At 41.9% G+C, this 72,089-nt stretch overlaps 2 protein-coding genes across 9 annotated transcripts; both read right to left on the minus strand.

Moving 5' to 3' along the window:
• Positions 1-6,300: 6,300 nt before the first annotated feature.
• Positions 6,301-8,722, minus strand: LOC118965327. 6 transcript variants are annotated; one of them, XM_036984338.1, is made up of 2 exons: positions 8,044-8,722; positions 6,301-8,010 (listed from the first exon to the last, which is right to left on the minus strand). In XM_036984338.1, exons 1-2 carry the CDS (start codon positions 8,686-8,688, stop codon positions 7,600-7,602), a joined length of 1,056 nt encoding a protein of 351 aa, XP_036840233.1. In that variant the 5' UTR covers positions 8,689-8,722; the 3' UTR covers positions 6,301-7,599. The 6 variants fall into 6 exon arrangements, with proteins under 6 accessions (XP_036840233.1, XP_036840238.1, XP_036840234.1 ...); XM_036984343.1 differs by having other exon boundaries at positions 6,301-7,911; positions 7,996-8,722; XM_036984339.1 differs by having other exon boundaries at positions 6,301-7,944; positions 7,996-8,722.
• A 1,829-nt stretch (positions 8,723-10,551) lies between these two features.
• Positions 10,552-43,212, minus strand: dyrk3 (dual specificity tyrosine phosphorylation regulated kinase 3). Of its 3 annotated transcripts, XM_036984344.1 has the most exons (6): positions 42,106-43,211; positions 34,904-35,013; positions 22,011-22,415; positions 19,267-19,431; positions 16,663-17,052; positions 10,552-11,456 (listed from the first exon to the last, which is right to left on the minus strand). In XM_036984344.1, exons 1-6 carry the CDS (start codon positions 42,146-42,148, stop codon positions 10,743-10,745), a joined length of 1,827 nt encoding a protein of 608 aa, XP_036840239.1. In that variant the 5' UTR covers positions 42,149-43,211; the 3' UTR covers positions 10,552-10,742. The 3 variants fall into 3 exon arrangements, with proteins under 3 accessions (XP_036840239.1, XP_036840241.1, XP_036840240.1); XM_036984346.1 differs by lacking the exon at positions 34,904-35,013 and having other exon boundaries at positions 42,106-43,212; XM_036984345.1 differs by lacking the exons at positions 34,904-35,013; positions 42,106-43,211 and adding an exon at positions 27,740-28,057.
• Between the last annotated feature and the right edge of the window lie 28,877 nt (positions 43,213-72,089).

The following is a 72,089-nucleotide window of genomic DNA, read 5'->3' on the forward strand; positions in this document are numbered from 1 at the left end:
AGGAATTGAGTTTAAATGTATTTGGCCAAGGAAGTGACTGAACATGGTGTTGTGTTGTTTGATGTAAAAAAAAAACACATTACAACATAAAATGCATTATTATTACAGAGAATCAGTCAAATTATGCTACCTTCAGCCTATTGGCTACTTAGCTTGTTAATACCTTTCTCAAAATACAGCACTGCTCCTTTAAAGACATAACAAAAGCTCTTTACCTGACTCACTTTTTAAAGATGTCTAGAAATGTACACGTTTTGTGCTCTTGTGGGAAGAAAATCACTCCCCCATTGTAACTAGAAATTATCAATAACTGGGCTAATAACTCACTATCTAGCAAACTATATTAACAAAATGTGCACACAACACTACACGCACCTCTCGCCTTGATCTCAAAACAAGTGCATCCACTCATGACCGATCATGCTGTAAACACAGTCCAGTTCAAAGTAAATGGCACAGATCCATATATGGCAATGGTCTATTTGCATATAGGCCTACTGCAGCTGTGATGGTTTATGCCACACTGGTCTGTGTAAAGTATGGGCTGAGTAGTGCCTGTCAATGCAATAGAATCCTACTCCGATGAGTTCTGGCTACAACAAAATCTCTTGCATAGTTTGTTTTGTTCTGGTATGTTGCATTGAAAGTGAAGAATATCACATTGATTCGATCACAATTGCCACAGTAAAGGGACACGTTGATAGTGTTAACAGGGAAAACTCTAGAACAGTGGGAACTCTAGAACCTTTTCTGAGTGAAGATCAATGTCATTTGAGGTAGGCTATATGATAACAAATATAATTGTTTTATTTCTGTGAAGCACATCTGATTGAGCATACATGTAAATCATTTGCTTTTTATTTTACTGGGCTGATGGTGCCTGCATCAAATGGTCAGTCTCAGCAGAGGGAGAGAGCAGCAGACTGAGGGTCAGTCTCAGCAGAGGGAGAGAGCAGCAGACTGAGGGTCCGTCTCAGCAGAGGGAGAGAGCAGCAGACTGAGGCTCCATCTCTCAACATCCCTCTGCTCTCCCTTTCCTCCGCTGACACTGACCAAAAAGGTACACTGTCTTCCAGCTGATTGCGAAACTCGAGTCGCACCGCCTTATTTCAGACTCATTTATTATTTTTTTTAACCTTTATTTAACTAGGCAAATCAGTTAAGAACAAATTCTTATTTACAATGGCGACCTAGGAACAGTGGGTTAACTGCCTTGTTCAGGGGCCGAAAAACAGATTTTTTTCCCTTGTCAACTCGGGGAGTCGATCTTGCAACCTCTCAGTTACTAGTCCAACGCTCTAACCACTAGGCTACCCTGCCACCCCACAAATTGTAGTTGATACTCTTATGAACAAGTGAAATATTAATAAAGACCCATCAATAATAACACAAGCCTGATGATACACGTTCCTACAGGAAGAACGTTCAACACTTTTATAAGCCGTAAAGAGCTGAGTAAGAACTTAAACATGAAGTCACTCATAAAAAACAACAGCACTTTGCTGTATTCGTTGACAGTCTCTCTAGTCATGGTTTTAAATGTTTTGAAATCAGGATCAAGTTTGCTGTAACTTTTTTTTTTATGCCTGCTACGTTACTGCAGACACGGTCATCTGAGCCATCCGATTGGCCAGCGGTAGGCCTATAGTACACTTGATTTGCTCTCTGGGCCTGCCAGGAAGGCAGAATTTGTAACTTCAGTCACATGGAATGGTTCAAAATGGCAACAGTTGCCCACCCGACACGCAGGATGGCTGAATCACCAACATGCCAACAACAACAATAAGAAAAATAGCAAGACAAGGCTTTATCGTTGTTTTTTTTACAGAAATGTTTGGCGATCGACTAGGAATGCCTTGGAGATCATAAGAAACTAGCTACCTGGTATACAGAAAATACCCGAGCTCTGAAGCAAGCTACCAGAAAATTAGAACGGAAATGGCACCACACCAAACTGGAAGTCTTCCGATTAGCTTGGAAAGACAGTACCGTGCAGTATCGAAGAGCCCTCACTGCTGCTCGATCATCCTATTTTTCCAACTTAATTGAGAAAAATAAGAACAATCCGAAATGTATTTTTGATACCGTCGCAAAGCTAACTAAAAAGCAGCATTCCCCAAGTGAGGATGGCTTTCACTTAAGCAGTGGTACATTCATTAACTTCTTTGAGGAAAATATCATTAGAAAGCAAATGGCGGACTCCTCTTTAAATCTGCGTATTCCTCCAAAGCTCAGTTGTCCTGAGTCTGCACAACTCTGCCAGGACCTAGGATCAAGAGAGACACTCAAGTGTTTTAGTACTATATCTCTTGACACAATGATGAAAATAATAATGGCCTCTAAACCTTCAAGCTGCATACTGGACCCTATTCCAACTAAACTACTGAAAGAGCTGCTTCCTGTACTTGGCCCTCCTATGTTGAGCAGGCTACCCTGGGCGGCAGGGAAGCCTAGTGGTTAGAGCATTGCACTAGCAACCGGAAGGTTGCAAGTTCAAACCCCTGAGCTGACAAGGTACAAATCTGTCGTTCTGCCCCTGAACAGGCAGTTAACCCACTGTTCCTAGGCCGTCATTGAAAATAAGAATTTGTTCTCAACTGACTTGCCAAGTTAAATAAAGGTAAAATAAACGTCTCTCTATCCACCGGATGTGTACCAAACTCACTAAAAGTGGCAGTAATAAAGCCAAACCTTGACCCAGAAAATATTTAAAAAACGAAATCGGCCTTTATCGAATCTTCCATTCCTCTCAAAAAAAAAATGAAAAAGCTGTTGCGCAGCTACTCTCTGCCTTCCAGAAGACAAACAATGTATACGAAATGCTTCAGTCTGGTTTTAGACCCCATCATAGCACCGAGACTGCACTTGTGAAGGTGTTAAATGACCTTTTAATGGCATCGGACCGAGGCTCTGCATCTGTCCTCGTGCTCCTAGACCTTAGTGCTGCTTTTGATTCCATCGATCACCACATTCTTTTGGAGAGATTGGAAACCCAAATTGGTCTACACGGACAAGTTCTGGCCTGGTTTAGATCTTATCTGTCAGAAAGATATCAGTTTGTCTCTGTGAATGGTTTGTCCTCTAACAAATCAACTGTACATTTCGGTGTTCCTCAAGGTTCCGTTTTAGGACCACTATTGTTTTCACTATATATATTTTACCTCTTGGGGATGTTATTCGAAAACATAATGTTAACTTTCACTGCTATGCGGACGACACACAGCTGTACATTTCAATGAAACATGGTGAAGCCCCAAAATTGTCCTCGTTAGAAGCATGTGTTTCAGACATAAGGAAGTGGATGGCTGTAAACTTTCTACTTTTAAACTCGGACAAAACAGATGCTTGTTTTATGTCCCAAGAAAGAAAGAGATCTTCTGTTGAATCTGACAATTCATCTTGATAGTTGTACAGTCGTCTCAAATAAAACTGAAGGACCTCGGCGTTACTCTGGACCCTGATCTCACTTTTGACGAACATATCAAGACTGTTTCAAGGACAGCTTTTTTCCATCTACGTAACATTGCAAAAATCAGAAACTTTCTGTCCAAAAATGATGCAAAAAAATGTATCCGTGCTTTTGTTACTTCTAGGTTAGACTACTGCAATGCTCTACTTTCCGGCTACCCGGATAAAGCACTAAATAAACTTCAGTTAGTGATTTCAAGGGTTTACTGCTAACCTACAAAGCATTACATGGGCTTGCTCCTACCTATCTCTCTGATTTGGTCCTGCCGTACATACCTACACGTACGCTACGGTCACAAGACGCAGGCCTCCTAATTGTCCCTAGAATTTCTAAGCAAAGGCTTTCTCCTATAGAGCTCAGTTTTTATGGAATGGTCTGCCTACCCATGTGAGAGACGCAGACTCGGTCTCAACCTTTAAGTCTTTACTGAAGACTCATCTCTTCAGTGGGTCATATGATTGAGTGTAGTCTGGCCCAGGAGTGTGAAGGTGAACGGAAAGGCTCTGGAGCAACGAACCGCCCTTGCTGTCTCTGCCTGGCCGGTTCCCCACTCTCCACTTGGATTCTCTGCCTCTAACCCTATTACAGGGGCTGAGTCACTGGCTTACTGGTGCTCTTTCATGCCGTCCCTAGGAGGGGTGCATCACTTGAGTGGGTTGAGTCACTGATGTGATCTTCCTGTCTGGGTTGGCGCCCTCCCTTGGGTTGTGCCGTGGCAGAGATCTTTGTGGGCTCTACTCAGCCTTGTCTCAGGATGGTAAGTTGGTGGTTGAAGATATCCCTCTAGTGGTGTGGGGGCTGTGCTTTGGGAAAGTGGGTGGGGTTATATCCTTCCTGTTTAGCCCTGTCCGGGGGTATCATCAAATGGGGCCACAGTGTCTCCTGACCCCTCCTGTCTCAGCCTCCAGTATTTATGCTGCAGTAGTTTATGTGTCACAGGGCTGGGGTCAGTTTGTTATATTTGGAGTACTTCTCCTGTCTTATCCGGTGTCCTGTGTGAATTTAAGTATGCTCTCTAATTCTCTCTTTCTTTCTTTCTCTCTCTGAGGACCTGAGCCCTAGGACCATGCCTCAGGACTACCTGTCATGACTCCTTGCTGTCCCCAATCCACCTGGCCCTGCTGCTGCTCCAGTTTCAACTGTTCTGCCTGCGGCTATGGAACCCTGACCTGTTCACCGGATGTGCTACCTGTCCCAGACCTGCTGTTTTCAACTCTCTAGAGACAGCAGGAGCGGTAGAGATACTCTTAATGATCGGCTATGAAAAGCCAACTGACATTTACTCTTGAGGTGCTGACTTGCTGCACCCTCGACAACTACTGTGATTATTATTATTTGACCATGCTGGTCATTTATGAACATTTGAACATCTTGGCCATGTTCTGTTATAATCTCCACCCGGCACAGCCAGAAGAAGACTGGCCACCCCTCATAGCCTGGTTCCTCTTTAGGTTTCTTCCTAGGTTTTGGCCTTTCTAGGGAGTTTCCTAGCCACCGTGCTTCTACACCTGCATTGCTTGCTATTTGGGGTTTTAGGCTGGATTTCTGTACAGCACTTTGAGATATCAGCTGATGTAAGGGCTATATAAATACATTTGATTTGGAGATGGACCAGTGGATCGTGATCGACTAGGAATGCCTCGGAGACGGACCAGTGGATTGTGATTGACTAGGAATGCCTCGGAGACGGACCAGTGGATCGTGATCGACCAGTTGGTGACCATTGCTCTAGAAAGTGGAGTTAAGTTCAGTCTCCTGCTTACCTCTGTGGGCTGATATTTCGGAGCTGAGCTGTAGTCTTGGGGCTACTGCACCCGTGTCCGCACACGCTCAGTTTAGAGGGAATATTGTTCACAAGCTAATATTGTCACCCACAGGCTATTCTTGATTTAATCTTGTCTTTACATATACTAAATAATGTGTGTTAGAATAGACCATTGTCATACAGCTGTATCGAAACAGGGGGAAAATACATGTCATCTATGCACTTAAATATCAACTGGAGGACGCTTTTCATGCCAGCCAGGTAGACTATACTCCTGTTGTAAAGAGAAGCAATGTGCTTCATATTAAGAAGGTTGAGAAATTTAGTAGGCCTAGCCTATAGAAAGCTGATGGGATACTCCTCTTTTTAGTAGAGGCCATCACTCTGTTTTCTCACACAATTGCATAACCTATAGAAATGTTGCGCAACATGAGCTCAAGGGGTCTTATGAAGTGTTTGATTAGATTTTCTATTCCATTTGCATTGATGTCAGAGTGATTAGAGGGACAAATAGAGTGCTGAGTACACCAGGCAGTTAACAAGTTTGGTAGGCTACTAATGACCATAAGCAGCTTCAGAGCTTGGAGAAGACTAATTACTGTGACTAAATAGTCACGTGGAATTTGACTGCCTTCATGACTCGTGACCGCTGGTGTTGCAGTAATACAGTCATCATAACAGCCCTACCTCTGACCACCGTAACGTTCTACAAGGGGCTCGGTAGTTAAGACTAACGTTCTACAAGGGGCTCGGTAGTTAAGACTAACTAACGTTCTACAAGGCGCTTGGTAGTTAAGACATGTCCGTGCTCTGAACTCAGTAATAAGTTTTATCCTGCTGACCATATAGAGACTCAGCAGGATCTCACGGTGCACACAGCTGAGTAAGTGCCTACACGGGCAGAGCAGCTGCGTTATAAGGAGGGGCTGTGAGGGTCAGTTGCCCACCCAACCCAACCCACCATTCCATACCACATACATACACACACACACTGCTGGGGAGAGGGAATGTGGTGTGTAGCAGTGTACACCGACACAACAGGACAGAAATGTGAGGAACATGAAGGTTCAGTTAATATTTTATTACAGCTCACCGGTTAACAGTAGGTCTTCATCTCAGTGTTGAAACAGTTTCATGTGATTCCATCATGCTGAAACAGCCTACAACACACATCACCACCGTTAGCGCTATACACACACATCACCACCTTTAACGCTATAAACACATCGTCACCTTAATTTATGCTTTTAAAAACCTCTCGTCTTGAGTAACAAAAAGCTATTAAAAAAAAACATTTCTATAAAAAAAGGAAGAAAAAAGGAAGTCAAAATAAAAACAAACCCTGACAGTGTCGTTGAGTGAAGGAGAAACAGAAAGGAGGTTGAACCCTGAACTATAACCTCTGTGACCTGGTCCATACAACATGCACCCGATGCATACATGTCGTCTGTGTGTGTAGTGACAGCACCATTTACACAATGTGTGTGTCTAAGAGTATCAGCAGTGTCCGTGATCTTTGTCTGCCAGAGCCCTGAGAGTGAGAGACTGAGCTGCACTTCCTGACCTCATGCTAAATGTATAACCACATTACAGATACATATTTCACACAGAAACACAAAGAATTGGAAAAGAAAAATCAAACATGGACTATTTGAAATGTTGATATTTTTGTAAAAACCTTTTTGAGTGCAATGTTTACTGTTAAATTCAAATAGTTTTTTTGTTGTTGATGTTTTGCCTTCTCACTTTTGTTTAATATTTCTCACTTGTAAACATGTTTCCCGTGCCAATAAAGCCCCTTGAGAGCGAGAATGTCTTTTAAATCAGCCTCCACCATCTCAGGATGTAGAAATGTATTGTGTAGAACAAACATGGTCAGGTCTGTTATGTAGAACAGGGAGTCGTTCCAGCTCTAGTTAATCTATTTCTATCTGCAACGTTCTGAACGCTTCACGTCAATGATAAAGCCCTGGAGCTGACAGAGAGTATGATGTCACTCTTCTGTCTCCTTTAAATTCTCCTACTGCCCCTCCCCGACAACACCATGGCAACCACGGCAGGCTCCATAGCGACCACTGAGTGACAGGGAGGTGTGGCATGTGCTACTTCTTTCCTCTCGCCTTTCAGTGTTACCTCCCTCCCTCCCCAGGCTGCTTCCTACATGTAACATCCTTCCCTCCCCAGGCTACTGTAAACAACAGAGATATACCCACATTAGTGTTAAAGAGCCGCACTCTCCCTCTCCTCCCCCCACCACATACCAACAGGGAGCGATAACGAGAGATAAACAACTCTGGACACAATGATTTAATAAACATTGTGATTTAGCAGAGAGATAGCCCAGTCTCTGGCTCAGCTCAATGATCTAACGAGGTGGTCCGTGATGAAAGATATTTTTCTGTGCAGGAGTGCAGGTGCAGAGAGGTCCGTGTCTCCTCAGAAGGACCTGTCTCATCAACATGTAGGAGCAGAGAGGTTCCTGTCTCATCAACATGTAGGAGTAGAGAGGTTCCTGTCTCATCAACATGTAGGAGCAGAGAGGTTCCTGTCTCATCAACATGTAGGAGAAGAGAGGTTCCTGTCTCATCAACATGTAGGAGCAGAGAGGTTCCTGTCTCATCAACATGTAGGAGTAGAGAGGTTCCTGTCTCATCAACATGTAGGAGTAGAGAGGTTCCTGTCTCATCAACATGTAGGAGCAGAGAGGTTCCTGTCTCATCAACATGTAGGAGCAGAGAGGTCCGTGTCTCCTCAGAAGGACCTGTCTCATCAACATGTAGGAGCAGAGAGGTTCCTGTCTCATCAACATGTAGGAGCAGAGAGGTTCCTGTCTCATCAACATGTAGGAGTAGAGAGGTTCCTGTCTCATCAACATGTAGGAGTAGAGAGGTTCCTGTCTCATCAACATGTAGGAGCAGAGAGGTTCCTGTCTCATCAACATGTAGGAGCAGAGAGGTTCCTGTCTCATCAACATGTAGGAGCAGAGAGGTTCCTGTCTCATCAACATGTAGGTGCAGAGAGGTTCCTGTCTCATCAACATGTAGGAGTAGAGAGGTTCCTGTCTCATCAACATGTAGGAGCAGAGAGGTTCCTGTCTCATCAACATGTAGGTGCAGAGAGGTTCCTGTCTCATCAACATGTAGGAGTAGAGAGGTTCCTGTCTCATCAACATGTAGGAGCAGAGAGGTTCCTGTCTCATCAACATGTAGGAGCAGAGAGGTTCCTGTCTCATCAACATGTAGGAGCAGAGAGGTTCCTGTCTCATCAACATGTAGGAGCAGAGAGGTTCCTGTCTCATCAACATGTAGGAGTAGAGAGGTTCCTGTCTCATCAACATGTAGGTGCAGAGAGATTCCTGTCTCATCAACATGTAGGAGCAGAGAGGTTCCTGTCTCATCAACATGTAGGAGCAGAGAGGTCTGTGTCTCCTCAGAAGGACCTGTCTCATCAACATGATTCAATGATTTTTATAAGCTGGTTGTTGCTACATGATCCAACAGATCTCCTTTAGCCCTATATATATATATATATATATACTACACCGCACAAACAAGGGCAGACATATGTGTGTGTGTGTACACATATTTTAGTTGTTGTCCTAGCACAACATAGCCGATTCAAATAACCAACTCATCGTCAAGCTTTGATTATTTGAGTCAGCTGTGTCGTGCTAGGACAACAACCAAAACGTGTACCCAAGAGGGGCCCCGGGACCGAGTTTGAGAAACCTGCTGTACAGCAAAACACACTGGAGATGAAAACAGCTGATCCTGGCTGATTAAACCCATAGAATAACATGTAGAACAGCTATGACCTCTAGGACCATGGAGCTCCAAGTCAGCGCCACTGTTCCCCTCTCATCAGGGTCTAGACCTGGGACACCAGGTGGGTGATTCTCCTCTCATCAGGGTCTAGACCTGGGACACCAGGTGGGTGATTCCCCTCTCATCAGGGCCTAATTTAGACCTGGGACACCAGGTGGGTGATTCCACTCTAATCAGGGCCTAATTTAGACCTGGGACACCAGGTGGGTGATTCCCCTCTAATCAGGGCCTAATTTAGACCTGGGACACCAGGTGGGTGATTCCCCTCATCAGGGCCTAATTTAGATCTGGGACACCAGGTGGTTGATTCCCCTCTAATCAGGGCCTAATTTAGACCTGGGACACCAGGTGGGTGATTCCCCTCTCATCAGGGCCTAATTTAGACCTGGGACACCAGGTGGGTGATTCCCCTCTAATCAGGGCCTAATTTAGACCTGGGACACCAGGTGGGTGATTCCCCTCTAATCAGGGACTGGTTTAGACCCGGGACACCAGGTGGGTGATTCCCCTCATCAGGGCCTAATTTAGATCTGGGACACCAGGTGGTTGATTCCCCTCTAATCAGGGCCTAATTTAGACCTGGGACACCAGGTGGGTGATTCCCCTCTAATCAGGGCCTAATTTAGACCTGGGACACCAGGTGGGTGATTCCCCTCTAATCAGGGCCTAATTTAGACCTGGGACACCAGGTGGGTGATTCCCCTCTAATCAGGGCCTAATTTAGACCTGGGACACCAGGTGGGTGATTCCACTCTCATCCGGGCCTAATTTAGACCTGGGACACCAGGTGGGTGATTCCCCTCTAATCAGGGCCTGATTTAGACCTGGGACACCAGGTGGGTGATTCCCCTCTAATCAGGGCCTAATTTAGACCTGGGACACCAGGTGGGTGATTCCCCTCTAATCAGGGCCTAATTTAGACCTGGGACACCAGGTGGGTGATTCCCCTCTAATCAGGGCCTAATTTAGACCTGGGACACCAGGTGGGTGATTCCCCTCTAATCAGGGCCTAATTTAGACCTGGGACACCAGGTGGGTGATTCCCCTCTAATCAGGGCCTAATTTAGACCTGGGACACCAGGTGGGTGATTCCCCTCTAATCAGGGCCTAATTTAGACCTGGGACACCAGGTGGGTGATTCCCCTCTAATCAGGGCCTAATTTAGACCTGGGACACCAGGTGGGTGATTCCACTCTCATCCGGGCCTAATTTAGACCTGGGACACCAGGTGGGTGATTCCCCTCTAATCAGGGACTAATTTAGACCTGGGACACCAGGTGGGTGATTCCCCACTAATCAGGGCCTAATTTAGACCTGGGACACCAGGTGGGTGATTCCCCTCTCATCCAGGCCTAATTTAGACCTGGGACACCAGGTGGGTGATTCTCCTCTCATCAGGGACTGGTCTAGACCTGTAATGAATGATGAGGTAGGAGAGCAGCAGGGCCAGAGCTGCTCTAAGGTGTCTATGTAGTAATCACTGAGTCAGTTAACCTGCTGTAAACACCTTTATATAGTCTGTCCAACGGCCGTTCATCAGATACAATTCTAAATCAACACCTGGAGTGTCCACACGTTCCAAAATAATTAAAAACACAGAAAACCAAAAGAGAAAAGAACAACAACTAATTTAAAACCTCCTGGTTCTGTCCCTCACCCTGTCCCTGTCCCGCTCTCCACCTGTCTATGAGACCAGTTTGGGCAGCACGGTGCGGAGGGGTACGGACCCTGCTGAGTCTCCCATCATGTTGGCTCTCAGTTTGTGATTTGCCGCTGTGCCGCTCCCTCCTTTAGCCGGCAGGATGGATGGGAAGGAGGTAGAGTGGTGTTCTGTCGCTCCCTTCTTCTCCCCAGCGGTGGGGGCCAGGGGCTTAGGCAGGCGTCGGTAGAGCCAGGGGTGTCTGAGGGCCTGACTAGGGGTCAGTCTGCTGGAAGGGTCCCAGTCTAGACACCTCTTAATAAAGTCTGTAAAGGTGAGATCTTCACATCCCTTCAGGGCCGCGCTCCACTCTTTACTGGCAGGGGGACCCCGGAGCTTCCCCCTGCGCGAGCGGGAGCCCGTGAACACCGTGGCCCCACTGGGCAAGGTGTTAGCCCCGCAGTAGCGCGGGTGGCCCTTGGAGGAGATGAAGTTCTTAGCCCTCTTGGCTTGCTCCAGCAGCTTGGTAGGGGGCATGCCCAGTAGCTCCATGACACAGGCCAGCTGGTCCCCCTCGTCCTCGCCTGGGAACATGGGATACCCTGTCAGCAGCTCAGCCAGGATACAGCCAAATGACCACATATCAATGGGGAGACCGTAGCGTGACCCCAGGATGACCTCAGGGGCACGGTAGAAGCGGGACTGGATGTACGTGTAGACACGCTGGTGATGGAAACATGACGAACCAAAGTCTATCACCTGGACAGAGAGACCGAGTCAGACACAGAAATAGCAAGGCAAGGAGCAAATCCTGTGTGTGTGTTTCTTTCTGAGTCTGTGTGTAGTGTGTGTGTAGTGTTTTCCTGTTTATGTAGTGTGTGTTCCTGTGTGTGTAGTGTTTGTGTAGTGTGTGTGTAGTGTGTGTTCCTGTAGTGTGTGTGTAGTGTGTGTTCCTGTGTGTGTAGTGTGTGTGTGTAATGTGTGTGTAGTGTGTGTAGTGAGTGAAGTGTGTGTGTGTGTGTGTAGTGTGTGTAGTGTGTGTGTAGTGTGTGTAGTGTGCAGTAGTGTGTAGTGTGTGTGTAGTGTGTATGTAGTGTGTAGTAGTGTGTGTAGTGTGTGTGTAGTGTGTGTGTATAGTGTGTGTAGTGTATAGTGTGTGTGTAGTAGTGTGTGTGTAGTGTGTGTGTGTGTGTAGTGTGTGTGTAGTGTGTGTATAGTGTGTGTGTGTGTGTAGTGTGTAGTGTATAGTGTGTAGTGTGTAGTAGTGTGTAGTAGTGTGTGTGTGTGTGTAGTGTGTGTATAGTGTGTAGTGTGTAGTGTGTGTATAGTGTGTAGTGTGTGTGAAGTGTGTGTAGTGTGTGTGTAGTGTATAGTGTGTGTGTAGTGTGTAGTGTGTGTAGTGTATAGTGTGTAGTGTGTGTAGTGTATAGTGTGTAGTGTGTAGTGTGTGTGTAGTGTGTAGTGTGTGTGTAGTGTATGTAGTGTGTAGTGTATAGTGTGTAGTGTATAGTGTGTAGTGTGTGTGTAGTGTATAGTGTGTAGTGTGTGTGTAGTGTGTAGTGTGTATAGTGTGTAGTGTGTGTGTAGTGTGTGTGTAGTGTGTGTGTGTAGTGTGTGTGTAGTGTGTGTGTAGTGTGTAGTGTGTAGTGTGTGTGTGTGTGTAGTGTGTAGTGTGTAGTGTATAGTGTGTAGTGTGTAGTGTGTAGTGTGTGTGTAGTGTGTGTGTAGTGTGTGTGTAGTGTATAGTGTGTAGTGTGTAGTGTGTTTGTAGTGTGTATAGTGTGTAGTGTGTGTGTAGTGTGTAGTGTGTGTGTGTAGTGTGTGTGTAGTGTGTGTGTAGCGTGTAGTGTATGTAGTGTGTGTAGTGTGTGTATAGTGAGTAGTGTGTGTATAGTGTGTAGTGTGTGTAGTGTGTAGTGTATAGTGTGTAGTGTGTAGTGTGTGTGTAGTGTATAGTGTGTAGTGTATAGTGTGTAGTGTGTGTGTGTAGTGTATAGTGTGTAGTGTGTGTAGTGTGTAGTAGTGTAGTGTGTAGTGTATAGTGTGTAGTGTGTAGTGTGTGTGTGTAGTGTGTAGTGTGAGGAATGTGTAGTGTGTATAGTGTGTATAGTGTGTAGTGTGTGTGTAGTGTGTGTGTAGTGTGTGTGTGTGTAGTGTGTGTGTAGTGTGTGTGTGTAGTGTGTGTGTGTAGTGTGTAGTGTGAGGAATGTGTAGTGTGTATAGTGTGTAGTGTGTGTGTAGTGTGTGTGTAGTGTGTGTGTAGTGTGTGTGTAGTGTGTATAGTGTGTAGTGTGTGTGTAGTGTGTGTGTAGTGTGTGTGTGTAGTGTGTGTGTAGTGTGTGTGTAGTGTGTGTGTAGTGTGTAGTGTGTGTGTAGTGTGTGTGTAGTGTGTGTGTAGTGTGTGTATAGTGTGTAGTGTGTAGTGTGTGTGTAGTGTGTGTGTAGTGTGTGTATAGTGTGTAGTGTGTAGTGTGTGTGTAGTGTGTGTGTAGTGTGTGTGTAGTGTGTGTATAGTGTGTAGTGTGTAGTATGTGTGTAGTGTGTGTGTAGTGTGTGTGTGTAGTGTGTATAGTGTGTAGTGTGTAGTGTGTGTGTAGTGTGTGTGTAGTGTGTGTGTAGTGTGTATAGTGTGTAGTGTGTAGTGTGTGTGTAGTGTGTGTGTAGTGTGTGTGTAGTGTGTGTGTAGTGTGTGTGTAGTGTGTGTATAGTGTGTGTGTAGTGTGTGTGTAGTGTTTTCCTGTTTATGTAGTGTGTGTTCCTGTGTGTGTAGTGTTTGTGTAGTGTGTGTGTAGTGTGTGTTCCTGTAGTGTGTGTGTAGTGTGTGTTCCTGTGTGTGTAGTGTGTGTGTGTAATGTGTGTGTAGTGTGTGTAGTGAGTGAAGTGTGTGTGTGTGTGTAGTGTGTGTAGTGTGTGTGTAGTGTGTGTAGTGTGCAGTAGTGTGTAGTGTGTGTGTAGTGTGTATGTAGTGTGTAGTAGTGTGTGTAGTGTGTGTGTAGTGTGTGTGTATAGTGTGTGTAGTGTATAGTGTGTGTGTAGTAGTGTGTGTGTAGTGTGTGTGTGTGTGTAGTGTGTGTATAGTGTGTGTGTGTGTGTAGTGTGTAGTGTATAGTGTGTAGTGTGTAGTAGTGTGTAGTAGTGTGTGTGTGTGTGTAGTGTGTGTATAGTGTGTAGTGTGTAGTGTGTGTATAGTGTGTAGTGTGTGTGAAGTGTGTGTAGTGTGTGTGTAGTGTATAGTGTGTAGTGTGTGTGTAGTGTGTAGTGTGTGTAGTGTATAGTGTGTAGTGTGTGTAGTGTATAGTGTGTAGTGTGTAGTGTGTGTGTAGTGTGTAGTGTGTGTGTAGTGTATGTAGTGTGTAGTGTATAGTGTGTAGTGTGTGTGTGTAGTGTGTAGTGTATAGTGTGTAGTGTGTGTGTAGTGTATAGTGTGTAGTGTGTGTGTAGTGTGTAGTGTGTATAGTGTGTAGTGTGTGTGTAGTGTGTGTGTAGTGTGTGTGTGTAGTGTGTGTGTAGTGTGTGTGTAGTGTGTGTGTAGTGTGTAGTGTGTAGTGTGTGTGTGTGTGTAGTGTGTAGTGTATAGTGTGTAGTGTGTAGTGTGTAGTGTGTAGTGTGTGTGTAGTGTGTGTGTAGTGTGTGTGTAGTGTATAGTGTGTAGTGTGTTTGTAGTGTGTATAGTGTGTAGTGTGTGTGTAGTGTGTAGTGTGTGTGTGTAGTGTGTGTGTAGTGTGTGTGTAGCGTGTAGTGTATGTAGTGTGTGTAGTGTGTGTATAGTGAGTAGTGTGTGTATAGTGTGTAGTGTGTGTAGTGTGTAGTGTATAGTGTGTAGTGTGTAGTGTGTGTGTAGTGTGTAGTAGTGTAGTGTGTAGTGTATAGTGTGTAGTGTGTGTGTGTAGTGTGTAGTGTGAGGAATGTGTAGTGTGTATAGTGTGTATAGTGTGTAGTGTGTGTGTAGTGTGTGTGTAGTGTGTGTGTGTGTAGTGTGTGTGTAGTTTGTGTGTGTAGTGTGTGTGTGTAGTGTGTAGTGTGAGGAATGTGTAGTGTGTATAGTGTGTAGTGTGTGTGTAGTGTGTGTGTAGTGTGTGTGTAGTGTGTGTGTAGTGTGTATAGTGTGTAGTGTGTGTGTAGTGTGTGTGTAGTGTGTGTGTGTAGTGTGTGTGTAGTGTGTGTGTAGTGTGTAGTGTGTGTGTAGTGTGTGTGTAGTGTGTGTATAGTGTGTAGTGTGTAGTGTGTGTGTAGTGTGTGTGTAGTGTGTGTGTAGTGTGTGTATAGTGTGTAGTGTGTAGTGTGTGTGTAGTGTGTGTGTAGTGTGTGTGTAGTGTGTGTATAGTGTGTAGTGTGTGTGTAGTGTGTGTGTAGTGTGTGTGTAGTGTGTGTGTGTAGTGTGTATAGTGTGTAGTGTGTAGTGTGTGTGTAGTGTGTGTGTAGTGTGTGTGTAGTGTGTGTGTAGTGTGTGTGTAGTGTGTATAGTGTGTAGTGTGTAGTGTGTGTGTAGTGTGTGTGTAGTGTGTGTGTAGTGTGTGTGTAGTGTGTGTGTAGTGTGTGTGTAGTGTGTGTGTAGTGTGTAGTGTGTGTGTAGTGTGTGTATAGTGTGTAGTGTGTAGTGTGTGTGTAGTGTGTGTGTAGTGTGTGTGTAGTGTGTGTGTAGTGTGTGTGTGTAGTGTGTGTGTAGTGTGTGTGTAGTGTGTAGTGTGTGTGTAGTGTGTGTGTAGTGTGTGTATAGTGTGTAGTGTGTAGTGTGTGTGTAGTGTGTGTGTAGTGTGTGTGTAGTGTGTGTATAGTGTGTAGTGTGTAGTGTGTGTGTAGTGTGTGTGTAGTGTGTGTGTAGTGTGTGTATAGTGTGTAGTGTGTAGTGTGTGTGTAGTGTGTGTGTAGTGTGTGTGTAGTGTGTGTGTGTAGTGTGTATAGTGTGTAGTGTGTAGTGTGTGTGTAGTGTGTGTGTAGTGTGTGTGTAGTGTGTGTGTAGTGTGTGTGTAGTGTGTATAGTGTGTAGTGTGTAGTGTGTGTGTAGTGTGTGTGTAGTGTGTGTGTAGTGTGTGTGTAGTGTGTGTGTAGTGTGTGTGTAGTGTGTGTATAGTGTGTGTGTAGTGTGTGTGTAGTGTGTGTGTAGTGTGTAGTGTGTGTGTAGTGTGTGTATAGTGTGTAGTGTGTAGTGTGTGTGTAGTGTGTGTGTAGTGTGTGTGTAGTGTGTGTGTAGTGTGTGTGTGTAGTGTGTGTGTAGTGTGTGTGTAGTGTGTAGTGTGTGTGTAGTGTGTGTGTAGTGTGTGTATAGTGTGTAGTGTGTAGTGTGTGTGTAGTGTGTGTGTAGTGTGTGTGTAGTGTGTGTATAGTGTGTAGTGTGTAGTGTGTGTGTAGTGTGTGTGTAGTGTGTGTGTAGTGTGTGTGTGTAGTGTGTGTGTAGTGTGTGTGTAGTGTGTAGTGTGTGTGTAGTGTGTGTGTAGTGTGTGTGTAGTGTGTGTGTGTAGTGTGTGTGTAGTGTGTGTGTAGTGTGTAGTGTGTGTGTAGTGTGTGTGTAGTGTGTGTGTAGTGTGTGTGTAGTGTGTGTATAGTGTGTAGTGTGTAGTGTGTGTGTAGTGTGTGTGTGTAGTGTGTATAGTGTGTAGTGTGTAGTGTGTGTGTAGTGTGTGTGTAGTGTGTGTGTAGTGTGTGTGTAGTGTGTGTGTAGTGTGTATAGTGTGTAGTGTAGTGTGTGTGTAGTGTGTGTGTAGTGTGTGTGTAGTGTGTGTGTAGTGTGTGTGTAGTGTGTATAGTGTGTAGTGTGTAGTGTGTGTGTAGTGTGTGTGTAGTGTGTGTGTAGTGTGTGTATAGTGTGTAGTGTGTAGTGTGTGTGTAGTGTGTGTGTAGTGTGTGTGTAGTGTGTGTGTAGTGTGTGTGTAGTGTGTGTGTAGTGTGTGTGTAGTGTGTGTATAGTGTGTGTGTAGTGTGTGTATAGTGTGTGTGTAGTGTGTGTGTATAGTCGTCCCATCCTCACCTTGATTCCACTCCGTCCCTGCTGTTTCAGCAGTATATTCTCCGGCTTCAGGTCACAGTGGATGATCCGGTGTCGGTTCAAAGCCTCCAGACACTGCAGGATGCTGTGGGCAAACTTCCTGACCAGCGGCAGACTGAAGCCCTGGAACTTATTCCTCTTGATCAGCTCATACAGGTTCATGCTGAGCAGTTCAAAGGTCATGCAGATGTGGTTTCTGAAGGTGAAGTGTTCTAGCATGTGGACGGCGTTCATGGTTCCGGAGCGGTCCTGCTTACGGAGGTGTTCGAGGATACGGATTTCTTCCTGGGCTTGGCGGTGGAAACGCTTCTCGTTACGGACCATCTTCAGAGCCAGGTGCTGCTGCAGCTTGTGGTCGTACACCTTCGCCACCTGGTCATCAGATCAATATATATATATATATATATTTGTCAATACGTCAGTTATCCCATCAATACATCTATCGGGTAATCAATCAAAAAAAAAAAACCAATAGGCTGTTGTAGCACCTTGAGGGGACTAGGGTTAGGGTTCATGGGTTAAGGGTCAGGTTGCTTGCATAAAACCTCTTAAGTGTGTTTCACTTGTAGTTTGATACCAAGGAGATCACTGAGGAACTCCCCTCACCTGGTTGTCTAGGTCTCAGTAAGGATCTCCCCTCACCTGGTTGTCTAGGTCTCAGTAAGGATCTCCCCTCACCTGGTTGTCCAGGTCTCAGTAAGGAACTCCCCTCACCTGGTTGTCCAGGCCTCAGTAAGGAACTCCCCTCACCTGGTTGTCAAGGTCTCAGTAAGGAACTCCCCTCACCTGGTTGTCCAGGTCTCAGTAAGGAACTCCCCTCACCTGGTTGTCTAGGTCTCAGTAAGGAACTCCCCTCACCTGGTTGTCCAGGTCTCAGTAAGGAACTCCCCTCACCTGGTTGTCCAGGTCTCAGTAAGGAACTCCCCTCACCTGGTTGTCTAGGTCTCAGTAAAGGAACTCCCCTCACCTGGTTGTCCAGGTCTCAGTAAGGAACTCTCCTCACCTGGTTGTCTAGGTCTCAGTAAGGAACTCCCCTCACCTGGTTGTCCAGGTCTCAGTAAGGAACTCCCCTCACCTGGTTGTCCAGGTCTCAGTAAGGAACTCCCCTCACCTGGTTGTCTAGGTCTCAGTAAAGGAACTCCCCTCACCTGGTTGTCCAGGTCGCAGTAAGGAACTCCCCTCACCTGGTTGTCTAGGTCTCAGTAAGGAACTTCCCTCACCTGGTTGTCTAGGTCTCAGTAAGGAACTCCCCTCACCTGGTTGACTAGGTCGCAGTAAGGAACTCCCCTCACCTGGTTGACTAGGTCGCAGTAAGGAACTCCCCTCACCTGGTTGTCCAGGTCTCAGTAAGGAACTCCCCTCACCTGGTTGTCTAGGTCTCAGTAAAGGAACTCCCCTCACCTGGTTGTCCAGGTCGCAGTAAGGAACTCCCCTCACCTGGTTGACTAGGTCGCAGTAAGGAACTCCCCTCACCTGGTTGTCTAGGTCTCAGTAAGGAACTCCCCTCACCTGGTTGTCTAGGTCTCAGTAAGGAACTCTCCTCACCTGGTTGTCTAGGTCTCAGTAAGGAACTCTCCTCACCTGGTTGTCTAGGTCTTAATTGAAAGGAAAAACAAAAACCAGCAGACACTAGGCCCTCCATGGAATGAGTTTGACACCTGTGCTTTAAGGAATAATTTCCCCTTGTTTAATTGTTTTAGGGTGTTACTAACATTTCCCCAGGTAAGGGCACAATTTAAGGGTTTTACGGTAGTTTGAAGGCAAGTACTGCAGAAAGAGTCTATGGTTACCATGGAGACGACCTGGTTCATTGACAAAGTCTCCCCAAAGAGATTGCCTTTATTTTGGGAGATCGCAAAACATAACTTCTATATTCAAGACAGGAGAAACAAATTGATTCAGAAGATAAAACACTTTTCTTGTAGTTGCTTTTCCTCAACTTGTTTTTATTCCTTTCTAGTACATGAAGCTAGCTCACAGAGTAGCTAAAGCTAACTAGCCAGCTAGCTCACAGAGTAGCTAACTAGCCAGCTAGCTCACAGAGTAGCTAACTAGCCAGCTAACTCTAGCCAGCTAGTTCACAGAGTAGCTATAGCTAACTAGCCAGCTAGCTCACAGAGTAGCTATAGCTAACTAGCCTGCTAGCTCACAGAGTGGTTATAGCTAACTAGCCAGCTAGCTCACAAAGTAGCTATAGCTAACTACCCAGCATTGATTGTGCACTTTTCATTGAATAGCTAAGTAGCTAGCTGGTTGATATTTTCCTTTTGTAAACAGAGCATATGAAAGCAACATTCACCTCCACAAATGCAGTTTACATTGATATCCATACTGAATGAAGCCGTTAAGGGACCTCATGGGCCTTTTGCCTCTTGGTAGGCCATCATTGTAAATAACAATTTGATCTTAACTGACTTGCCTCGTTAAATAAAGGTTAAATAATCAAAAATATAAATACGTTTCACTTAATTTAAGGGGGAAATATGCCTTAAAAAGTTTGGTGCAACTAATTAAGTTAAGGAAACATTAAGAGAAAATATGAGGGGGAAATTAACTGGGTCCAGGGGTCAGAGGTTAAAGCGTTACCTGTCCGAAGCTGCCCTTGCCGATGACTTTGAGGAACTCGTATCTGAAGGCCAGGTGATCGTGGGGTACATGGATGTACCCGCCCTGCTCGTCATCAAAACCCCCATTGTTGTTGCCTCCAGCGACTGCAGGACGCTTCTTAGCGTTGGGACCCAGGAAATACACCTGTTGGAACCATAATATCATTAACAAATTAATCACAGAATTGTTTTAATGTAACAAAATACATGTTTGTATGTGTGTGTGTGTTTGTCGGTGTCTCAGTGTGTGTGTGTGTGTGTGTGTGTGTATGTGTGTCTCAGTGTGTGTGTGCACGTGTGCTTGTCTCAGGAGGCTGAAGAAATTTGGCTTGGCACCTAAAACTTTTACAGATGCACAATCGAGAGCATCCTGTCGGGCTGTATCACCGTCTGGTGCCCACAATCGTAAGGCTCTCCCAGAGGGTAGTGAGGTCTGCACAATGCATCACCGGGGGCAAACTACCTGCCCTCCAGGACACCTACACCACCCGATGTCATCTTTATTTAACCAGGCAAGTCAGTTAAGAACACATTCTCATTTTCAAATACGGCCTAGGAACGGTGGGTTAACTGCCTTGTTCAGGGGCAGAACAACAGATTTTCACCGTGTCAGCTTGGAGGATCCAATATTGCAACCTTACAGTTAACTAGTCCAACGCTATAACCACATGTCTCTCGTTGCACTCCACGAGGAGACTGCCTGTTATGCGAATGCAGTAAGCCAAGGTAAGTTGCTAGCTAGCATTAAACTTATCTTATAAAAAACAATCAATCATAATCACTAGTTAACTACACATGATTGATGATATTACTAGTTTATCTAGCGTGGCCTGCGTTGCATATAATCTGACTGAGCGGTGGTTGGCAGCAGCAGGCTCGTAAGCATTCATTCAAACAGCACTTTCGTGCATTTTGCCAGCAGCTCTTCGCAATGCTTCAAGCATTGCGCTGTTTATGACTTCAAGCCTATCAACTCCCGAGATGAGGCTGGTGTAACCGATGTGAAATGGCTAGCTAGTTAGCGGGGTGCGCGCTAATAGCGTTTCAAACGTCACTTGCTCTGAGACTTGGAGTGGTTGTTGCTCTGCATGGGTAACGCTGCTTTGAGGGTGGTTGTTGTTGTTGTGTTCCTGGTTCGAGCCCAGGGAAGAGCGAGGAGAGGGACAGAAGCTATACTGTTACACTGGCAATACTAAAGTGCCTGTAAGAATAACCAATAGTCAAAGGTTAATGAAAAACAAATGGTATAGAGAGAAATAGTCCTATAATTCTTATAATAACTACAACCTACATTTCTTACCTGGGAATATTGAAGACTCGTTAAAAGGAACCACCAGCTTTCATATGTTCTCATGTTCTGAGCAAGGAACTTAAATGTTAGCTTTCTTACATGGCACATATTGCACTTTTACTTTCTTCTCCAACACTTTGTTTTTGCATTATTTAAACCAAATTGAACACGTTTCATTATTTATTTGAGGCTAAATTTATTTTATTGATGTATTATATTAAGTTAAAATAAGTGTTCATTCAGTATTGTTGTAATTGTCATTATAACAAATAAATAAAACAAATACATTATTATTATTTTTTATTTTTTTAAATATATATATATTTTTTAAATCGGCCGATTAATCGGTATCGGCTTTTTTGGTCCTCCAATAATCGGTATCGGCATTGAAAAATCATAATCGGTCGACCTCTAATGGGGAGTGTCACCGCACAGCTGGTTAAAAGGTCTCTCCAGAGATGTTTGATCGGGTTCAAGTCCAGGCTCTGGCTGGGCCCCTCAAGGACATTCAGAGACTTGACCAGAAGCCACTCCTGCGTTGTCTTGGCTGTGTGCTTAGGGTCGTTGTCCTGTTGGAAGGTGAACCTTCGCCCCAGTCCGAGGTCCTGAGCGCTCTGGGGCAGGTTTTCATCAAGGATCTATCTGTCCTTTGCGCCTTTCATCTTTACCTCGATCCTGACTAGTGTCCCGTTCCCTGACACTGAAAAACATCCCCACAGCATGATGCTGCCACCACCATGCTTCACAGTAGGGATGGTGCCAGGTTAACTCCAGACATGATGCTTGGCATTCAGGCCAAAGAGTTCCACACTTGGTTTCATCAGACCAGAGAATCTTGTTTCTCATGGTCTGAGAGTCTTTAGGTGCCTTTTGGCAAACTCAATGGGCTGTCATATGTGCCTTTTACTGAGGAGTGGCTTCCACCTGGCCACTCTACCATAAATGCCTGATTGGTGGAGTGCTCCAGAAATGGTTGTCCTTCTGGAAGGTTCTCCCATCTCTACAGAGGAACTCTGGAACTCTATCAGAGTGACCATCAAGTTCTTGGTCACCTTCCTGACCGAGTCCCTTTTCCGCCTATTTCTCAGTTTTTCCGGCCAGGCAGCTCTAGGAAGAGTCTTGATGGTTCCAAACTTCTTCCATTTAAGAATGCCTAAGCTCAACTTCGAGTCTCATAGCAAAGGCTCTGAATACTCATTTAAATAAGTTTTACATTTTAACATTTTATAAATTTGCAAACATTTCTAAAAACCTGTTTTGGCTTTGTCATTAACGGGTATTGTATATAGATTTTATTTAATCCAGTTTAGAATAAGGCTGTAATGTAACAAAATGTGGGTAAAGGGAAGGGGTCTGAATACTTTCAGAGTACAATGGTCACACTGTAGAGCGCTGGTGTGAATGTGTGTCTGTGAGTGAGTGTGTGTGTGTACCTCTGGGTAGGAGTGTATCTCAGTCTGTTCCAGGATAGTAAGTTGAGAGCGGTACTGTCTGAGGGCCTGTTCAGGAGTCAGGGGTCCCACCAGTTTGCCTCCCCAGGGTCCGGTACTCTCTGACGACCCTTTACTGGAGCCCGTACTGTCTGAGCTGCGTTCTTTAGACAGTCCAGACACCGGGGCGGGTTTACCGGTGGTCTGTCCGGCGGTGCGCTCTTTAGACAGCCCAGTCACCGGGGAGGGTTTACCGGTGGTCTGTCCGGTGGTGCTGTTGCCGTTGTGTGTTGTCGTGGTAATAGCATTGACCTTGCGGTTGTAGGTGGAGTCTTCGTACGGGTACTTGACCTTCAGCTGACCCCCACTAACACCGATCTGGTCCCGCATCACACCTGTCTTATTCACCTGGGGGAGGGAGAAGAGAGAGAGTTAGAGAGAAAGTGACAGAGAGAGAGAGAGGGGGAAAGGGGGAGAACCAGTGGAACAGGAACCAATTCCTGCCAGACAATGTTGTCCGGTAATAGGGTCAGGTGCAACAAAGAAAGACTCATCAGAGCTGTAGCTGGCTCAAAACAGAGCTGTAGCTGGCTCAAAACAGAGCTGTAGCTGGCTCAAACGTTGTAGTGGTTTATTGGTTGTAATGGTGGTATTGAGGTTGCGCCTTGTGGTTATTTTTGTTTTATTTGTAATGTACATTTTTCTTCCTGTTAATCAAATAACACACAGCTCAGACACCCATACATACCCCACAAGACATGCCATCAGGGGTCTCTTCAGACACCCATACATACCCCACAAGACATGCCACCAGGGGTCTCTTCAGTCACCCATATATAACCCACAAGACATGCCACCAGGGGTCTCTTCAGACACCCATACATACCCCACTAGACATGCCACCAGGGGTCTCTTCAGACACCCATACATACCCCACAAGACATGCCACCAGTGGTCTCTTCAGACACCAATATATACCCCACAAGACATGCCACCAGGGGTCTCTTCAGACACCCATATATAACCCACAAGACATGCCACCAGGGGTCTCTTCAGACACCCATACATACCCCACTAGACATGCCACCAGGGGTCTCTTCAGACACCCATACATACCCCACAAGACATGCCATCAGGGGTCTCTTCAGACACCAATATATACCCCACAAGACATGCCACCAGGGGTCTCTTCAGACACCCATATATAACCCACAAGACATGCCACCAGGGGTCTCTTCAGACACCCATACATACCCCACAAGACATGCCACTAGGGGTCTATTCACAGTCCCAAAGTACATTAAGCCAATGCACAGTATTACACAGAGCCATGATCGCATGGAACTCCCATCTCCAATTACTCAAGCAAACAGATAAATGACCTTTACAAACAGATTAAATAACATCTCATGGAACGGACCATGAGGGGACACAAACACACTAACATTATTCTGTTGTATTGTTAATATATTCTTGTATTTTAAAATTGGTCTGTTCTTGCCTATCACTGTTTTGTTTAGTTTTCATGTTTTGTGTTTCTTGTGGACCCCAGGAAGAGTAGCTGCTGCTTCTGCAGATCAACGAGGACAAACACAAACTCTCCATGTGTCAGCTGTTATCAGACTGGGAGGGTAGAGACAGTTAGACAAGACACATGCACGGACTATAAAAACCTAGTTACATTTCAATCTGTCCCAGAAGTCTACCAAGAGATCTAACTCCCGAGTCTGGTTCAAACTTCCTCAAGCTCAACAGGGATAAAACAGAACTTCCTCAAGCTGAGAATGAGAACTTGTTATCAACTGGCCTACCTGGTTAAATAAAGGTGAAATAAATGAAAGCTCAACAGTGATAAAACAGAACTCCTCATAGGCACCAAATCCACCCTCGCCAAAGCTGAGAACCTCACCATTGACAACACCTCCACTGTTTCTCCCTCCACGCACACAACCTTGGTGTCACCCTGGACTCTCATTTGACCACCACATAAGATAGACCGTCAAATCCTCATTCTTCCACTTCCGCAACATTCGGATCAACTGTATAATCCCACCAGGGGACATTCATTCATGTGCTTAAAAAAAAAAAAGACACAGAAACAACACTCAAAAAAAACATTCATTCAAAGCGCTATAGCTACACATTGAAAGTGAATGTGCAGTATACTGGAGGGACCAACAGACTATCTATTATACAGCCTGATGGCTGTTGGAATAAAATAGTCCCCATGTCTATCTGGTTTAATCTTCTATTGAACAAGTCTCTTTCCCCTTGTCTGGCTGCTGCTGTCAATCAGTTTTCAGTGATGAGTACTGTCCTGTAAAACGCTTTCAAGTTCTACGAGGATGAGTTTTGAGTGAAGGGGGATGAGTACTGTCCTGTAAAACGCTTTCAAGTTCTACGAGGATGAGTTTTGAGTGAAGGGGGATGAGTACTGTCCTGTAAAACGCTTTCAAGTTCTACGAGGATGAGTTTTGAGTGAAGGGGGATGAGTACTGTCCTGTAAAATGCTTTCAAGTTCTACGAGGATGAGTTTTGAGTGAAGGGGGATGAGTACTGTCCTGTAAAACGCTTTCAAGTTCTACGAGGATGAGTTTTGAGTGAAGGGGGATGAGTACTGTCCTGTAAAACGCTTTCAAGTTTTAGGAGGATGAGTTCTGTGTACAGGTTGGCGGCTGGTTCTTGTTCTATACCAATTTTCTTTCCTGCCGTCTTAAGCAAGCCCTGAAGCTTGTTCTCGCATGTTTCTGAACACGCATATCAGACCAAAGGTCAGCACTCTCTGCAGGACAGGTTTTTAGAACATTTGTAAGATATGGCGGTCGACAATAAAATGGTTCAGTTTGCGTTAAAAAAAAAGAACTCCTGCAATTTCTTTATCTTTGCAAAGGCACAGACAGAGGTTAGAGGAACAGGATGGAGGGGCGCAGCTTAGAGGAACAGGGGGGAGGGGCGCAGCTTAGAGGCACAGGGGGAGGGGTGCAACTTAGAGGAACAGGGGGGAGGGGCGCAGCTTAGAGGAACAGGGGGGAGGGGTGCAGCTTAGAGGGACAGGGGGGAGGGGCCCAGCTTAGAGGAACAGGGGGGAGGGGTGCAGCTTAGAGGAACAGGGGGAAGGGGCACAGCTTAGAGGAACAGGGGGGAGGGGCGCAGCTTAGAGGAACAGGGGGAGGGGTGCAGCTTAGAGGAACAAGGGGAGAGGCTCAGCTTAGAGGAACAGGGGGAGAGGCGCAGCTTAGAGGAACAGGGGGAGGGACGCAGCTTAGAGGGACAGGGGAGGAGCGCAGCTTAGAGGGACAGGGGAGGAGCGCAGCTTAGAGGGACAGGGGGAGGGGGGCAGCTTAGAGGGACAGGGTGGAGGGGCGCAGCTTAGAGGAACAGAGGGGAGGGGCACAGCTTAGAGGAACCGGGGGGAGGGGCACAGCTTAGAGGAACAGGGGGGAGGGGCACAGCTTAGAGGAACAGGGGGGATGGGCACAGCTTAGAGGAACAGGGGGAGGGGCGAAGCTTAGAGGAACAGGGGGAGAGGCGCAGCTTAAAGGAAATGGGGGAGGAGCGCAGCTTAGAGGGACAGGGGGAGGAGCGCAGCTTATAGGGACAGGGGGAGGGGCGCAGCTTAGAGGAACAGGGGGAGGGGCGCAGCTTAGAGGAACAGGGGGATGGGCGCAGCGTAGAGGAACAGGGGGAGGGGCGCAGCGTGGAGGAACAGGGGGAGGGGCGCAGCTTAGAGGGAACAAGGGGAGGAGCGCAGCTTAGAGGGAACAAGGGGAGGGGCGCAGCTTAGAGGGACAGGGGGAGGGGCGCAGCTTAGAGGGACAGGGGGAGGGGCACAGCTTAGAGGGACAGGGGGAGGGGCGCAGCTTAGAGGGACAGGGGGAGGGGCGCAGCTTAGAGGAACAGGGTGGAGGGGCGCAGCGTTGAGGGACAGGGTGGAGGGGCGCAGCTTAGAGGAACAGGGGGAGGGACGCAGCTTAGAGGAACAGGGGGAGAGGCACAGCTTAGAGGAACAGGGGGAGGGGCGCAGCTTTGAGGGACAGGGTGGAGGGGCGCAGCTTAGAGGAACAGGGGGAGGGACGCAGCTTAGAGGAACAGGGGGAGGGACGCAGCTTAGAGGGAACATTTGTTATGAGATGGAAACACACTCCTGAACTATGCAATCCTTCCCCCCAGCTGAGAAGTGAGAGTGTGAGTGTATGTGTGTGGCAGGCGTGTGTGTGGGTGGCAGGCGTGTGTGTGTGTATGTGTGTGGCAGGCTTGTGTGTGTGTGTGTGTGTGTGGCAGGCTTGTGTGTGTGTGTGTGTGGCAGGCTTGTGTGTGTGTGTGTGGCAGGCTTGTGTGTGTGTGTGTGGCAAGCGTGTGTGTGTGTGTGGCAAGCGTGTGTGTGGCAAGCGTGTGTGTGTGTGTGTGGCAGGCGTGAGCCCTGAATAGCTGTGGGTGTGCAGCAGCAGGCATTCCAGTGGGAGCAGACCTTCCTCCTACATCAGCTGTCTGAACGAACACAGACACACAGACACACAGACACACAGACAGACAGACAGACAGACAGACAGACAGACAGACAGACAGACAGACAGAGTGTATGAGGAGAGTATAACATGTTGTAGCAGAAGACTAGGACAGCGGGACCCTATTCTCTGTGCTCGTGGATTATAACTTGTCGGGAGAGAAGAGAGGTGAGGGGTAATGTTGAATGTGTTAGGTCAGATTTTCAAGCCTAATAAATCTTTACAATCTATCGGACCTTGTTTCCTGCCTGCTTGTGGTGTGTGCCCTCCTTAATGGGTCTGGATGTAAACAGCCCCTCTGGCAGTAAGCCAATCAGAGAGCACCGTTCAAAATGACCTACTGGGTCTGGTTCCAACACTAACACATCCCTCCTCCACACCCCTCCTTATGGTTCAAGGGAGAGAGAGACAAGTGGGAGGAGAGGATAAGGAGGGAGAGGGGGGATACGAAGGGAGAGGGGGGATGAGGAGTTAGAGAGGGGATAAGGAGCTAGAGAGGGGATAAGGAGGGAGAGGGATAAGGAGTTAGAGGGGGAATAAGGAGGGAGAGGGGATAAGGAGGGTGAGGGGATAAGGAGGGAGCGGGAGAGGGGATAAGGAGGTAGAGGGAGAGGGGATAAGTAGGGAGAGAGGGGCAAATGACGAGAGGGGATAAGGAGGGAGAGGGGATAAGGAAGGAGGGAGAGGGGATAAGGAAGGAGGGAGAGGGGATAAGGAAGGAGGGAGAGGGGATAAGGAGGGAGGGAGAGGGGATAAGGAGGGAGGGAGAGGGGATAAGGAGGGAGAGGGGATAAGGAGGGAGAGGGGATAAGGAGGGAGAGGGGATAAGGAGGGAGAGGGGATAAGGAGGGAGAGAGGATAAGGAGAGAGAGAGGATAAGGAGGGAGAGGGGATAAGGAGGGAGAGGGGATAAGGAGAGAGAGAGGATAAGGAGAGAGAGGGGATAAGGAGAGAGAGGAAGGGGAGAGAGGATAAGGAGTGAGAGGAAGGGGAGAGAGGATAAGGAGTGAGAGAGGCGGAGGAGAGAGAGGATAAGGAGGGAGAGGAAGACGAAGGTGAGAGGATAAGGAGAGCAAGGAAGGGGGAGAGAGATGAAGAAGGAGAGAGGAAGGAACATGTATTTGTATCGTTTTGTAACAAGGCCCTGAGAAATGGCCGTCCTGTATCGCAACAAAACGTCTCCGTAACAGTGTTTTAGGACAGGACAGTGAGTATGTGCGTACCAACAGTGTGTTTGGGTGCATGAGGCAGGCCAGAGTGGACCGTGTGCATGTCAGGGTTTTTCCTAGATCATAAAGGGGCTTAGGTGATGGTAAAAAAAATTACATTAAAATATCCAAGATGGCGCAGCAGTAGGACATGTGTATCTGTCTTTATCTTATCCAGTGTAAAGAGCCGGACTTATTCATATACATCTTAATCTCACTTTCTATCTAAGAACTAAATATACTTTCCTGGAACCTGTCCTCATCCAATGTGGTACGGTTATGCAATTTTTATTCCTTATAACTGGAAATTCCATAAGGAGCTAGCCAGCTAACGAGCTACTAGTCATTGTTAGCCACGGCTAGCTGTCCTCTAGCCAGCTAACTAGCTACTAGTCTTTGTTAGCTACGGCTAGCGGTCCTCGCCTATTTTCCCCCCAGTCATCAGCCAGCCTTAGCTCGGACAACACCTGCCAGTCTGCACAGCGCGATATCAACCCAGAGCATATCGTACTGCTTCTCTCTACCACATCACCGGATTCCTGCCCGCTCTGGATCCCTCTAGCCAGCTAACTAGCTACTAGTCTTTGTTAGCTACGGCTAGCGGTCCTCGCCTATTTCCCCCCCAGTCATCAGCCAGCCTTAGCTCGGACAACACCTGCCAGTCTGCACAGCGCGATATCAACCCAGAGCATATCGTACTGCTTCTCTCTACCACATCACCGGATTCCTGCCCGCTCTGGATCATTACACCGGATCTTTACTCCGGATCATCGCAGCTAGCGGCAGGCTGCAAAAGCTAGCTAGCTGCAAAAGAGTGGATACTGTTAGCTAACGCCTCTGTCCCGAAGCAAGCACCAGCTAGCCTCGAGCTCGGCCGAAATACCAGCTAATTCTAGGGCTACAATACCTCCTTTGCCAATTTGCCTGGAACCTTCATTGTCAACATGGAGCACCGCCGATTCATCACGACTGGACTGCCAATGTGATTGCCCGATGTGGTCTCAACAGGCTATTCTGTTACGATGTCGCCACAGAACCATCTACTAACCCCGGCCCGCTAGCTTTTCTGAACGCTGTGTCCCCTGCTCGCCTAGCGTAGTAGTGACTACCGAACAGCACCCTGACTCACCTATAGCTGCTCTTTTGACCCTATGATCACTCGGCTACACAGCTGATGCCCCATGGACTGTTTTAATAACACGGTACCTCATTTTGTTTACCTGTCGGCCCAAGCCTCGAACTCAGGTCCTGTATGTACCTAACTGACCCGCTCTGCCCATTCATCACCATTTACCTGTCAGCCCCAGCCTTAAACTCAGGTCCTGTATGTACCTAACTGACCCGCTCTGCCCATTCATCACCATTTACCTGTAGGCCCCAGCCTCAAACTCAGGTCCTGTATGGACCTAACTGACCTGCTCTGCCCATTCTCCACCATTTACCTGTCGGCCCCAGCCTCAAACTCAGGTCCTGTATGTACCTAACTGACCCGCTCTGCCCATTTATCACCATTTACCTGTCAGCCCCAGCCTCAAACTCAGGTCCTGTATGTACCTAACTGACCCGCTCTGCCCATTCATCACCATTTACCTGTAGGCCCCAGCCTCGAACTCAGGTCCTGTATGGACCTAACTGACCCGCTCTGCCCATTCAGTGCCATTTAGCTCTCCTGATCAACACCTGTGATTGCTTTATGTCTCTCAATATGTCTAGTCTACTGCTGTCCTGGCTAGTTTTTACTGTTTTATTTCACTGTAGAGTCAAATTGCCTTAGACAGCTCTTTCGTCCCACCCCACACACATGCGGAGACCTCACCTGGCTTAATTTGTCCCTCCAGAGATGAAACCTCTATCATCACTCATTGCCAAGGTTTACCTCCACTGTACTCTCATCCTACCATATCCTTGTCTGTACATTATGCCTTGAATCTATTCTACCACGCCCAGAAATCTGCTCCTTTTATTATCTGTCCCCAACGCACTAGACGACCAGTTCTTATAGCCTTTAGCCGTACCCTCATCCAACTCCTCCTCTGGTGATGTAGGGGTTAACCCAGGCCCTGTAGCCCCCAGTTACACTCCTATTCCCCAGGCGCTATCATTTGTTGACTACTGTAACCGCAAAAGCCTACGTATGTTTTATTCACTGTTTTAGCTCACTCTGCCAACCCTGATGTCCTAGCCGTGTCTGAATCCTGGCTTAGGAAGGCCACCAAAAAATCTGAAATGTACATCCCCAACTACAACATTTTCCACCAAGATAGAACTGCCAAAGGGGGTGGAGTTGCAATCTACTGCAGAGATAGCCTGCAGAGTTCTGTCATACTATCCAGGTCTGTGCCCAAACAGTTTAAGCTTCTACTTTTAAAAATCCATCTCTCCAGAAATAAGTCTCTCACTGTTGCCGCTTGTTATAGACCGCCTTCAGCCCCCAGCTGTGCCCTGGACACCATATGTGAATTAATTGCCCCCCATCTATCTTCAGAGTTTGCACTGTTAGGTGACCTAAACTGGGACATGCTTAACACCCAGCCGTCCCACAATCTAAGATAGATGCCGTCAATCTCACACAAATGATCAAGGAACCGACCAGGTACTACTCTAAATCCTCATATAAATCATCCTGACCAACCTGCCCTCTAAACACACCTCTGCTGTCTTTAACCAGGATCTCAGCGTTCACTGCCTCATTGCCTGCGTCCGTAATGGGTCCGCGGGCAAACGACCACCCCTCCTCACTGTCAAACGCTCCCTAAAACCCTTCAGCGAGCAGGTCATTCTAATCAACCTGGCCCGGGTATTCTTGAAGGATATTGACCTCATTCTATCAATAGAGGATGTCTGGTTATTCTTTAAAAGTGGTTTCTTCACCATCTTAAATGATCATGCCCCATTCAAAAAATGTAGAACTAAGAACAGATATAGCCCTTTGTTCACTCCAGTACTGACTGCCCACAATCAGCACAGGACAAAAACATCCTGTGGCGTATTGCATCAGCATCGAATAGCCCACACGATATGCATCTTTTCAGGGAAGTTAGGAACCAATATACACAGGCAGTTTGAAAAAGCTAGCCTTTGATTTCCTAACAGAAAACATTAGAACAAACTCCAAAAAGTTCTGGGACACTAAAGTCCATGGAGAATAAGAGCACCTCCTCCCAGCTGCCCACTGCACTGAGGCTAGGAAACACTGTCACCACAAGTTTTTTTTTATTTTTTTTTTATTTTTTTAAATGTACAGCTGGCAATTCTTTCCACTTGGCACCCCCCTACCCCGGTCAACATCTCTGCACAGCAACTTGCCCAAGCCTCACCCATTTCTCCAGCAGATGTTCTGAAAGAGGTACAAAATCTGGACCCGTAAATATCAGCCAGGCTAGACAATCTAGACCCTCTCGTTCTAAAATTATCCGCCGCCGTAATTGTTGCAATCCCTATTACTAGCCTGTTCAACCTCTCTTTCTGAAATCCCTAAAGATTGGCAAGCTGCCACGGTCATCCCCCTCTTCAAAAGAGGCACTCTAGACCCAAACTGCTACAGACCCATATCTATCCTACCCTGCCTTTCTAAAGTCTTCGAAAGCCAAGTTAACAAACAGATCACCAACTATTTTGAATCCCACCGTACCTTCACCGCTATGTAATCTGGTTGGTGAGCTGGTCATAAGTGCACCTCAGCCACGCTCAAGGTCCTAAACAATATCATAACCGCCATCGTTAAAAGACAATACTGTGCAGCCATTATTATTAACCTGGCCAAGGCTTTCGACTCTGTCAATCACCACATTCTTATCGACAGACTCAACAGTCTTGGTTTCTCAAATGACTGCCTCGCCTGGTTTACCAACTACTTATCAAACAGAGTTCAGTGTGTCAAATCAGAGGGCCTGTTGTCCGGACCTCTGGCAGTCTCTATGGGGGTGCCACAGGGTTCAATTATCGGGCAGACTCTTTTCTCTGTATACATCAAAGATGTTGCTCTTGCTGCTGGTGATTCTCTGATCCACATCTACGCAGACGACACCATTATATATACACTTCTGGCCCATCTTTGGACACTGTGCTATCTAACCTCCAAACGAGCTTCAATGCCATACAACACTCCTTCCGTGGCCTCCAACTGCTCTTAAATGCAAGCAAAACTAAATGCATGCTCTTTAACCGATCGCTGCCCACACCCACTCGCCCATCTAGCATCACTACTCTGCACGATTCTGACTTAGAATATGTGGACAACTACAAATACCTAAGTGTCTGGTTAGACTGTAAACTCTCCTTCCAGACTCACATTAAGTATCTCCAATCCAAAATTAAATCTAGAATCGGCTTCCTATTTCGCAACAAAGCATCCTTCACTTATGCTGCCAAACATACCCTCGTAAAACTGACTATCCTACCGATCCTCGACTTCGGCGATGTCATTTACAAAATAGCCTCCAACACTCTACTCAGCAAATTGGATGCAGTCTATCAAAGTGTCATCCGTTTTGTCACTAAAGCCCCATATACTACCCACCACTGCAACCTGTATGCTCTAGTTGGCTGGTCCTCGCTACATATTCGTTGCCAAACCCACTGGCCCTAGGTCATCTTTTAGTCTTTGCTAAAGACGCAAGACTTCACTCTCACACAGTATCTGCGCATGTGCACAGGTTTGGTTCATGCATTACAGCGTGGTAGAAACGGGACCAAAACAGCGGAGAAGTTGAGCCTCGTGCTCCAACGCTCTTAGATGTTGCGGTAATTGACCCACTATGCTGTTTATGTTCCTCATTTGAAGCTAATTTCCTGCCATTCTGCACATTTTGCCATGTAGCTGAGAAAACATTTGCAGATTTAAAGTATATTGTCTACAGTTCAATGCATTTTGCCGTGGCTAATACGGTGTTATTTTTCTCTACTCTCCTGGATTCTCTAGCTTTGACTTTGGCGATTGTTATTTCTCAAAGACTAAATTACTCAAATATATATGGTAGGTCCATTATCTTCCTACTTACTTTATATCTGTTTGTTGTCATTTAAGTTCACACTGAAAGCCTTTTTCCATCCTGAATTCAATTCCCATATAGCTAGCTGATAATTATGAAGTTAAAAGTTTGTTTATGTGGCCATCTTGTCATCTGGGTTACCATTAGCTTGGCTGGCAGCAGGTTGAGTGAATAGGCAGTACGATACAAGGCATAGTCGTGAGGTGATTGATGCACGCATATCGTCTACCCGCCCTCTCACTGACGAACAGAGTGCCACAACAGGCTCGGAGTGATTCCTCACACTGTCGCCGTATAGCTGCCCTCCTCAGGAGGGACATCCTCCTAGCCGTTGGGTGTGTGTGTGTGTCTCATCCGGATGTTTATTTGTATCGTAGCTAGAATCAGGTTATATTTGCATGTTTTCCCAGGGTTGACAGAGTCCCTGCAGGCTCTGTAGTAGCCCATGGCTCATGAAAAGTGATGTGATAGCTAGCCAGCCCTAGTTGCTAAATAACCATGGATTATGATCAGGGATAACCTATAGGTACAGCCATCTCCTGCTAGAATGAACGATATGTATCTTCTATCGATCAGAATAAAGCTGGACCAGTTGTTTAAAAGGTGTGGAATAGACTAAATAAAGCTGGACCAGTTGATTAAAGGGTGTGGAACAGACTGAATAAAGCTGGACCAGTTGATTAAAAGGTGTGGAATAGACTGAATAAAGCTGGACCAGTTGATTAAAGGGTGTGGAACAGACTGAATAAAGCTGGACCAGTTGATTAAAAGGTGTGGAATAGACTGAATAAAGCTGGACCAGTTGATTAAAAGGTGTGGAACAGACTGAATAAAGCTGGACCAGTTGATTAAAAGGTGTGGAACAGACTGAATAAAGCTGGACCAGTTGATTAAAAGGTGTGGAATAGACTGAATAAAGCTGGACCAGTTGATTAAAAGGTGTGGAACAGACTGAATAAAGCTGGACCAGTTGATTAAAAGGTGTGGAACAGACTGAATAAAGCTGGACCAGTTGATTAAAGGGTGTGGAATAGACTGAATAAAGCTGGACCAGCTGATTAAAGGGTGTGGAACAGACTGAATAAAGCTGGACCAGTTGATTAAAAGGTGTGGAACAGACTGAATAAAGCTGGACCAGTTGATTAAAGGGTGTGGAACAGACTGAATAAAGCTGGACCAGTTGATTAAAGGGTGTGGAACAGACTGAATAAAGCTGGACCAGCTGATTAAAGGGTGTGGAACAGACTGAATAAAGCTGGACCAGTTGATTAAAAGGTGTGGAACAGACTGAATAAAGCTGGACCAGTTGATTAAAAGGTGTGGAACAGACTGAATAAAGCTGGACCAGTTGATTAAAGGGTGTGGAATAGACTGAATAAAGCTGGACCAGCTGATTAAAGGGTGTGGAACAGACTGAATAAAGCTGGACCAGCTGATTAAAGGGTGTGGAATAGACTGAATAAAGCTGGACCAGTTGATTAAAGGGTGTGGAATAGACTGAATAAAGCTGGACCAGCTGATTAAAAGGTGTGGAACAGACTGAATAAAGCTGGACCAGCTGATTAAAGGGTGTGGAATAGACTGAATAAAGCTGGACCAGTTGATTAAAGGGTGTGGAATAGACTGAATAAAGCTGGACCAGTTGATTAAAGGGTGTGGAATAGACTGAATAAAGCTGGACCAGCTGATTAAAGGGTGTGGAACAGACTGAATAAAGCTGGACCAGCTGATTAAAGGGTGTGGAATAGACTGAATAAAGCTGGACCAGTTGATTAAAGGGTGTGGAATAGACTGAATAAAGCTGGACCAGCTGATTAAAGGGTGTGGAACAGACTGAATAAAGCTGGACCAGTTGATTAAAGGGTGTGGAACAGACTGAATAAAGCTGATGTCCTTCATTCATTCGTCATAAAAAAAGTGATTTGGGTTATTGGGGGCAGGCCTGCGGGGTGGTGTCTGTGCGTGTGTGTGTGTGTGTGGTGTTTTGGGAGCAGACCTGCGGGGCGGTGTGTGTGTGTGGTGTTTTGGGGGCAGGCCTGTGGGGCGGTGTGTGTGTGTGTGTTGTGTTTTGGGAGCAGCCCTGCGGGGTGGTGTCTGTGCGTGTGTGTGTGTGTGGTGTTTTGGGGGCAGGCCTGCGGGGCGGTGTGTGTGTGTGTGTGTGTGTGTGTGTGTGTGTGTGTGTGTGTACTCACAGTGTGTTTGGGTATCGGGGGCAGGCCAGCGGGACTGTGTGTGTCTGCTTCTTCCTTCAGTAGGTGGTCAGTTCTCATGTAGGAGTTATAGAGGCCGTCACCATGCCGCGCTGGAGGACACAACAACACAGGTCAGAGGTCACGCTCTGGATCAACTTCATTGACATTAACAATATAATCAGACACATGTGTAATAAATAAATTGGTCTAACAGGAGCTCTCATATTGAAACATTACCCTAACAGACATACACCGAGTACACCTTATATGCCCTCAGAAAAGCCTCAAATCGTTGGGGGATGGACTCGACAAGATGTCGAAAGCGTTCCACGGGCAGGGCCACATCCTCACCTTCCCGGTACCGCAATTTCAACTGCCCCAAACTGAACTTGAACCATCCCAAAATTAAAACACCTGGTTTTTTTTTTGTGTGTGTTAATATGCCAACATGGGTCTAGATAATTTACAACGCTTTTAAAGTAAAGTATTTCAGTCAATATTACATCAACTTCATTTGTTAACATAAAACTTTTTTGCATCTTAACGAAAAGAAAAGAAAACATCCATTACATTATTAGAAAGTATAACGTATTAATTGAACATGCTAACCACATGTATACAATATACAGAACCAGTCAACAGTTTGGCCACACCTACTGATGTCTTTATTATTATTTTTTTACATTGTAGAATAATAGTGAAGACATCAAAACTATAAAATAACACATATGGAATCAGTCTCATTAAAGTTTGGCTATATTTTCAGGCTCCTCCCTTATGTAAGCATGGGTCTGGACATGACAGGCTGTAGCCAATAGCCAATAGGCTATCACATACACATTGACATAAAGTCTAATTACTTATGGACATTTACATACACTTTTGTTTTCCTTCACAGAATACCTACTATTTTTCATTTTTTTTAAACAATTTACTTAGCCAATTTAGTTAATGGCCTTGCAGCCCTGACAGACGGCCCTGGTGCCCTGGCAGAAGGCCCTGGTGCCCTGGCAGAAGGCCCTGGTGCCCTGGCAGATCGGGCACTTCTTAACTGGTACCTAGAGCAAAACAACTGACATGTAAGTGTCCGTGGGAGTCTCACCTTTCCACAGAGGTGTCACATTAGTGTGTAGAACAAACTGTTTGGACGCTACAGACAGAAGTTGGCAGAAGAGCCTGTACCGACTTCAGCAGAGTCCTGTGATGATTGTGGGGGTCGTCGAGACAAAACTGAAAACACCACCGTGTTCCTGAGAGTCTCATCTTTCTACAGAGTGGTAGTTTGTAGGCCAAACCAGTCGGAGACTACAGACGTTTTCGTGAGAAGACGGATTTTCAGGATGTCTCAGTCTGACAAACATCGCTCTACCTCTGCCATCTTTCACCACAGATACGGAAGGGCCGACGGATGTGGTGGATTGAGACACAGCCCATGCAAAAAAAACAGATATGTAGTTTAAACAGATGGCGATTTTTGCATGATGTTAATTTGATTTCCGTGGCGCCACTTATAATAATACAATTTCAGGACTGTAGTTCCCCCTCCAATAACACCTCCTCTGTGTGCAGGTCTAAGGTGACACACAGTCACGCACACTGTGGCATATCATAAATCAGACCCATTTCCGGTTATCAGATCCCTTTCCGTGTTAATGACTCTATTTCTGATTACACCTGTGTCTGTGTTCCATCGTTTCAACGTGGATGCACAGAACAAAATGGTGGAGACACAGACAGACAAGCGGAAAGATGCTGCCGTCACAGTAGCATCTGCTAGCCCCATTAATAGGCCAATAATAGGCCTACCACTTTCAGCAACACTGGCTCTCTGGCAACCTTAAGCACCTGGCTAAGCCAGTCTGGGCTGTGAATGGGGTTGGCCGGTTCATGCTAGTAACAGCGTTAACCCATAGAGAGCTTATGGGGTTAGTTATCATTTGCCAATAGGGAGCTGTAGTGCTAGCATTAGCCCATAGAGAGCTATGGGGCTAGTTTGCATTAGGCAATAGGGAGCCGTGGAATTCACCTGCTAGCATTAACCCATAGACCAGGGGTGTCCAACTACCAGTAGTCCGCCGTCCACCTATAAGTAGCTCGCCAATCAATTTTGAAAGTACATGAATTTTTACATCAAAAGCCGTCTCAAAGATCCCGGCTATTATCCAAACAAAACCACTATTGGCTTTAAAAAAAAGAGTCAAAAAGGTAACAATACCTGCCAATTAATTTCCAGCAATATTACCCGTCTGTCTGTGGCACGTGTTTCGTCGTTATTTTTTATTTTACCTTTATTTAACCAGGCAAGTCAGTTAAGAACACATTCTTATTTTCAATGACGGCCTAGGAACAGTGGGTGAACTGCCTTGTTCAGGGGCAGAACGACAGATTTGTACCTTGTCAGCTCGGGGATATGAACTTGCAACCTTCCAGTTACTAGTCCAACGCTCTAACCACTAGGCTACCCTGCCAGTTAGCGATGCTAATCATTTTCCCCGAAAACCTTCTCAATTAAAAGTTAAGTTAGTGTTAGCCCCACAGATAACTGTGTCACTAAGTTAGCCCCACAGATAATTCCACGGCTCCCTATTACCTAATGGAAACTAGCCCCACCTGACAGAAGTATAGAATGATTATTTGTTTTAATTGGGTGGTCATTGTTTTGCAAACTCTTGCCATGACATTTGCTGCAGCAGTAGGTCTTAACATCAGCAGAAACATCTCTAGACCCACACATTCCTCTCCTCCTAGATGCGCAGTTACAGGGAATTGCACTCAAAACTAAATGTTAGTTTCTCTCCTTTAAGTAAAAAAATAAATAAAATGGTCTTCTGATGTGATTTAAGCCTTGACATGGACTCAGAACATTCCATTTTGTTGTTTCTCTAGGAATAATTGTAATATTGAGAGTATAAAGATAAAATCCCAAACCAATAAAAATAAAACTGACTTTGGTTTTAACAGTTTAGTTAGCCCTAAAAGAGCAATCTTAGCTAGTGTTAGCCCCATAGAGAACTGTGTCACTAAGTTAGCGTTAGCCCCACAGATAACTGTGTCACTAAGTTAGCGTTAGCCCCATAGAGAACTGTGTCACTAAGTTAGCCCCATAGAGAACTGTGTCACTAAGTTAGCGTTAGCCCCATAGAGAACTGTGTCACTAAGTTAGCCCCATAGAGAACTGTGTCACTAAGTTAGCGTTAGCCCCATAGAGAACTGTGTCACTAAGTTAGCGTTAGTGAAACAGACATCAGTGTATTGCTATCCGTTTAGTTAAGAGTTAGCCCTAAGAGAGCCATGTTAACTAGTAATAACCCATAGAGAGATGTAGGGTTAGTTAGAGCTGTGTGGCCAGGCTCCAGTCCTGTGCTGCAGTGTCAACCGACGGGCTCTGTGCAGGGGTGGGGGTACAATACACATGGCCTGCATGAAAGGGGAGTTAAGACTGTGGGTTCAGCACTTTACCCCCATATTCACATTCACTCTGGCCCCAAACATTACTACTGAAACCTCCCCACAACAAAACTCAAACCAAAATGGTTGGCGTCAATTTCATGTGAATGGCACGGTTGTTATGGAAAAATGTAGCTATTTAGCAAACACACCGCCTGGGTCTGTGTGCGGAGATGGTGGTCCAGGAGGGACAAACACCACAGAGAGTAGAGCGAAGGGAACACCCCAGAAACGTGTCATAAACCAGACTAATAACAATGGTGCAACAGCGTAGACACAGACTGCTGGCTAGACTGTAGCTGACTCAACTAGAACTAGCTAGACTGCCGGTCTGTCTGTTGTTCATACAGAACTACTGAGATATATCTATTTATTTGATAAGACTATTGACTTGCCTAGTAAGCTAAATACTTAAAAAAATATAAATATATTTTTTAAATATGATTCAGAGACCTGCAAAGAAGCATGAGTTCAGCACTTGTTCCAGTGTTGACTGGCTCTGGAGAAGAGTACTTACAGACATGCAGGAGAGTCTAGTGTTTGTCTGATCAACGGACACAAAGTTGCAAGTCAGAAAACAGCTTGTTTACCTCCACTGGGTGGAACTGATCGGCGCTATTATGACATCACAGTCTACAGGGCTCTACAGCGCTACCCTTCTGAGGGCATACACTCCTTTTTTATTTTGCTGTGCAACTTAGAATATTAAATTTGGTAGCACCAGTGCCTCTAGAGAAAAATGAAATCACCCAACTGCATACTGCGGCTTTAATACATCCAACAACAACAACAAATGTATTCATTTCTTTGTCACCACAGAGCCCTGATCTGCCTGACAATCAGACTGCGATACCTCTGGATCACAGTCTAAGATCAATGCCATACAATTTGCTTGGAAAAACTTCCACTCACGAGCTATAAAGCCAGAATGTTCCAGAAAATCAATATTTTTATGTATCGGTTGTTTCGTGCGGCTGGTCTTTTTGCAGGTAGGAAGCGCTGGTATTTGAGTTCATATTTCTACCACCAGAAGCATGTGCAGAACCATGTAACCATGTGCTCTGCAAACATGCATCTATTTTCAACTTGTGTACATGCTTCAGGTGACAAATCTGAACGCACTACCAGCGCTTTGAAAAGTTCATGCAATTATACTTTCCTGTCCATATCTAGTCTCACATTCCTACCTGCAAAAGGACCAACAGCACAGACAACCAGTGAAGTATCATTTTACTCAGCATGCTGTCTTGTAGAGGTCACGAGAGGAAACTTTCCTGATCCAAAACACTCATTTCTGCCTGACGTAGAATTCCAATGCAATTCCTCTTCGGTGGAGTTTAACGGCGGCTGGCATATAATTATGTTGCATTACCGCCTCCAACTGAACTATAGTAAAGAGACATTACACTTTGTGATACAAAATGGGAAAAGGGGAAACTGGAAGAAAAAAAAAAAAAACTATTCAGACCACTTGACTTTTTCCCACATTTTGTTACGTTACAGCCTTATCCTAAAATAGATCAATCAGCCTATGCACAATACCCCATAATGACAAACTAAAAACAGGTTTTTAGAAATGTTTGCAAAGATTAAAAACAGAAATACCTTATTTACATAAGTATTCAGACCCTTTCCTATGAGACTCGGAATTGAGCTAAGGTGCACCCCGTTTCCATTGATCATCCTTGAGATGTTTCTACAACTTGATTGGACTCCACCTGTGGTCAATTCAATTGATTGGACATGATTTGGAAAGGCACACACCTGTCTATATATGGTCCCACAGTTGACAGTGCATGTCAGATCAAAAAACAAGCCATGAGGTCGAAGGAATTGTCTGTAGTGCTCCTAGACTGAATTGTGTTGAGGCACAGATCTGGGGAAAGGTACCAAAAAAAAATGTCTGCAGCATTGAAGAACCCCAAGAACACAGTGGCCTCCATCATTCTTAAATGGAAGAAGTTTGGAACCACCAAGACTCTTCCTAGAGCCTGACCAAACTGAGCAATTGGGAGAGAAGGGCCTTGGTCAGGAAGGTGACCAAGAACTCGATGGTCACTCTCCATAGTTCCTTCCTGAAGGACAACCATCTCTGCAGAACTCCACCAATCAGGCGTTTATGGTAGAGTGGCCAGAGGGAAGCCACTCCTCAGTAAAAGGCACATGTCAGCCCACTGGGAGTTTGTCAAAAGGCACCTAAAGACTCTCAGACCATGAGCAACAAGATGGTCTCTGGTCTGATGGAACCAAGATTGAACTCTTTGGCCTGAATGTCAAGTGCCCCTACTGTGAAGCATGGCGGTGGTAGCATCATACTGTGGGGATGTTCTTCAGCGGCAGGGACTGGGAGACTAGTCGGGATTGAGGGAAAGATGAACTGCGCAAAGTACAGAGAGATTCTTGATGAAAACCTGCTCCAGAGCGCTCAGGACCTCGGACTGGGGCGAAGGTTCACCTTCCAACAGGACAACGACCCTAAGCACACAACCAAGACAATGCAGGAGTGGCTTTGGGTAAAGTCTCTGAATGTCCTTGAGGGGCCCAGCCAGAGCCTGGACTTAAACCCAATCGAACATCTCTAGAAAGACCAGAAAATAGCTGTGCAGTGACACACCCCCACCCAACTCGACAGAACTTGAGAGGATCTGCAGAGAAGAACGGGAGAAACTCCCCAAATACAGGTGTGCCAAGGTTGTAGCGTCATACCCAAGAAATTTAATAAATTTTAGAATAAGGCTGTATTAACAAAATGTGGAAAAAGGCAAGGGGTCTGAATACTTTCCTCAGTTGTATTAACATCTCCTAGATTTAGGACAGACACTTCAAAACCTTGTTTCATATTTATTTTTTGACCGACCACTTTGCCGAGTGCTGAAGTGCGGAAAAATATTTTACCCTCGGTTGCAACACTTACTACCAAGTTCCAAATTGCCTCTGGAAGCAACATCAGCACAATAACTTTATCGGGAGCTTCATGAAATGGGTTTCCATGGCCGAGCAGCCGCACACAAGACTAAGATCACCATGCGCAATGCCAAGCGTCAGCTGGAGCGGTGTAAAGCTCGCCGCCATTGGACTCTGGAGCAGTGTAAACGCGTTCTCTGGAGTGATGAATAAAGCAATATGGGTTTGGCGGATACCAGGAGAACGCTACCTGCTCCAATGAATAGTGCCAATTGTGAAGTTTGGTGGAGGAGGAATAATGGTCTGGGGCTGTTCTATGAGCAGGTGACCACATTCTTGAAAATACACTACGTGACCAAAAGTAAGCAACAGTCCTTGACTCCCGAGCTATTTGAGATGATCAACTGTCTTGAACCATGGAAACAAAATAATTCAGGGACAAATGTTACATTTGCGTTCAACAAAATGGCAAGCTAACAAATGATGCCCGGTGAAATGCCACTTTGTGCAATAGCTGATACTAGAATCACATCTATCCTGATGCCTAATCACTTTACCCTGCATTCATGTACATATCTATCTGAAATACCTCCTACCTCTGGTACTCCCTTTTATATAGCTCAAATACTTGTGTATTTCATTGTATTCCTTGTGTTACTAACTTATGTTCGTATTATTTCTAAACTCTGTGTCGTTGGGAAGGGCTCGTAAGTAAACATTTCACGGTAAAAATCTACACCCGTTGTATTCGGCGTATGTGACAAATAGAATTTGCTTTGAGTACATTCATGTAACGTTGCAGTTAAGTACATTAGAATAGAGTACGAAGCCAGTTATAATCAGTTCATTACCTGCTGTTATGGGGCCTTCTGCTTTTCTCTGTAATACCATCATGATTGCAGTTTAACTTTGAAGCCAGCATCCGAGGTGGAGTTTAAAAAATCTTTAGTAAAAACAACCGTATATAAAAAAAAATAGCCAAGACTTCGGCTAGTTATAATAAAAAAGACTTCGAGGGCAGCTTGTATCACTTGCAATTCGTGCTCGTTTAGCTAGCTCAAGGAATCCAAAATAACCCCTACTAACCAACTTCATCGGATGAAATATAGCTACATAAATTAGTTTAATATAGCTTTCCTCACTTGCTCAACTTAATATTATAGCTAGGACTCTCTACCTACACAATGTGACCTTACTCTCGTCCTAAAACCCATGGCTTTGTCAACTCGTTAACCCTGCAGTCTGAAAAAGTTCCAGCGATGGGAGTCGTCGTTTCTCGTTTCCGTCAGCTAACGTTGTTAGCACAGCCACACAAAAAACACACGTCCGCGAGTTGAGCAAAAGCTAAATGACTCCCGCTGTCCGAAATAGTTTCCAATCTCAAAATGACAGCTTTAGCTGTCTGACCCCTCCTCGCCCTTCTCGCTCTCGGTTGATTACTATATATCCAACCCCAGAAAAACATTCCCCATAAGAAACACAAAATATCGAGTGTACTACGCGGTCACTGATTAGTTGGCAATGTAACTAGTTAGCTTCTGCTTCGATCGGCCCCATGATCCGTCCTCCTTCCGGAATGCTTGTGAAGCTGTTTTCGCTTTGAGAGGTAATCGTCGGTTAGCTAGCTACCGTTACCTCAACTCTGGGCACACACAAAAAAGCCCCAGTTCGTTGAATTCAGAGACAATGGCGTCTCATTCGGGTAATATTACAATGTCCTCAGTGCGTTAACACCGTTAAAACGACTTATGTTTTTTTAAACCAGTCTTGTCAGCAGCAGGAGCTCAATTTTTTTTTGTTGATGTGATTTGCCTGGTTTGTTGCTAAGGGCGTCTTCGCCGTGTGTTTCGAGTAGCGTCATTAAACAGGTGGTAGAAGGCTAGAGTGACGCGGGTTTACAGCGGCGCCATCTTGGCTCAAAGTAACACGCCCCCCCATCGTCCCATTGTTGTTACTATCAGGTGGTGTCTACATGGATATGGTGGCCATCCGTGTTCCTAGGTACACGAAACAAGAAGACGGATAACGTACATTTTAGTGATGGGGAAACCGAAGCTTTTCTGAAGGCTTCCGAGGTTTCCCCAAATTGTGTCGGGAAAACGGTTCATTTTACTCGCAGCTTCATTAGCGGTTCACAATGAACATTAGTGACATCTGCTGGTCAGCAATAAGTGCTTGTAAGATTAATGTTTTCCCCCCGTAATTTTCATCAAAACTCTGTGGCGCAGCGGTGAACTGTTGATTTAATAGTCCATAATTAGTTGGAATACCAGGCTCGAATTCTATATCGTGCTGCCCTTTTTGCCTTCAAGTTGACTATTCTTCAAAGACGAATTATTTGAACTACAATGCAGAATGTGTGCTTTCCAGTGGCGATCCGTTATTCAGGGCAGGTGATTTGAACTCCAGATTTTTGCAAAAATAAATACAATATTAATACGTGTCACATATCAGTTTGCAAACGATGTAAAAACAAATATATATTGAGTTAATAAGTCTGCATACAAACACGGTCTCTTTTTTGTTTTCTGTGATGGTGAGGCAAGCCAGCAGAAAATACAGAGCTTTGCGCCTTGATTGGCTCAGTGTTATGTCACTCATGGGGACACTACATCACAGCTAAGTCTAAGGTTAGACCTAGAAAATTCTAGCCCCTTGGGTGCTGCCATAGAGTTACAATAGAAGTGCCCATCGAAGAAGTCTCAATGTCATTGGCCACAGATACAATGATTTCAAATCACATAATATGTACAGTAGCTTTGATTGGACAGACTATGTCAACATCATACTTTCAAAATCTTAGCTAGTAGTCATCATCATGAATCAAGTCGACAACCTACTGGCTAATCCTTTTTAATCCTTGTCATATGAAGAGAAATAAGGAAGAGAAATTATAGATAAAACGTATCGGTGCTCATCGACCATTGGGCATAAACATTACACAACAAGTTGGAAATCGCAAATTCAACAATGAGTGGTTTGGAAGGAGACAGTGACAGTGGCTAAATGCAAGCATTGCAAATCAATCACTAGCGTGCTATTCAGTGGAGTGGCTGTGTGGTCCCAGATCTGGGATTAAGGGCCTCTTTTTCAAGTTTAAAATGACAAACATTCAACATTGGCCATGCTGTCAATGAACCCTGATTTATTCTGCGCCCAAAACAACTGTTAACTCGAAACTGCAAAAACTTGACAACAGTGAGTTCAAGGACAACTGGGAAGTCTGGAATATTACTGTCTCTATTATATTATGACAGATCAGCTAGATCTACTGTCTCTATTAAAATATGACAGACCAGCTAGATCTACTGTCTCTATTATATTATGACAGACCAGCAAGATCTACTGTCTCTATTATATTATGACAGACCAGCTAGATCTACTGTCTCTATTAGATTATGACAGACCAGCCAGATCTACTGTCTCTATTATATTAAGACAGACGAGCAAGATCTACTGTCTCTATTATAAGTTGACAGACCAGCTAGATCTACTGTCTCTATTATATTATGATAGACCAGCTAGATATACTGTCTCTATTATAATATGACAGACCAGCTAGATCTACTGTCTCTATTATAAGATGAAAGACCAGCTAGATCTAATGTCACTATTATTTTATGACAGATCAGCTAGCTCGACTGTTTCTATCATATTATGACAGACCAGCTAGATCTACTGTCTCTAATATATTAAGACAGACCAGCTAGATCTACTGTCTCTATTATTTTATGACAGACCAGATAGATCTACAGTCTCTATTATATTATGACAGACCAGCTAGATCTACTGTCTCTATTATATTATGACAAACCAGCTAGATGTACATTCTCTATTATAAAATGACAGACCAGCTAGATCTACTGTCTCTATTATAATATGAAAGACCATCTAGATCTACTGTCTCATATTATGACAGACCAGCTAGATCTACTGTCTCTATTATAATATGACAGACCAGCTAGACATACTGTCTCTATTATATTATGACAGACCAGCTAGATCTACTGTCTCTATTAGATTATGACAGACCAGCCAGATCTACTGTCTCTACTATATTAAGACAGACGAGCAAGATCTACTGTCTCTATTATAAGTTGACAGACCAGCTAGATATACTGTCTCTATTAGAATTTTACAGACCAGCTAGATCTACTGTCTCTATTATATTATGATAGACCAGCTAGATATACTGTCTCTATTATAATATGACAGACCAGCTAGATCTACTGTCTCTATTATAAGATGAAAGACCAGCTAGATCTAATGTCACTATTATTTTATGACAGATCAGCTAGCTCGACTGTTTCTATCATATTATGACAGACCAGCTAGATCTACTGTCTCTAATATATTAAGACAGACCAGCTAGATCTACTGTCTCTATTATTTTATGACAGACCAGATAGATCTACAGTCTCTATTATATTATGACAGACCAGCTAGATCTACTGTCTCTATTATATTATGACAAACCAGCTAGATGTACATTCTCTATTATAAAATGACAGACCAGCTAGATCTACTGTCTCTATTATAATATGAAAGACCATCTAGATCTACTGTCTCATATTATGACAGACCAGCTAGATCTACTGTCTCTATTATAATATGACAGACCAGCTAGACATACTGTCTCTATTCTATTATGACAGACCAGCTAGATCTACTGTCTCTAATATATTACGACAGACCAGCTAGATCTACTGTCTCTATTATTTTATGACAGACCAGATAGATCTACAGTCTCTATTATATTATGACAGACCAGCTAGATCTACTGTCTCTATTATATTATGACAAACCAGCTAGATGTACATTCTCTATTATAAAATGACAGACCAGCTAGATCTACTGTCTCTATTATAATATGAAAGACCATCTAGATCTACTGTCTCATATTATGACAGACCAGCTAGATCTACTGTCTCTATTATAATATGACAGACCAGCTAGACATACTGTCTCTATTCTATTATGACAGACCAGCTAGATCTACTGTCTCTATTATAATATGACAGACCAGCTAGATCTACTGTCTATATTATAAAATGACAGACCAACTAGATCTACTGTCTCTATTATAATATGAAAGACCAGCTAGATGTACTGTCTCTATTATAAAATGACAGACCAGCTAGATCTACTGTCTCTATTATAATATGAATGACCAGCTGGATGTACTGTCTCTATTATAATATGACAGAGCAGCTAGATCTACTGTCTCTATTATATTATGAAAGACCAGCTAGATCGACTGTCTCTATTATGATATGACACACCAGCTAGATCTACTGTCTCTATTATAATATGACAGAACAGCTAGATCTACTGTCTCTATTATAATATGAATGACCAGCTGGATGTACTGTCTCTATTATAATATGACAGAGCATCTAGATCTACTGTCTCTATTATATTATGAAAGACCAGCTAGATCGACTGTCTCTATTATGATATGACACACCAGCTAGATATACTGTCTCTATTATAATATGAAAGACCAGCTAGATCTACAGTCTCTATTATATTATGACAGACCAGCTAGATATACTGTCTCTATTGTATTATGACAGACCAGCCAGATCTACTGTCTCTATTATATTTTGACAGACCAGCTAGATCTATCCTCTCTGTTGTATTATGACAGGACCAGCTAGATCTACTGTATCTATTATATTATGACAGGCCAGCTAGATCTACTGTCTCTATTATATTATGACAGACCAGCTAGATCTACTGTCTCTATTATATTATGACAGACCAGCTAGATCTACTGTCTCCATTATATTATGACAGACAAGCTAGATATACTGTCTCTATTGTATTATGACAGACCAGCCAGATCTACACTCTCTCTTTAATATTATGACAGACAAGCTAGATCTACTTTCTCTATTATATTATGACAGACCATCTAGATATACTGTCTCTATTATATTATGACAGACCAGCTAGATATACTGTCTCTATTATAATATGACAGACCAGCTAGAACTACTGTCCCTATTATATAATGACAGGCCAGCTAGATATACTGTCTCCATTGTATTATGACAGGCCAGCTAGATCTACTGTCTCTATTATAATACGACAGACCAGCTACATCTACTGTCTCTATTATATTATGACAGACCAGGTAGATCTACTGTCCCCATTATATTATGACAGACAAGCTAGATATACTGTCTCTATTGTATTATGACAGACCAGCCAGATCTACTCTCTCTCTTTAATATTATGACAGACAAGCTAGATCTACTGTCTCTATTATATTATGACAGACCAGCTAGATATACTGTCTCTATTGTATTATGACAGACAAGCCAGATCTACTTTCTCTATTATATTATGACAGACCAGCTAAATCTACTGTCTCTATTATATTATGACAGACCAGCTAGATATACTGTCTCTATTATAATATGTCAGACAAGCTAGATCTACTGTCCCTATTATAATATGACAGACCAGCTAGATCTACTGTCTCTATGTCTCTATTATATAATGACAGGCCAGCTAGATATACTGTCTCTATTGTATTATGACAGACCAGCTAGATCTACTGTCTCTATTATATTATGACAGGCCAGCTAGATCTACTGTCTCTATTATATTATGACAGACCAGCTAGATCTACTGTCTCTATTATATTATGACAGACCAGCTAGATATACTGTCTCTATTGTATTATGACAGACCAGCCAGATCTACTGTTTCTATTATATTTTCACAGACCAGCTAGATCTATCCTCTCTATTATATTATGACAGACCAGCTAGATCTACTGTCTCTATTATATTATGACAGACCAGCTAGATCTACTGTCTCTATTATATTATGACAGACCAGCTAGATCTACTGTCTCTATTATATTATGACAGACCAGCTAGATCTACTGTCTCTATTATTATACGACAGACCAGCTAGATCTACTGTCTCTATTATATTATGACAGACCAGCTAGATCTATCCTCTCTGTTGTATTATGACAGGACCAGCTAGATCTACTGTCTCTATTATATTATGACAGGCCAGCTAGATCTACTGTCTCTATTATATTATGACAGACCAGCTAGATTTACTGTCTCTATTATAATATGACAGACCAGCTAGATCTACTGTCCCTATTATAATATGACAGACCAGCTAGATCTACTGTCTCTATGTCTCTATTATATAATGACAGGCCAGCTAGATATACTGTCTCTATTGTATTATGACAGACCAGCTAGATCTACTGTCTCTATTATATTATGAAAGACCAGCTAGATCTACTGTCTCTATTATATTATGACAGACCAGCTAGATATACTGTCTCTATTGTATTATGACAGACCAGCCAGATCTACTGTCTCTATTATATTTTGACAGACCAGCTAGAGCTATCCTCTCTGTTGTATTATGACAGGCCAGCTAGATCTACTGTCTCTATTATATTATGACAGACCAGCTAGATCTAATGTCTCTATTATATTATGACAGACCAGCTAGATATACTGTCTCTATTGTATTATGACAGACCAGCCAGATCTACTGTTTCTATTATATTTTGACAGACCAGCTAGATCTATCCTCTCTATTATATTATGACAGGACCAGCTAGATCTACTGTCTCTATTATATTATGACAGACCAGCTAGATCTACTGTCTCTATTATATTATGACATACCAGCTAGATCTACTGTCTCTATTATATTATGACAGACCAGCTAGATCTACTGTCTCTATTATTGTACGACAGACCAGCTATATCTACTGTCTCTATTATATTATGACAGACCAGCTAGATCTAATGTCTCTATTATATTATGACAGACCAGCTAGATCTATCCTCTCTGTTGTATTATGACAGGACCAGCTAGATCTACTGTCTCTATTATATTATGACAGGCCAGCTAGATCTACTGTCTCTATTATATTATGACAGACCAGCTAGATCTACTGTCTCTATTATATTATGACAGACCAGCTAGATCTACTGTCTCTATTATATTATGACATACCAGCTAGATCTACTGTCTCTATTATATTATGACAGACCAGCTAGATCTACTGTCTCTATTATTATACGACAGACCAGCTACATCTACTGTCTCTATTATATTATGACAGACCAGCTAGATCTAATGTCTCTATTATATTATGACAGACCAGCTAGATCTATCCTCTCTGTTGTATTATGACAGGACCAGCTAGATCTACTGTCTCTATTATATTATGACAGGCCAGCTAGATCTACTGTCTCTATTATATTATGACAGACCAGCTAGATCTACTGTCTCTATTATATTATGACAGACCAGCTAGATATACTGTCTCTATTATATTATGACAGACCAGCTAGATCTACTGTCTCTATTATATTATGACAGACCAGCCAGATCTACTGTTTCTATTATATTATGACAGATCAGCTAGATCTGTCCTCTCTATTATTATTGTTGTTATGACAGGAACAGCTAGATCTACTGTCTCTATTATATTATGACAGACCAGCTAGATCTACTGTCTCTATTATAATACGACAGACCAGCTACATCTACTTTCTCTATTATATTATGACAGACCAGCTAAATCTACTGTCTCTATTACATTATGACAGACCAGCTAGATATACTGTCTCTATTATAATATGTCAGACCAGCTAGATCTACTGTCCCTATTATAATATGACAGACCAGCTAGATCTACTTTCTCTATGTCTCTATTATATAATGACAGGCCAGCTAGATATACTGTCTCTATTGTATTATGACAGACCAGCTAGCTAAACAAGAAGACGGATAACGTACATTTTAGTGATGGGGAAACCGAAGCTTTTCTGAAGGCTTCCGAGGTTTCACCAAATTGTGTCGGGAAAACGGTTCATTTTACTCGCAGCTTCATTAGCGGTTCACAATGAACATTAGTGACATCTGCTGGTCAGCAATAAGTTCTTGTAAGATTAATGTTTTCCCCCCGTAATTTTCATCAAAACTCTGTGGCGCAGCGGTGAACTGTTGATTTAATAGTCCATAATTAGTTGGAATACCAGGCTCGAATTCTATATCGTGCTGCCCTTTTTGCCTTCAAGTTGACTATTCTTCAAAGACGAATTATTTGAACTACAATGCAGAATGTGTGCTTTCCAGTGGCGATCCGTTATTCAGGGCAGGTGATTTGAACTCCAGATTTTTGCAAAAATAAATACAATATTAATACGTGTCACATATCAGTTTGCAAACGATGTAAAAACAAATATATATTGAGTTAATAAGTCTGCATACAAACACGGTCTCTTTTTTGTTTTCTGTGATGGTGAGGCAAGCCAGCAGAAAATACAGAGCTTTGCGCCTTGATTGGCTCAGTGTTCTGTCACTCATGGGGACACTACATCACAGCTAAGTCTAAGGTTAGACCTAGAAAATTCTAGCCCCTTGGGTGCTGCCATAGAGTTACAATATAAGTGCCCATCGAAGAAGTCTCAATGTCATTGGCCACAGATACAATGATTTCAAATCACATAATATGTACAGTAGCTTTGATTGGACAGACTATGTCAACATCATACTTTCAAAATCTTAGCTAGTAGTCATCATCATGAATCAAGTCGACAACCTACTGGCTAATCCTTTTTAATCCTTGTCATATGAAGAGAAATAAGGAAGAGAAATTATAGATAAAACGTATCGGTGCTCATCGACCATTGGGCATAAACATTACACAACAAGTTGGAAATCGCAAATTCAACAATGAGTGGTTTGGAAGGAGACAGTGACAGTGGCTAAATGCAAGCATTGCAAATCAATCACTAGCGTGCTATTCAGTGGAGTGGCTGTGTGGTCCCAGATCTGGGATTAAGGGCCTCTTTTTCAAGTTTAAAATGACAAACATTCAACATTGGCCATGCTGTCAATGAACCCTGATTTATTCTGCGCCCAAAACAACTGTTAACTCGAAACTGCAAAAACTTGACAACAGTGAGTTCAAGGACAACTGGGAAGTCTGGAATATTACTGTCTCTATTATATTATGACAGATCAGCTAGATCTACTGTCTCTATTAAAATATGACAGACCAGCTAGATCTACTGTCTCTATTATATTATGACAGACCAGCAAGATCTACTGTCTCTATTATATTATGACAGACCAGCTAGATCTACTGTCTCTATTAGATTATGACAGACCAGCCAGATCTACTGTCTCTATTATATTAAGACAGACGAGCAAGATCTACTGTCTCTATTATAAGTTGACAGACCAGCTAGATATACTGTCTCTATTAGAATTTTACAGACCAGCTAGATCTACTGTCTCTATTATATTATGATAGACCAGCTAGATATACTGTCTCTATTATAATATGACAGACCAGCTAGATCTACTGTCTCTATTATAAGATGAAAGACCAGCTAGATCTAATGTCACTATTATTTTATGACAGATCAGCTAGCTCGACTGTTTCTATCATATTATGACAGACCAGCTAGATCTACTGTCTCTAATATATTAAGACAGACCAGCTAGATCTACTGTCTCTATTATTTTATGACAGACCAGATAGATCTACAGTCTCTATTATATTATGACAGACCAGCTAGATCTACTGTCTCTATTATATTATGACAAACCAGCTAGATGTACATTCTCTATTATAAAATGACAGACCAGCTAGATCTACTGTCTCTATTATAATATGAAAAACCATCTAGATCTACTGTCTCATATTATGACAGACCAGCTAGATCTACTGTCTCTATTATAATATGACAGACCAGCTAGACATACTGTCTCTATTCTATTATGACAGACCAGCTAGATCTTCTGTCTCTATTATAATATGACAGACCAGCTAGATCTACTGTCTATATTATAAAATGACAGACCAACTAGATCTACTGTCTCTATTATAATATGAAAGACCAGCTAGATGTACTGTCTCTATTATAAAATGACAGACCAGCTAGATCTACTGTCTCTATTATAATATGAATGACCAGCTGGATGTACTGTCTCTATTATAATATGACAGAGCAGCTAGATCTACTGTCTCTATTATATTATGAAAGACCAGCTAGATCGACTGTCTCTATTATGATATGACACACCAGCTAGATCTACTGTCTCTATTATAATATGACAGAACAGCTAGATCTACTGTCTCTATTATAATATGAATGACCAGCTGGATGTACTGTCTCTATTATAATATGACAGAGCATCTAGATCTACTGTCTCTATTATATTATGAAAGACCAGCTAGATCGACTGTCTCTATTATGATATGACACACCAGCTAGATATACTGTCTCTATTATAATATGAAAGACCAGCTAGATCTACAGTCTCTATTATATTATGACAGACCAGCTAGATATACTGTCTCTATTATATTATGACAGACAAGCTAGATCTACTGTCTCTATTGTATTATGACAGACCAGCCAGATCTACTCTCTCTCTTTAATATTATGACAGACAAGCTAGATCTACTGTCTCTATTATATTATGACAGACCAGCTAGATATACTGTCTCTATTGTATTATGACAGACAAGCCAGATCTACTTTCTCTATTATATTATGACAGACCAGCTAGATATACTGTCTCTATTGTATTATGACAGACCAGCCAGATCTACTCTCTCTCTTTAATATTATGACAGACCAGCTAGATCTATCCTCTCTGTTGTATTATGACAGGACCAGCTAGATCTACTGTCTCTATTATATTATGACAGGCCAGCTAGATCTACTGTCTCTATTATATTATGACAGACCAGCTAGATTTACTGTCTCTATTATAATATGACAGACCAGCTTGATCTACTATCCCTATTATAATATGACAGACCAGCTAGATCTACTGTCTCTATGTCTCTATTATATAATGACAGGCCAGCTAGATATACTGTCTCTATTGTATTATGACAGACCAGCTAGATCTACTGTCTCTATTATATTATGAAAGACCAGCTAGATCTACTGTCTCTATTATATTATGACAGACCAGCTAGATATACTGTCTCTATTGTATTATGACAGACCAGCCAGATCTACTGTTTCTATTATATTTTGACAGACCAGCTAGATCTATCCTCTCTATTATATTATGACAGGACCAGCTAGATCTACTGTCTCTATTATATAATGACAGGCCAGCTAGATATACTGTCTCTATTGTATTATGACAGACCAGCTAGATCTACTGTCTCTATTATATTATGAAAGACCAGCTAGATCTACTGTCTCTATTATATTATGACAGACCAGCTAGATATACTGTCTCTATTGTATTATGACAGACCAGCCAGATCTACTGTCTCTATTATATTTTGACAGACCAGCTAGAGCTATCCTCTCTGTTGTATTATGACAGGCCAGCTAGATCTACTGTCTCTATTATATTATGACAGACCAGCTAGATCTACTGTCTCTATTATATTATGACAGACCAGCTAGATATACTGTCTCTATTGTATTATGACAGACCAGCCAGATCTACTGTCTCTATTATATTTTGACAGACCAGCTAGATCTATCCTCTCTGTTGTATTATGACAGGACCAGCTAGATCTACTGTATCTATTATATTATGACAGGCCAGCTAGATCTACTGTCTCTATTATATTATGACAGACCAGCTAGATCTACTGTCTCTATTATATTATGACAGACAAGCTAGATCTACTGTCTCTATTGTATTATGACAGACCAGCCAGATCTACTCTCTCTCTTTAATATTATGACAGACAAGCTAGATCTACTGTCTCTATTATATTATGACAGACCAGCTAGATATACTGTCTCTATTGTATTATGACAGACAAGCCAGATCTACTTTCTCTATTATATTATGACATACCAGCTAGATATACTGTCTCTATTGTATTATGACAGACCAGCCAGATCTACTCTCTCTCTTTAATATTATGACAGACCAGCTAGATCTATCCTCTCTGTTGTATTATGACAGGACCAGCTAGATCTACTGTCTCTATTATATTATGACAGGCCAGCTAGATCTACTGTCTCTATTATATTATGACAGACCAGCTAGATCTACTGTCTCTATTATAATATGACAGACCAGCTCGATCTACTGTCCCTATTATAATATGACAGACCAGCTAGATCTACTGTCTCTATGTCTCTATTATATAATGACAGGCCAGCTAGATATACTGTCTCTATTGTATTATGACAGGACCAGCTAGATCTACTGTCTCTATTATATTATGAAAGACCAGCTAGATCTACTGTCTCTATTATATTATGACAGACCAGCTAGATATACTGTCTCTATTGTATTATGACAGACCAGCCAGATCTACTGTTTCTATTATATTTTGACAGACCAGCTAGATCTATCCTCTCTATTATATTATGACAGGACCAGCTAGATCTACTGTCTCTATTATATAATGACAGGCCAGCTAGATATACTGTCTCTATTGTATTATGACAGACCAGCTAGATCTACTGTCTCTATTATATTATGAAAGACCAGCTAGATCTACTGTCTCTATTATATTATGACAGACCAGCTAGATATACTGTCTCTATTGTATTATGACAGACCAGCCAGATCTACTGTCTCTATTATATTTTGACAGACCAGCTAGAGCTATCCTCTCTGTTGTATTATGACAGGCCAGCTAGATCTACTGTCTCTATTATATTATGACAGACCAGCTAGATCTACTGTCTCTATTATATTATGACAGACCAGCTAGATATACTGTCTCTATTGTATTATGACAGACCAGCCAGATCTACTGTTTCTATTATATTTTGACAGACCAGCTAGATCTATCCTCTCTATTATATTATGACAGGACCAGCTAGATCTACTGTCTCTATTATATTATGACAGAGCAGCTAGATCTACTGTCTCTATTATATTATGACATACCAGCTAGATCTACTGTCTCTATTATATTATGACAGACCAGCTAGATCTACTGTCTCTATTATATTATGACAGAACAGCTAGATCTACTGTCTCTATTATATTATGACAGACCAGCTAGATCTACTGTCTCTATTATTATACGACAGACCAGCTAGATCTACTGTCTCTATTATATTATGACAGACCAGCTAGATCTACTGTCTCTATTATATTATGACAGACCAGCTAGATCTATCCTCTCTGTTGTATTATGACAGGACCAGCTAGATCTACTGTCTCTATTATATTATGACAGGCCAGCTAGATCTACTGTCTCTATTATATTATGACAGACCAGCTAGATTTACTGTCTCTATTATAATATGACAGACCAGCTAGATCTACTGTCCCTATTATAATATGACAGACCAGCTAGATCTACTGTCTCTATGTCTCTATTATATAATGACAGGCCAGCTAGATATACTGTCTCTATTGTATTATGACAGACCAGCTAGATCTACTGTCTCTATTATATTATGAAAGACCAGCTAGATCTACTGTCTCTATTATATTATGACAGACCAGCTAGATATACTGTCTCTATTGTATTATGACAGACCAGCCAGATCTACTGTTTCTATTATATTTTGACAGACCAGCTAGATCTATCCTCTCTATTATATTATGACAGGACCAGCTAGATCTACTGTCTCTATTATATAATGACAGGCCAGCTAGATATACTGTCTCTATTGTATTATGACAGACCAGCTAGATCTACTGTCTCTATTATATTATGAAAGACCAGCTAGATCTACTGTCTCTATTATATTATGACAGACCAGCTAGATATACTGTCTCTATTGTATTAAGACAAACCAGCCAGATCTACTGTCTCTATTATATTTTGACAGACCAGCTAGAGCTATCCTCTCTGTTGTATTATGACAGGCCAGCTAGATCTACTGTCTCTATTATATTATGACAGACCAGCTAGATCTACTGTCTCTATTATATTATGACAGACCAGCTAGATATACTGTCTCTATTGTATTATGACAGACCAGCCAGATCTACTGTTTCTATTATATTTTGACAGACCAGCTAGATCTATCCTCTCTATTATATTATGACAGGACCAGCTAGATCTACTGTCTCTATTATATTATGACAGACCAGCTAGATCTACTGTCTCTATTATATTATGACATACCAGCTAGATCTACTATCTCTATTATATTATGACAGACCAGCTAGATCTACTGTCTCTATTATTGTACGACAGACCAGCTACATCTACTGTCTCTATTATATTATGACAGACCAGCTAGATCTAATGTCTCTATTATATTATGACAGACCAGCTAGATATACTGTCTCTATTGTATTATGACAGACCAGCTAGATCTACTGTTTCTATTATATTTTGACAGACCAGCTAGATCTATCCTCTCTATTATATTATGACAGGACCAGCTAGATCTACTGTCTCTATTATATTATGACAGACCAGCTAGATCTACTGTCTCTATTATATTATGACAGGCCAGCTAGATCTACTGTCTCTATTATATTATGACAGACCAGCTAGATCTACTGTCTCTATTATATTATGACAGACCAGCTAGATCTACTGTCTCTATTATATTATGACATACCAGCTAGATCTACTGTCTCTATTATATTATGACAGACCAGCTAGATCTACTGTCTCTATTATTATACGACAGACCAGCTACATCTACTGTCTCTATTATATTATGACAGACCAGCTAGATATACTGTCTCTATTGTATTATGACAGACCAGCCAGATCTACTGTCTCTATTATATTTTGACAGACCAGCTAGAGCTATCCTCTCTGTTGTATTATGACAGGCCAGCTAGATCTACTGTCTCTATTATATTATGACAGACCAGCTAGATCTACTGTCTCTATTATATTATGACAGACCAGCTAGATATACTGTCTCTATTGTATTATGACAGACCAGCCAGATCTACTGTTTCTATTATATTTTGACAGACCAGCTAGATCTATCCTCTCTATTATATTATGACAGGACCAGCTAGATCTACTGTCTCTATTATATTATGACAGAGCAGCTAGATCTACTGTCTCTATTATATTATGACATACCAGCTAGATCTACTGTCTCTATTATATTATGACAGACCAGCTAGATCTACTGTCTCTATTATATTATGACAGAACAGCTAGATCTACTGTCTCTATTATATTATGACAGACCAGCTAGATCTACTGTCTCTATTATTATACGACAGACCAGCTAGATCTACTGTCTCTATTATATTATGACAGACCAGCTAGATCTACTGTCTCTATTATATTATGACAGACCAGCTAGATCTATCCTCTCTGTTGTATTATGACAGGACCAGCTAGATCTACTGTCTCTATTATATTATGACAGGCCAGCTAGATCTACTGTCTCTATTATATTATGACAGACCAGCTAGATTTACTGTCTCTATTATAATATGACAGACCAGCTAGATCTACTGTCCCTATTATAATATGACAGACCAGCTAGATCTACTGTCTCTATGTCTCTATTATATAATGACAGGCCAGCTAGATATACTGTCTCTATTGTATTATGACAGACCAGCTAGATCTACTGTCTCTATTATATTATGAAAGACCAGCTAGATCTACTGTCTCTATTATATTATGACAGACCAGCTAGATATACTGTCTCTATTGTATTATGACAGACCAGCCAGATCTACTGTTTCTATTATATTTTGACAGACCAGCTAGATCTATCCTCTCTATTATATTATGACAGGACCAGCTAGATCTACTGTCTCTATTATATAATGACAGGCCAGCTAGATATACTGTCTCTATTGTATTATGACAGACCAGCTAGATCTACTGTCTCTATTATATTATGAAAGACCAGCTAGATCTACTGTCTCTATTATATTATGACAGACCAGCTAGATATACTGTCTCTATTGTATTAAGACAGACCAGCCAGATCTACTGTCTCTATTATATTTTGACAGACCAGCTAGAGCTATCCTCTCTGTTGTATTATGACAGGCCAGCTAGATCTACTGTCTCTATTATATTATGACAGACCAGCTAGATCTACTGTCTCTATTATATTATGACAGACCAGCTAGATATACTGTCTCTATTGTATTATGACAGACCAGCCAGATCTACTGTTTCTATTATATTTTGACAGACCAGCTAGATCTATCCTCTCTATTATATTATGACAGGACCAGCTAGATCTACTGTCTCTATTATATTATGACAGACCAGCTAGATCTACTGTCTCTATTATATTATGACATACCAGCTAGATCTACTATCTCTATTATATTATGACAGACCAGCTAGATCTACTGTCTCTATTATTGTACGACAGACCAGCTACATCTACTGTCTCTATTATATTATGACAGACCAGCTAGATCTAATGTCTCTATTATATTATGACAGACCAGCTAGATATACTGTCTCTATTGTATTATGACAGACCAGCTAGATCTACTGTTTCTATTATATTTTGACAGACCAGCTAGATCTATCCTCTCTATTATATTATGACAGGACCAGCTAGATCTACTGTCTCTATTATATTATGACAGACCAGCTAGATCTACTGTCTCTATTATATTATGACAGGCCAGCTAGATCTACTGTCTCTATTATATTATGACAGACCAGCTAGATCTACTGTCTCTATTATATTATGACAGACCAGCTAGATCTACTGTCTCTATTATATTATGACATACCAGCTAGATCTACTGTCTCTATTATATTATGACAGACCAGCTAGATCTACTGTCTCTATTATTATACGACAGACCAGCTACATCTACTGTCTCTATTATATTATGACAGACCAGCTAGATCTAATGTCTCTATTATATTATGACAGACCAGCTAGATATACTGTCTCTATTGTATTATGACAGACCAGCCAGATCTACTGTTTCTATTATATTTTGACAGACCAGCTAGATCTATCCTCTCTATTATATTATGACAGGACCAGCTAGATATACTGTCTCTATTATATTATGACAGACCAGCTAGATCTACTGTCTCTATTATATTATGACATACCAGCTAGATCTACTGTCTCTATTATATTATGACAGACCAGCTAGATCTACTGTCTCTATTATTGTACGACAGACCAGCTACATCTACTGTCTCTATTATATTATGACAGACCAGCTAGATCTAATGTCTCTATTATATTATGACAGACCAGCTAGATCTATCCTCTCTGTTGTATTATGACAGGACCAGCTAGATCTACTGTCTCTATTATATTATGACAGGCCAGCTAGATCTACTGTCTCTATTATATTATGACAGACCAGCTAGATCTACTGTCTCTATTATATTATGACAGACCAGCTAGATCTACTGTCTCTATTATATTATGACATACCAGCTAGATCTACTGTCTCTATTATATTATGACAGACCAGCTAGATCTACTGTCTCTATTATTATACGACAGACCAGCTACATCTACTGTCTCTATTATATTATGACAGACCAGCTAGATCTAATGTCTCTATTATATTATGACAGACCAGCTAGATCTATCCTCTCTGTTGTATTATGACAGGACCAGCTAGATCTACTGTCTCTATTATATTATGACAGGCCAGCTAGATCTACTGTCTCTATTATATTATGACAGACCAGCTAGATCTACTGTCTCTATTATATTATGACAGACCAGCTAGATATACTGTCTCTATTATATTATGACAGACCAGCTAGATCTACTGTCTCTATTATATTATGACAGACCAGCTAGATCTACTGTCTCTATTATTATACGACAGACCAGCTACATCTACTGTCTCTATTATATTATGACAGACCAGCTAGATCTAATGTCTCTATTATATTATGACAGACCAGCTAGATCTATCCTCTCTGTTGTATTACGACAGGACCAGCTAGATCTACTGTCTCTATTATATTATGACAGGCCAGCTAGATCTACTGTCTCTATTATATTATGACAGACCAGCTAGATCTACTGTCTCTATTATATTATGACAGACCAGCTAGATATACTGTCTCTATTATATTATGACAGACCAGCTAGATCTACTGTCTCTATTATATTATGACAGACCAGCCAGATCTACTGTTTCTATTATATTATGACAGATCAGCTAGATCTGTCCTCTCTATTATTATTGTTGTTATGACAGGAACAGCTAGATCTACTGTCTCTATTATATTATGACAGACCAGCTAGATCTACTGTCTCTATTATAATACGACAGACCAGCTACATCTACTTTCTCTATTATATTATGACAGACCAGCTAAATCTACTGTCTCTATTACATTATGACAGACCAGCTAGATATACTGTCTCTATTATAATATGTCAGACCAGCTAGATCTACTGTCCCTATTATAATATGACAGACCAGCTAGATCTACTTTCTCTATGTCTCTATTATATAATGACAGGCCAGCTAGATATACTGTCTCTATTGTATTATGACAGACCAGCTAGATCTACTGTCTCTATTATATTATGACATACCAGCTAGATCTACTGTCTCTATTATATTATGACAGACCAGCTAGATCTACTGTCTCTATTATTGTACGACAGACCAGCTACATCTACTGTCTCTATTATATTATGACAGACCAGCTAGATCTAATGTCTCTATTATATTATGACAGACCAGCTAGATCTATCCTCTCTGTTGTATTATGACAGGACCAGCTAGATCTACTGTCTCTATTATATTATGACAGGCCAGCTAGATCTACTGTCTCTATTATATTATGACAGACCAGCTAGATCTACTGTCTCTATTGTATTATGACAGACCAGCTAGATCTACTGTCTCTATTATATTATGACATACCAGCTAGATCTACTGTCTCTATTATATTATCACAGACCAGCTAGATCTACTGTCTCTATTATTATACGACAGACCAGCTACATCTACTGTCTCTATTATATTATGACAGACCAGCTAGATCTAATGTCTCTATTATATTATGACAGACCAGCTAGATCTATCCTCTCTGTTGTATTATGACAGGACCAGCTAGATCTACTGTCTCTATTATATTATGACAGGCCAGCTAGATCTACTGTCTCTATTATATTATGACAGACCAGCTAGATCTACTGTCTCTATTATATTATGACAGACCAGCTAGATATACTGTCTCTATTATATTATGACAGACCAGCTAGATCTACTGTCTCTATTATATTATGACAGACCAGCTAGATCTACTGTCTCTATTATTATACGACAGACCAGCTACATCTACTGTCTCTATTATATTATGACAGACCAGCTAGATCTAATGTCTCTATTATATTATGACAGACCAGCTAGATCTATCCTCTCTGTTGTATTATGACAGGACCAGCTAGATCTACTGTCTCTATTATATTATGACAGGCCAGCTAGATCTACTGTCTCTATTATATTATGACAGACCAGCTAGATCTACTGTCTCTATTATATTATGACAGACCAGCTAGATCTACTGTCACTATTATATTATGACAGACCAGCTAGATCTACTGTCTCTATTATATTATGACAGACCAGCCAGATCTACTGTTTCTATTATATTATGACAGATCAGCTAGATCTGTCCTCTCTATTATTATTGTTGTTATGACAGGAACAGCTAGATCTACTGTCTCTATTATATTATGACAGACCAGCTAGATCTACTGTCTCTATTATAATACGACAGACCAGCTACATCTACTTTCTCTATTATATTATGACAGACCAGCTAAATCTACTGTCTCTATTACATTATGACAGACCAGCTAGATATACTGTCTCTATTATAATATGTCAGACCAGCTAGATCTACTGTCCCTATTATAATATGACAGACCAGCTAGATCTACTTTCTCTATGTCTATATTATATAATGACAGGCCAGCTAGATATACTGTCTCTATTGTATTATGACAGACCAGCTAGATCTACTGTCTCTATTATATTATGACAGACCAGCTAGATCTATCCTCTCTGTTGTATTATGACAGGACCAGCTAGATCTACTGTCTCTATTATATTATGACAGGCCAGCTAGATCTACTGTCTCTATTATATTATGACAGACCAGCTAGATCTACTGTCTCTATTATATTATGACAGACCAGCTAGATATACTGTGTCTATTGTATTATGACAGACCAGCCAGATCTACTGTTTCTATTATATTTTGACAGACCAGCTATATCTATCCTCTCTATTATATTATGACAGGACCAGCTAGATCTACTGTCTCTATTATATTATGACAGACCAGCTAGATCTACTGTCTCTATTATATTATGACAGACCAGCTAGATCTACTGTCTCTATTATATTATGACAGACCAGCTAGATCTACTGTCTCTATTATTATTTGACAGACCAGCTACATCTACTGTCTCTATTATATTATGACAGGCCAGCTAGATATACTGTCTCTATTGTATTATGACAGACCAGCTAGATCTACTGTCTCTATTATATTATGACAGACCAGCTAGATCTACTGTCTCTATTATATTATGACAGACCAGCTAGATATACTGTCTCTATTGTATTATGACAGACCAGCCAGGTACTGTCTCTATTATATTTTGACAGACCAGCTAGATCTATCCTCTCTGTTGTATTATGACAGGACCAGCTAGATCTACTGTCTCTATTATATTATGACAGGCCAGCTAGATCTACTGTCTCTATTATATTATGACAGACCAGCTAGATCTACTGTCTCTATTATATTATGACAGACCAGCTAGATATACTGTCTCTATTGTATTATGACAGACCAGCCAGATCTACTGTTTCTATTATATTTTGACAGACCAGCTAGATTTATCCTCTCTATTATATTATGACAGGACCAGCTAGATCTACTGTCTCTATTATATTATGACAGACCAGCTAGATCTACTGTCTCTATTATATTATGACAGACCAGCTAGATCTACTGTCTCTATTATATTATGACAGACCAGCTAGATCTACTGTCTCTATTATTATACGACAGACCATCTACATCTACTGTCTCTATTATATTATGACAGACCAGCTAGATCTACTGTCTCTATTATATTATGACAGACCAGCTAGATCTATCCTCTCTGTTGTATTATGACAGGACCAGCTAGATCTACTGTCTCTATTATATTATGACAGGCCAGCTAGATCTACTGTCTCTATTATATTATGACAGACCAGCTAGATCTACTGTCTCTATTATATTATGACAGACCAGCTAGATATACTGTCTCTATTATATTATGACAGACCAGCTAGATATACTGTCTCTATTGTATTATGACAGACCAGCCAGATCTACTGTCTCTATTATATTATGACAGACCAGCTAGATCTATCCTCTCTGTTGTATTATGACAGGATCAGCTAGATCTACTGTCTCTATTATATTATGACAGGCCAGCTAGATCTACTGTCTCTATTATATTATGACAGGCCAGCTAGATCTACTGTCTCTATTATATTATGACAGACCAGCTAGATATACTGTCTCTATTGTATTATGACAGACCAGCCAGATCTACTGTCTCTATTATATTATGACAGACCAGCTAGATCTACTGTCTCTATTATAATATGAAAGACCATCTAGATCTACTGTCTCATATTATGACAGACCAGCTAGATCTACTGTCTCTATTATATTATGACAGACCAGCTAGATCTATCCTCTCTGTTGTATTATGACAGGACCAGCTAGATCTACTGTCTCTATTATATTATGACAGGCCAGCTAGATCTACTGTCTCTATTATATTATGACAGACCAGCTAGATCTACTGTCTCTATTATATTATGACAGACCAGCTAGATATACTGTCTCTATTATATTATGACAGACCAGCTAGATCTACTGTCTCTATTATATTATGACAGACCAGCTAGATCTACTGTCTCTATTATATTATGACAGACCAGCTAGATCTATCCTCTCTGTTGTATTATGACAGGATCAGCTAGATCTACTGTCTCTATTATATTATGACAGGCCAGCTAGATCTACTGTCTCTATTATATTATGACAGGCCAGCTAGATCTACTGTCTCTATTATATTATGACAGACCAGCTAGATCTACTGTCTCTATTATATTATGACAGACCAGCTAGATATACTGTCTCTATTATATTATGACAGACCAGCTAGATCTACTGTCTCTATTATATTATGACAGACCAGCTAGATCTACTGTCTCTATTATATTATGACAGACCAGCTAGATCTACTGTCTCTATTATTATACGACAGACCAGCTACATCTACTGTCTCTATTATATTATGACAGACCAGCTAGATCTATCCTCTCTGTTGTATTATGACAGGACCAGCTAGATCTACTGTCTCTATTATATTATGACAGGCCAGCTAGATCTACTGTCTCTATTACATTATGACAGACCAGCTAGATCTACTGTCTCTATTATATTATGACAGACCAGCTAGATATACTGTCTCTATTATATTATGACAGACCAGCTAGATCTACTGTCTCTATTATATTATGACAGACCAGCTAGATCTACTGTCTCTATTATATTATGACAGACCAGCTAGATATACTGTCTCTATTGTATTATGACAGACCAGCCAGAACTATTGTCTCTATTATATTTTGACAGACCAGCTAGATCTATCCTCTCTGTTGTATTATGACAGGACCAGCTAGATCTACTGTCTCTATTATATTATGACAGGCCAGCTAGATCTACTGTCTCTATTATATTATGACAGACCAGCTAGATCTACTGTCTCTATTGTATTATGACAGACCAGCTAGATATACTGTCTCTATTGTATTATGACAGACCAGCCAGATCTACTGTTTCTATTATATTTTGACAGACCAGCTAGATCTATCCTCTCTATTATATTATGACAGACCAGCTAGATCTACTGTCTCTATTATATTATGACAGACCAGCTAGATCTACTGTCTCTATTATATTATGACAGACCAGCTAGATCTACTGTCTCTATTATATTATGACAGACCAGCTAGATCTACTGTCTCTATTATTATACGACAGACCAGCTAGATCTACTGTCTCTATTATATTATGACAGACCAGCTAGATCTACTGTCTCTATTATATTATGACAGACCAGCTAGATCTATCCTCTGTTGTATTATGACAGGACCAGCTAGATCTACTGTCTCTATTATATTATGACAGGCCAGCTAGATCTACTGTCTCTATTATATTATGACAGACCAGCTAGATTTACTGTCTCTATTATAATATGACAGACCAGCTAGATCTACTGTCCCTATTATAATATGACAGACCAGCTAGATCTACTGTCTCTATGTCTCTATTATATAATGACAGGCCAGCTAGATATACTGTCTCTATTGTATTATGACAGACCAGCTAGATATACTGTCTCTATTGTATTATGACAGGCCAGCTAGATCTACTGTCTCTATTATATTATGACAGACCAGCTAGATATACTGTCTCTATTGTATTATGACAGACCAGCCAGATCTACTGTCTCTATTATATTATGACAGACCAGCTAGATCTACTGTCTCTATTATAATATGAAAGACCATCTAGATCTACTGTCTCATATTATGACAGACCAGCTAGATCTACTGTCTCTATTATATTATGACAGACCAGCTAGATCTATCCTCTCTGTTGTATTATGACAGGACCAGCTAGATCTACTGTCTCTATTATATTATGACAGGCCAGCTAGATCTACTGTCTCTATTATATTATGACAGACCAGCTAGATCTACTGTCTCTATTATATTATGACAGACCAGCTAGATATACTGTCTCTATTATATTATGACAGACCAGCTAGATCTACTGTCTCTATTATATTATGACAGACCAGCTAGATCTACTGTCTCTATTATATTATGACAGACCAGCTAGATCTATCCTCTCTGTTGTATTATGACAGGATCAGCTAGATCTACTGTCTCTATTATATTATGACAGGCCAGCTAGATCTACTGTCTCTATTATATTATGACAGGCCAGCTAGATCTACTGTCTCTATTATATTATGACAGACCAGCTAGATCTACTGTCTCTATTATATTATGACAGACCAGCTAGATATACTGTCTCTATTATATTATGACAGACCAGCTAGATCTACTGTCTCTATTATATTATGACAGACCAGCTAGATCTACTGTCTCTATTATATTATGACAGACCAGCTAGATCTACTGTCTCTATTATTATACGACAGACCAGCTACATCTACTGTCTCTATTATATTATGACAGACCAGCTAGATCTATCCTCTCTGTTGTATTATGACAGGACCAGCTAGATCTACTGTCTCTATTATATTATGACAGGCCAGCTAGATCTACTGTCTCTATTACATTATGACAGACCAGCTAGATCTACTGTCTCTATTATATTATGACAGACCAGCTAGATATACTGTCTCTATTATATTATGACAGACCAGCTAGATCTACTGTCTCTATTATATTATGACAGACCAGCTAGATCTACTGTCTCTATTATATTATGACAGACCAGCTAGATATACTGTCTCTATTGTATTATGACAGACCAGCCAGAACTATTGTCTCTATTATATTTTGACAGACCAGCTAGATCTATCCTCTCTGTTGTATTATGACAGGACCAGCTAGATCTACTGTCTCTATTATATTATGACAGGCCAGCTAGATCTACTGTCTCTATTATATTATGACAGACCAGCTAGATCTACTGTCTCTATTGTATTATGACAGACCAGCTAGATATACTGTCTCTATTGTATTATGACAGACCAGCCAGATCTACTGTTTCTATTATATTTTGACAGACCAGCTAGATCTATCCTCTCTATTATATTATGACAGACCAGCTAGATCTACTGTCTCTATTATATTATGACAGACCAGCTAGATCTACTGTCTCTATTATATTATGACAGACCAGCTAGATCTACTGTCTCTATTATATTATGACAGACCAGCTAGATCTACTGTCTCTATTATTATACGACAGACCAGCTAGATCTACTGTCTCTATTATATTATGACAGACCAGCTAGATCTACTGTCTCTATTATATTATGACAGACCAGCTAGATCTATCCTCTGTTGTATTATGACAGGACCAGCTAGATCTACTGTCTCTATTATATTATGACAGGCCAGCTAGATCTACTGTCTCTATTATATTATGACAGACCAGCTAGATTTACTGTCTCTATTATAATATGACAGACCAGCTAGATCTACTGTCCCTATTATAATATGACAGACCAGCTAGATCTACTGTCTCTATGTCTCTATTATATAATGACAGGCCAGCTAGATATACTGTCTCTATTGTATTATGACAGACCAGCTAGATCTACTGTCTCTATTATATTATGAAAGACCAGCTAGATCTACTGTCTCTATTATATTATGACAGACCAGCTAGATATACTGTCTCTATTGTATTATGACAGACCAGCCAGATCTACTGTTTCTATTATATTTTGACAGACCAGCTAGATCTATCCTCTCTATTATATTATGACAGGACCAGCTAGATCTACTGTCTCTATTATATAATGACAGGCCAGCTAGATCTACTGTCTCTATTGTATTATGACAGACCAGCTAGATCTACTGTCTCTATTATATTATGAAAGACCAGGTAGATCTACTGTCTCTATTATATTATGACAGACCAGCTAGATATACTGTCTCTATTGTATTATGACAGACCAGCCAGATCTACTGTCTCTATTATATTTTGACAGACCAGCTAGATCTATCCTCTCTGTTGTATTATGACAGGACCAGCTAGATCTACTGTATCTATTATATTATGACAGGCCAGCTAGATCTACTGTCTCTATTATATTATGACAGACCAGCTAGATCTACTGTCTCTATTATATTATGACAGACCAGCTAGATATACTGTCTCTATTGTATTATGACAGACCAGCCAGATCTACTGTCTCTATTATATTATGACAGACCAGCTAGATCTACCGTCTCTATTATATTATGACATACCAGCTAGATCTACTGTCCCTATTATAATATGACAGACCAGCTAGATCTACCGTCTCTATTATATTATGACATACCAGCTAGATCTACTGTCCCTATTATATTATGACAGACCAGCTAGATCTATCCTCTCTGTTGTATTATGACAGGACCAGCTAGATCTACTGTCTCTATTATTATACGACAGACCAGGTACATCTACTGTCTCTATTATATTATGACAGACCAGCTAGATCTAATGTCTCTATTATATTATGACAGAAAAGCTAGATCTATCCTCTCTGTTGTATTATGACAGGACCAGCTAGATCTACTGTCTCTATTATATTATGACAGGCCAGCTAGATCTACTGTCTCTATTATATTATGACAGACCAGCTAGATCTACTGTCTCTATTATATTATGACAGACCAGCTAGATATACTGTCTCTATTATATTATGACAGACCAGCTAGATCTACTGTCTCTATTATATTATGACAGACCAGCTAGATCTACTGTCTCTATTATATTATGACAGACCAGCCAGATCTACTGTTTCTATTATATTATGACAGATCAGCTAGATCTGTCCTCTCTATTATGTTATGACAGGAACAGCTAGATCTACTGTCTCTATTATATTATGACAGACCAGCTAGATCTACTGTCTCTATTATAATACGACAGACCAGCTACATCTACTTTCTCTATTATATTATGACAGACCAGCTAAATCTACTGTCTCTATTACATTATGACAGACCAGCTAGATATACTGTCTCTATTATAATATGTCAGACCAGCTAGATCTACTGTCCCTATTTTAATATGACAGACCAGCTAGATCTACTTTCTCTATGTCTCTATTATATAATGACAGGCCAGCTAGATATACTGTCTCTATTGTATTATGACAGACCAGCTAGATCTACTGTCTCTATTATATTATGACAGACCAGCTAGATCTATCCTCTCTGTTGTATTATGACAGGACCAGCTAGATCTACTGTCTCTATTATATTATGACAGGCCAGCTAGATCTACTGTCTCTATTATATTATGACAGACCAGCTAGATCTACTGTATCTATTATATTATGACAGACCAGCTAGATCTACTGTCTCTATTATATTTTGACAGACCAGCTAGATCTATCCTCTCTATTATATTATGACAGGACCAGCTAGATCTACTGTCTCTATCATATTATGACAGACCAGCTAGATCTACTGTCTCTATTATATTATGAGAGACCAGCTAGATCTACTGTCTCTATTATATTATGACAGACCAGCTAGATCTACTGTCTCTATTATTATACGACAGACCAGCTACATCTACTGTCTCTATTATATTATGACAGGCCAGCTAGATATACTGTCTCTATTGTATTATGACAGACCAGCTAGATCTACTGTCTCTATTATATTATGACAGACCAGCTAGATCTACTGTCTCTATTATATTATGACAGACCAGCTAGATATACTGTCTCTATTGTATTATGACAGACCAGCCAGATCTACTGTCTCTATTATATTTTGACAGACCAGCTAGATCTATCCTCTCTGTTGTATTATGACAGGACCAGCTAGATCTACTGTCTCTATTATATTATGACAGGCCAGCTAGATCTACTGTCTCTATTATATTATGACAGACCAGCTAGATCTACTGTCTCTATTATATTATGACAGACCAGCTAGATCTACTATCTCTATTATTATACGACAGACCAGCTACATCTACTGTCTCTATTATATTATGACAGACCAGCTAGATCTACTGTCTCTATTATATTATGACAGACCAGCTAGATCTATCCTCTCTGTTGTATTATGACAGGACCAGCTAGATCTACTGTCTCTATTATATTATGACAGGCCAGCTAGATCTACTGTCTCTATTATATTATGACAGACCAGCTAGATCTACTGTCTCTATTATATTATGACAGACCAGCTAGATATACTGTCTCTATTATATTATGACAGACCAGCTAGATCTACTGTCTCTATTATATTATGACAGACCAGCTATATCTACTGTCTCTATTATATTATGACAGACCAGCCAGATCTACTGTTTCTATTATATTATGACAGACCAGCTAGATATACTGTCTCCATTATATTATGACAGACAAGCTAGATATACTGTCTCTATTGTATTATGACAGACCAGCCAGATCTACTCTCTCTCTTTAATATCATTACAGAAAAGCTAGATCAACTGTCTCTATTATATTATGACAGACCAGCTAGATATACTGTCTCTATTATAATACGACAGACCAGCTACATCTACTGTCTCTATTATATTATGACAGACCAGCTAGATCTACTGTCTCCATTATATTATGACAGACCAGCTAGATATACTGTCTCTATTGTATTATGACAGACCAGCCAGATCTACTCTCTCTCTTTAATATTATGACAGACAAGCTAGATCTACTTTCTCTATTATATTATGACAGACCAGCTAGATATACTGTCTCTATTATATTATGACAGACCAGCTAGATATACTGTCTCTATTATAATATGACAGACCAGCTAGATTTACTGTCCCTATTATATAATGACAGGCCAGCTAGATATACTGTCTCTATTGTATTATGACAGGCCAGCTAGATCTACTGTCTCTATTATAATACGACAGACCAGCTACATCTACTGTCTCTATTATATTATGACAGACCAGGTAGATCTACTGTCTCCATTATATTATGACAGACAAGCTAGATATACTGTCTCTATTGTATTATGACAGACCAGCCAGATCTACTCTCTCTCTTTAATATTATGACAGACAAGCTAGATCTAATGTCTCTATTATATTATGACAGACCAGCTAGATATACTGTCTCTATTGTATTATGACAGACAAGCCAGATCTACTTTCTCTATTATATTTTGACAGACCAGCTAAATATACTGTCTCTATTATATTATGACAGACCAGCTAGATATACTGTCTCTATTATAATATGTCAGACCAGCTAGATCTACTGTCCCTTTTATAATATGACAGACCAGCTAGATCTACTTTCTCTATTATATTATGACAGACCAGCTAGATATACTGTCTCTATTGTATTATGACAGACCAGCCAGATCTACTGTCTCTATTATATTTTGACAGACCAGCTAGATCTATCCTCTCTGTTGTATTATGACAGGACCAGCTAGATCTACTGTCTCTATTATATTATGACAGGCCAGCTAGATCTACTGTCTCTATTATATTATGACAGACCAGCTAGATCTACTGTCTCTATTATATTATGACAGACCAGCTAGATATACTGTCTCTATTATATTATGACAGACCAGCCAGATCTACTGTTTCTATTATATTATGACAGACCAGCCAGATCTACACTCTCTCTTTAATATTATGACAGACAAGCTAGATCTACTTTCTCTATTATATTATGACAGACCAGCTAGATATACTGTCTCTATTATATTATGACAGACCAGCTAGATATACTGTCTCTATTATAATATGACAGACCAGCTAGATCTACTGTCCCTATTATATAATGACAGGCCAGCTAGATATACTGTCTCTATTGTATTATGACAGGCCAGCTAGATCTACTGTCTCTATTATAATACGACAGACCAGCTACATCTACTGTCTCTATTATATTATGACAGACCAGGTAGATCTACTGTCTCCATTATATTATGACAGACAAGCTAGATCTACTGTCTCTATTATATTATGACAGACCAGCTAGATCTACTGTCTCTATTATATTATGACAGACCAGCTAGATCTACTGTCTCTATTATTATACGACAGACCAGCTACATCTACTGTCTCTATTATATTATGACAGACCAGCTAGATCTACTGTCTCTATTATATTAT

Source organism: Oncorhynchus mykiss, chromosome 7 (assembly GCF_013265735.2).
Source record: "Oncorhynchus mykiss isolate Arlee chromosome 7, USDA_OmykA_1.1, whole genome shotgun sequence".
Classification (NCBI taxonomy): Eukaryota; Metazoa; Chordata; class Actinopteri; order Salmoniformes; family Salmonidae; genus Oncorhynchus; species Oncorhynchus mykiss.

Excerpts from the sequence above, each read along its gene's own strand:
- LOC118965327 (XM_036984338.1), bottom strand. The coding sequence starts at position 8,688 with ATGTTGATGAGACAGGTCCTTCTGAGGAGACACAGACCTCTCTGCTCC. Across the intron at positions 8,011-8,043 it reads AGGAACCTCTCTGCTCCTAC|ATGTTGATGAGACAGGTCCT; the intron begins ATGTTGATGAGA and ends CTCTGCTCCTAC.
- dyrk3 (XM_036984344.1), bottom strand. The coding sequence starts at position 42,148 with ATGATGGTATTACAGAGAAAAGCAGAAGGCCCCATAACAGCAG. Across the intron at positions 22,416-34,903 it reads CCCCGATACCCAAACACACT|GTGAATAAGACAGGTGTGAT; the intron begins GTGAGTACACAC and ends TCCCTCCCCCAG. Across the intron at positions 17,053-19,266 it reads GCAAGGGCAGCTTCGGACAG|GTGGCGAAGGTGTACGACCA; the intron begins GTAACGCTTTAA and ends TCTGATGACCAG.